The sequence below is a fragment of the Scyliorhinus torazame genome, chromosome 1 (genome assembly GCF_047496885.1).
Source record: "Scyliorhinus torazame isolate Kashiwa2021f chromosome 1, sScyTor2.1, whole genome shotgun sequence".
NCBI lineage: Eukaryota > Metazoa > Chordata > Chondrichthyes > Carcharhiniformes > Scyliorhinidae > Scyliorhinus > Scyliorhinus torazame.
In genome coordinates this window covers 94,649,444-94,721,532 of record NC_092707.1, presented here as the reverse complement: position 1 = coordinate 94,721,532, position 72,089 = coordinate 94,649,444, and the positions used below count along the sequence as shown (strand labels likewise).

Genomic DNA, 72,089 nt, shown 5'->3' with positions numbered 1-72,089 from the left:
CCCCCATCCCCACATACAAACAACGCCTTTCCCCACACATAAACCACCCATCCCCACACACACAAACCATCCCATCCCCACACACACGAACCACCCCCATTCCCACACACAAACCATCCCATCTCCACACAAACCCACCCCACACACACTGAAACCACCCCAACCCCCCCAGACAAACCACCCCATCCCCACACACACAAACCACCCCATTCCCTCACACAAACCACCCCCATTCCCTCACACAAACCACCCCCATCCCCACACACAAACCACCCCCACCCCACACACAAACCACCCCCACCCCACACACAAACCACCCCCACCCCACACACAAACCACCCCCATCCCCACACACCAAACACCCCATCCCCACACACACAAACCACCCCATTCCCTCATACAAACCACCCCCATCCCACACACACCCCCACCCCCATCCCCACACACAAACCACCCCCATCCCCACACACAAACCACCCCATCCCCACACACCAACCACCCCATCCCCACACACCAACCACCCCATCCCCACACACCAACCACCCCATCCCCACACACAAACCACCCCATCCCCACACACAAACCACCCCATCCCTACACACACGAACCACCCCATCCCCACACACAAACCATCCCTTCCCCACACACAAATCGCCCCATCCCCACAAACACAAACCACCCCCATTCCCACACAACCACCCCATCCCCACACAGACAAACCACCCCATCCCTACACAGACAAACCTCCCCATTCCCACACACTAACAACCCCATCCGCCCACACACACAAACCACCCCATCCCCACACACACAAACCACCCCATCCCCACACACAAAAACCACCCAATCCCCACACAGACAAACCACCCCATCCCCACACAGACAAACCACCCCCATCCCCATACACATAAACCACCCCCATTCCCACACACAAACCACCTGCATCCCCACAGACAGAAACCACCCCATCCCTACACACACAAACCACCCCCATTCCCCTAGACAAACCACGCCATTCCTAAACACAAACCTTCCCCATCCCCACACACAAACTGTCCACATCCCCCACACACAATCCTTCCCCACCCCCAAACACAAACCAAACCATCCCCACACACACAAACTACTCCATCCCCAGACACACCAATCACCCCCATCCGCACGTACAAACCACCCCAACCCCCACACACAAAGCATACCATCCCCACACACAAACCACCCCATCCCCACACACAAACCACACCCATCCCCACACACACAAACCACCCCCATCCTCACACACACATACCAACCCCATTCCCACACACAAATCACCCCCATCCCCACACACACAAACCATCCCATCCCCACACACACAAACCATCCCCACACACAAGCCACCCCATCTCCCCACACCCCCACCACCCCCACCCCCGCACACAACCCAACCCCCCCCACACACAAGCCACCCCACCCCCCCACACACACCACCCCCGTCCCCACACACAAACCACTCCATCCCCACACACACAAACCACCCCAACCCCACACACAAACCACCCCAACCCCACACACAGAAACCACCCCATCCCCACACACACAGACCACCCCATCCCAACACACACAAACCACCCCATCCCCACACACACAAACCACCCCACCCCTAAGTCTTATACAATTATAGCAACAATTTTCTATCCTTGTACGCCAATCCCCTTGCAAGAAAAGTCAACATAACATCTGCCTTCCTAATTGCTTGCAGTACCTGTATGCTAACATTATTTTCCTTGTATTGTATACTCAAGTATCTCTGAGTATCAATGTTTAGAAGATTCGTGCGTTTAAAAAATATTCTGCTATCATATACTTACTAGCGGAGTGAATACCCTCACATTTACCCACATGATATCCCATCTGCCATGCCATCGTTCACCTTCTTAACCTGTGCCTCTGTCGTGACAACGTCTTTGTATCCTCCTCTAAAATGTTTACATTCCCATCTAGCTTTGTATCATCAGCAAACTTAGGTTACTCTCGGTTTATTAGTTTAAGTCATTAACATAGAATGTAAATCGCTGAGGCTCCAGAATGAACTTTTCAACATTCCAGTAGCTGCATCATTTGCCTGCTGAAGATTAGTGGGAAAATGGGTAATTAAGGTCAAGGTTTATTCTCCGCTGATGCTATTTTACACCCCACAGGTAAAGCAAGTGAGTGCAAATAGCTAACAGATTGCGGTGAGGGCCAGTACCGTGTTGAAAAGCCACTTTTTCTGCTTAACAGGTTTGAGGGTACTGCACCAATAATTCCTAAAGCCGGTAGCGAAGGTCGTTGGAGTGAGCTGTGACCTACACATCTCTGTCATAGTTGAAAGTCTGTATTTTGATAAGCAGAGGAGAAGCAAGAGCCCTAACAACAGACTATAAACCTTCTAAACGTATATGAGTAAGTGGGTATTAATGATTATAAATGTGGGAATGATTAGAGGCAAAAACTGGTGAAATCATAATCAAGATTAAGGAATCAAAGACTGGATATCTGTTCATGAAATGGAAGACCCTAAAAACCCCGAAACTAATTAGGAACCAATCATTCAGCGAGAACGAGGAAGATAAACAAATCAGTATTAATTAAGAAATGGCACAGGGGAAATGTTGAGCATAAATTGTGCCAAATTCCCTAGATTTGCAGGGTTGCACCTAAGGTGTTTAAAAGAGGTTGTAAGTAAGTCTTGCTTTTTACGTAAATCTGGATATTAGATTTTAGTGTCACAAACCATTTTCAGGGTAACTTAATTTTTTAAAAATGTAAATGTAAAGTACCCAATTATTTTTTTTCCATTGGGGCAATTTAGTGTGGCCAATCCACCTACCCTGCACATCTTTGAGTTGTGAGGTTGCGACACACGCACAGAATGTGCAAACTGCACAAGGACATTGACTCGGAGCTGGGATCGAACCCAGGTCCTCGGCACCGTGAGGCAGAAGGGCTAACCATTGCACCACCATGTCCCAGGGCAAATTAAGTTATAATCATGTTTTAAAGCGCATTTTGTACTAACACTAAGATAAGAAGCTCCTTTGATTTTATTAACCTTTAAGAACAAATTTACCCAAAACATTATTAAAATAAACTGTCGCTTACTGTAACACATAATTTCATGAGGACAAAGTTCTTCAATTACTTTAGTAATTGAAGGAAAAGTAATTAATAATCAGTAGTGAATTAGAAGTCGTTTAATGTTATTTCTGTATTTCTCCATTAGCTTCTCTTATGGGAATGTACAAGTGTTGTAGCAGCTACACCACGAGCCCGGTGGTGGCGGCAACATTAAGGATCTGGGGCCAGTGGAGACGGCATAGGGGTGCAGTGGGAGCCTCGGTGTGGTCCCCGATCAGGGGTAACCACCGGTTTGTCCCGGGGAAGATGGACACCAGGGCTGGCACCAGGCGGGGATTAGAAGAATGGGGGACCTGTTCATCGACGGGACATTTGCAAGCTTAGGGGCACTGGAGGAGAAGTTTGAGCTACCCCCGGGAAATGCATTCAGATATATGCAGGTGAGGGCTTTTGTGAGGCGACAGGTCAGGGAATTCCCGCTGCTCCCGACACAGGAAATTCAAGACAGGGTGATCTCGGGTGTATGGGTCGGGGAGGGCAAGGTTTCGGCAATACACCAAGAGGTGAAAGAAGAGGGGGAAGCGCTAGCAGAAGAGTTGAAGGGTAAACGGGAGGAGGAGCTGGGGGAGGAGATCGAGGAAGGTTTGTGGGCTGACGCCCTAGGTAGGGTTAATTCCTCCTCCTCATGTGCCAGGCTCAGCCTGATACAATTTAAGGTGGTCCACAGAGCGCACCTGACGGGGGCGAGGTTGAGTAGGTTCTTTGGGGTTGAGGACAGATGCGGAAGATGTTCAGGGAGCCCGGCGAACCATGTCCACATGTTCTGGACATGTCCGGCACTGGAGGGGTTCTGGAGAGGAGTGGCGGGAGCAATAACTCAGGTGCTGAAAGTCCGGGTCAAGCCAAGCTGGGGGCTAGCAATATTTGGAGTAGTGGATGAGCCGGGAGTGCAGGAGGCGAAAGAGGCCGGCATTCTGGCCTTTGCGTTCCTGGTAGCCCGGTGAAGGATCTTGCTAATGTGGAAGGAGGCGAAGCCCCCTAGTGTGGAGGCCTGGAGAAACGACATGGCTGGGTTCATAAAGTTGGAGAGGATTAAGTTTGCATTAAGGGGGTCTGCGCAGGGGTTCTACAGGCGGTGGCAACCGTTCCTAGACTACCTCGCGGAGCGTTAGAGGAAGGTCGGTGAGCAGCAGCAGCAACCCTGGGGGGACGGGGGGGGGGGGGGGGACGAGAGATTGCTTGAGGGGACGGATGAGCAGGGGAGAATGGGTGAGAGCCAGTGTATAAAGCTATGTAAATATATCATCTTACCATGTATATATCTTGCTCAGGGCGATTTTGTGTTATTTTGTTATGGGGGGTGTTTATTGTTTGTAAGGGGAAAAAATTGTTTTGTTTTGTTAAAAAACTTTAATAAATATATTTTTTTAAAAATGTTTAAGTGTTGTAGCAGCTGGGAAATAAATGAGATAACCCTTGGACTCCTTCGCTGTCAGGCACAAACAATGTACTTGATTGTGGAGTCTGTCTTAATCAATGGGACTCCTATAAAGACATCAGTACACGAGACATAGCTTAAAAGAAGGCATCGCCTTGAAGTTTAAGTCAAGGTAAGTAATTCTCACATTAATGAATTATAGACCGATTATCCATTTCCAGTAACTTGGGTATGGTGAGCTTACAACATATTTTGAAGATATAACGGGCTTGTGGGAGTTAATTTTGGGTGGAAGGATCTTCTGGAATAGTTGAATGTCCTATCGGCGTACCGGTAGTTTCCAATAAACTTCAGGACAATTGCCTAGTTATTCCTGGGGCTGGATCCGCAACAAAATCCCTCCTAGTCGAATTCCACGAACGTGTGGTGCGTCTCAGAGGCAGTGACTGTTTCTTGGTCGATGTGAGGAGTTCGATTTATTGTCCATTTCTCTTGTACTGATCACCCATTTGAAAACATGGAGTTGATAAAGTTTCATTCATAAATATATAGTATCTATATTCTGCCCCTGTTGGCGAGTTTCAACGAGTTGCTTATGATCAATAAACTTCGATTTTATTTACTGATTTGGCGCCTGAGCCTATGTAGGGGGCACGGTAGTACGTGGTTAGCACTGTTGGTTCACAGCTTCAAGATCCCAGGTTTGATTCCTGGCTTGGATCACTGTCTGTGCGGTGTCTGCACGTTCTCCCTGTGCCTGTGTGGGATTCCTACGGGTGCTCCAGTTTCCTCCCACAAGTTCCGAAAGACATGCTATTAGGTATTTTGGACATTCTGAATTCTCCCTCAGTGTACCCGAACAGGGGCCAGAATGTGGCGAGTAGGAGCTTTTCACTGTAACTTCATTACAGTATTAATGTAAGCGTACTTGTGATAATAACGATTATTATGTTATCATTATTATATATCTGTCGAACTCAAGCAGTTTAGAAGAGACATACGGGTTTATGGGATAGAATGTGCACAGCAAAATTGGCACAGCCTGATATATTTTAACCCTTCTTTTCCCACAAATGTACTCGTAACAATTTGTTATTAATGTTGCTCAATGTTATTATGATGCGGTAAACGGCTAAGACACCACAGTTCATAGAATTTACAGTGCAGAAGGAGGCCATTCGGCCCATCGAGTCTGCACCGACCCTTGGAAAGAACACCCCACCCAAGCCCACACCTCCACCCTATCCCCATAACCCAGTAACCCCACCCAACACTAAGGGCAATTTTGGACACTAAGGGCAATTTATAATGGCCAATCCACCTAACCTGCACATCTTTGGACTGTGGGAGGAAACTGGAGCACCCGGAGGAAACCCACGCACACACGGGGAGGATGTGCAGACTCCGCACAGACAGTGACCCAAGCCGGAATCGAACCTGGGATCCTGGAGCTGTGAAGCAATTGTGCTAACCACAATGCTACCGTGCTGCCGTGCAGTTGTGAAGATATCAGAAGTGTCAGGTACAGCCATTATAGTCATGAATCGTGCATTTGTATCGTGCTGGTCCAGTCGAGAGCCTCAGCGATTTCATGACGTTGTCGCTATTATTGAGGGCAGGGGACGTTCTGGCCCTCCTGGGTTAGGCTGCATATTATTGTGCTGCCAAAAGTGACTTAATCATCAAAATTGTGGATCAAGAAATTCCCTGAATTAAAACAGCCATTGAAAGAAAAGGGACAGCTCCTAGTCAAACAACCGATTGGAAAGCCTAACTTGCAGCTCCAGGTTGGGGATCTGGAGCAAGAGGCTGATCGTACATCAGTTTTATTAAAGCAGCGGGACCATATCATTGTCTCTGCTAATGAAGTAGCTGCGGAAGCAACTGCTAAAGTGAAGGAATATAAACAAAAGCTCTCTATAACTGAGCACGAGATATCAACTAGAATTGCGAGATTCGTAGATTGGTTTCAGAGAATGTTTCAAGGAAGCGCGGGAGGGGCCTGACCACTTACATTGTTATCAAAAATGCATGAGTTAGGGGAGATTGAAAAGGCAAGATGCTTTCATCACTGTGATTAATTAAGGTAATTCAGTTCCAGGTTTTCCATCAGGCCCAGAAGCATGTGTGTCAGAATTGGCCCATCCAGTCTCAAAATCACCAGCTTAAGTGAGTGAGTTGGATGAAAATACAGATTCCCTGATTTGGGAATTTCCGATCAGCTCTAATTCCTCAGCCTTAAATCTTTCAGTCCCCCGAGTAGACGTGGCAGAAGAAAATAATATTCAATAGTGACCAAAATGACCATCAAAAATGCTAATGGTTAGAGACTAAATGAGGAAGAGCATTCGCGCTCTCTCGCTCTCGTCTGTGAAATGATAAGGGAGAAAGCACAGAGTGCACTTCTTTCTCATGCCGGTGAGCAAACGTGCTTAAGGAGTTCGGAACTGTTAAAGATAATCGCCCTCTTGCAGTGAATAGGAGGTCGGGATACATAGGTCGTGTCACTCAGAATTGAAATATTTTGATTTAAAAGGGATTCGGAGAGAGAATTCATACTCTGCAAAATAACCTATTTGTATTGCAGTATGAATATAGGTATTGTGATTTTTGATTCAGTTAAAGCATAGCAAATGAGGTACACTAACATTTTACTTTCCATCGAATCCTTGCGGTGCAGAAGAAGGCCATTTGATCCTTCGAGTCTGCACCGACCCTCCGAAAGAACACGCCACCCAGCACCCCCCCCCCAAAACCCCCACCACTCCTGAGGCAGCACTGGGTCACCGTGCTGCCAATATGTCCAACTATCCAATATATAAATCCGAAGTATTTTGGATTAATTTGCATGAAAGCATCACATAAATGCTAAGAACCCCAAATTGTATATTATAACCCCCGTTTTGCCGACTATAATGTTTAGCAACACAGTCAGATTTTGCTGTACTGACCTAATACCACTTAATTAGGCCAGTTACAGAAGCAGCTCTGCTAGATAATTTCACTGCCGTGGAGGACAACGCATTGTTTTCATTGTAAGCCAACTCAGTTTAACAGTCTGACCACTGCCCAAAGCAACGGGAACATGAATGAAAATGTAACCGAAAGCTTAAAGTTATTTTGAGAAGATAGTCTGAGAGTCAAGAATGTTCTAGCATATGAAGTATCCAGCAGAATATACAAAATATTTTTTTAAATGACTGGTTCAAAGGTCGGGAGATATATAATGAAATGCATTGAAGAACAGGTTTCAATCATGTGCAAGTACTTGACAAATTACATGAAATTGTCAGTGTGGCCAGTAGAGAGACAACGTAATTAAATATTTAAGACACTGACACATAGATAAGTTGACATTTTGTTTTAATCATTTACGGGATGTGGGCGTCTCTGGTTAGGCCAGCATTTAGTGGCCACCTCAATTGCCCTTCAGAAGGTTGTGGTGTTTCGCTTCCTTGAACCGCTGCTGTCCTTGAGGTGTAGGTAAACTGTGCTGTTCGGGAGGGAGTTCCAGGATTTTGCCCCAGCGACAGTGAAGGAACGGTAATATATTTTCAAGTCAGGGTGATGAGTGGCTTGGAGGGGAACCTCCATGTGGTAGGGTTCCTATGTATCTGCTGCTCTTGTCCTAGGTGGTAGTGGTCGTGGATTTGGAAGGTAGGTGTTGTCTAAGGAACCTTGGTGAGTTACTGCAGTGCATCGTGCAGCTGGGACATACGGCTGCCACTGTTTGTCGGTGATGGAGGATCAACCAGAATGGTTATGTAAAACATGGTAAGAAATATCCACAAATTGAATACAGGTTGTTCATAATAACCCCATGTGCGGTATGGAAAATTGAAAGACGAATGGTCTGAAAACAGATTATTAGTGACTCCAAATGTAAAATTGTATTGAGCTAGAATATCAGCTAAGATGTAGTTGAATTGTGGAGCAGTGTCGAAGGGCCGAATGGCCTACTCCAATTCATTTTCGTAAGTCCCTCTTATGCAGGAACTTTGGGAAGACAGCCTAACTTGGGTGCACAATTGAGAATCATTGGAGGATTCTGGGATAGTCAACCATGTGTTAAGATACTGGACCAGATCCCAATTTTTGTTAGGATACGGATGGGAAACCACAAACAATTTCCAATTTCTAATACTGTGAGGAAAGAATACTTCACCCCAGGAATGATGACTCTGACCAATAGGTATATTTTATGTTCCAACAAACTTCAACTCAAACACAGAATTAGCCACATTAACATCAAAGAAAAGGCTTTGCATTGAATAGTTTAATTACGTTTAACATCGTCTAAATAAGCTAAAAGCCCATGGTGTTAAGGGTAAGATCCTGCCATGGATGGAGGATTGGCTGACTAGCAGAAGGCAGAGAGTGGGGATAAAGGGGTCTTTTTCAGGATGGCAGCTGGTGACTAGTGGTGTGCCTCAGGGGTCTGTGCTGAGACCACAACTTTTCACAATATACATTAATGATCTGGAAGAAGGAGCTGAAGGCATTGTTGCTAAGTTTGAAGATGATACAAAGATCTGTAGAGGGACAGGTAGTATCGAGGAAGCAAGGGGGTTGCAGAAGGACTTGGACAAGCTAGGAGAGTGGGTAATGAAGTGGCAAATGAAATACAATGTGGAAAAGTGTGAGGTTATGCACTTTGGATGGAGGAATTTAGGCAGAGACTATTTTCTAAATGGGGAAATGCTTAGGAAATCAGAAGCACAAAGGGACTTTGGAGTCCTTGTTCACGGTTCTCTTAAGATTAATGTGTAGGTTCAGTCGGCAGTTAAGAAGGCAAATGCAATGTTAGCATTCATGTCAAGAGTGCTAGAATACAAGACCAGGGATGTATATCTGAGGTTGTATAAGTCTCTGGTCAGACCCCATTTGGAGTATTGTGAGCAGTTTTAGTCCCCGTATCTAAGGAAGGATGCGCTGGCCTTGGAAAGGGTCCAGAAGAGGTTCACAAGAATGATCCCTGGAATGAAGAACTTGTCCTACAAGGAACGGTTGAGGACTCTGGGTCTGTACTCGTTGCAGTTCAGAAGGATGAGGGGGGATCTTATTGAAACTTACAGGATACTGCGAGGACTGGATAGAGTGGACGTGCAGAGGGTGTTTCCACTTGTAGGAAAAACTAGAACCAGAGGACATCATCTCAGACTAAAGGGACGATCCTTTAAAACAGAGATGAGGAGGAATTTCTTCAGCCAGAGGGTGGTGAATCTGTGGAACTGTTTGCTGCAGAAGGCTGTGGAGGCCAAATCACTGAATGTCTTTAAGACAGAGATAGGTAGGTTCTTGATTAATAAGGGGATCAGGGGTTATGGGGAGAAGTCAGGAGAAGGAAGATGAGAAAATATCAGCCATGATTGAATGGATGAGCAGACTCGATGGGCCGAGTGGCCTAATTCTACTCCTATGTCTTATGGTCTTAGTTTAACAAATCTTAAATTAAAGGACAAACGTGAATTCACTATCTGTACCTGACACTCTATGTAGACCAACAAAGCAACCCAATACAATTCATAAATAAAGTTAACAATCAAGGTTGTTTATTGTTCTCTGTGCAGACCTCTGGAGCGAGAACCTTTCAGGAGAACCTAAAAATCCGTCTGTCTTGTCAGACTCAAATCCTATAGCCAAAGTGCCAAATCCAGATATAGATCCGGCTCCTCCCATTAATTATATCATCTGTATCCCGCCCAGATGTCGCATGAACTGTTCAGCTAGGACTAAATATAGTCGCTCATTAATTATCGACACCCCAGGAAATCATCAAACACATTAACAATGTTCCATTAGCCATCTCTCTGTAAGTAAGTAAATGGTTGAAATCAAATTATCTCACCTTTACTCATCCTTAATCACCATTTGAGAAGACAGACTGCCTGCATGTATTTTTAACGAGGGTTTTAACAGCATTGCTGCAACAAATTATAAAACAAAATATGTAACAATTTACTACATTAATCACACATGTCAAGGGCAGCAAACAGGGCGAGAAGGGAAATGAATAATTCTGAACCACATGCACAATAACAGATAATATAATTTGTTACATTGTTTAAGGTTGTTTTAATGTTATGACGGACGGAAGCTTGGCTGTAAAGATTCGCAGCTGGTATTGCATAAAAATGAGCATGGATTTGAGAAGCAGCAGCATGATTAAGGAAACTGGAGATGGGGTGAGAAGTTAAAATTGGAAGAAGGGTTGAGGATGTTATTTTAAAAACAGTAATGACGTTATGGTCCCAGTTGGAGTCACAACCGGAAGAGGAGATCCCAGAATGGAACCCGGCTCAAAAGACCGTAGCGTTTATTTTTTCTTTAGAATACGCGGGGGAACAGAGTCACTGGGCCGCTAATTAGTTTTTAATAACAAGAAAAAAAACATTTATTAGGTATGAGGAGTTTATCTTCTCGAATATACAGATATTTGAAGGTTAACGCGGGTAACGAAGTGTATCTTCGGGTATAGTGATCTCAGTAACACACATTCCTTTTAAATACACAGATAGCCTGTGGCAGAGACAACCCACTTTCAATGTGAGTGAAGTTCTGTGGATTTCTCTTCAAAATTCCCCCAGATGATTATTATACCGTGACCCACCTTGTCTCACTGAACACCACCTTCCACATGAGTGGTTTTAAGTTCCATATTCAAAAAGACAACCTTTTAAATCTTTTCTTAAACAATGCATTGCGTCAGCTGCTTCCAGCGACGGTTCTTTCCAGATGTTACGCCTCTCCCTTCAGGATTACTTTTGTCTTGACTGTTACGCAAACTCTTCACAATTGCTTTCACTCTCATTTCCCAGACTGTATTGAGATGGCACCAATCCTTTGGTTTACTTCTGAAGTCTGCCTTCCCACTTTATATAATAATAATCTTTTATTGTCACAAGTAGGCTGACATTAACACTGCAATGAAGCTACTGTGAAAAACCCCTAGTCGCCACATTCCGACGCCTGTTCGGGTACACAGAGGGTGAATTCTGAATTCTCAGTTGGTACAGGAATTGAACCCGCGCTGCTTGCGTTGTTCTGCATCCCAAGCCAGCTGTCTAGCCCACTGAGCTAAATCAGCCCTAATCTATCTGTCTAGCCCACTGAGCTAAATCAGCCCTAATCTATTTGCTGCTATCTCTTTAACTAGGATCAATTTATCTGCTTCACTTTTGAATTCGCCGGAATAGTATCTTCTTCACCTTGGTTTCTTCCTTGACTTCAGTCTTCCTAAAACATTTTTCTGTCCCAATTCACTGGCTGTCCTCACCTTATTTGGCTCTTTGAGAAGGCTACTTGTTTGCCGCCCCGTTGCCCTCTCCAGCTTTTGCTTTCTGTTGAGCCGAGAGATGTTCACTCCCTGGCTTCCTATCTTCAACTGCAATATATCCAGTTACAAACTAAACTCAAAAAACCTTCCTAATTTATGCTTCTGTCACCGCTTTTTAATTTTTTACGCTGTGACCCCCCCTCTAAGCACAATAGTTTTATTTGAGACCAAAATGCTCTGGATACAAACACCAGTGTCTAGCATGAATCTAACTATAGATCTACTCTTCTTTACACATAAAATCTAAATTAAACTATGCCTTATTTCTAACATTTACCGATACAAATATGAATCCTTTAAAGCTGCCTTTGTTTTCCTGACAGTGATGAAGTCAGGAGAGAGGTCACGTCGGAGGTCATGTACCAATTTATGGCATTAGCTAACAAGAGGCCAAGAAGTGACCTGGGATGGCCAGTCGGGTTTGGTGGATGAATGGACATTTTCAAGGAACCAGGGGTTCTGTAGAACGGCCAATGAACTCGAATCGATAACTCTGTTTCTCTCTCCACAAATCCAGCCAGATTTGCTGAGTTAATCCAGTATTTTCCGTATTTAGTTTAGATTTCTAGCATACGCAGTATTTTTCTTTTAAACAAATCCATGAGCTGATTAAACTAGTTGATGGCAAGTAAATAAAAGAATATGTGTATTTCGTCTAAATTGCGGAAACATTAACTTCTAAATTGCCAGTCCTTTGTTAGGAACTGGACTGCACTCCGAGCAGTATAATAAATTTGATCCAAAATTATTCCATTGGATATGCACACAATTGTGACCGCTCCTTCCCCTGGGCCTGGATATTGGAAACGCACATGGTTTTCTATTTTCATTCTCAAATGAGAAGGAATGATGCTGAAGCAGCTGTGTAATTATGCTAGAAACGCACCCCAGAGAACAGGTGAATTGCATCCGAAGTTTCAAACAACATCAAAGGAGAAAATTGCAGGAATTCATTGGTATATCAGCTGTAACATGCTGAATCTCGGACGGTCTGGGGACTGGGACGAAGCACATTTATATAAATCTAGCGAAAATGATCTATGGGATACATAGGTTTGGCGTACTTTGTGTGAAAATTATAGAACATTTTATTGAAGATAATATCATGGAGCATCTACATAGAAACAAAAGATAACCAATTATGGTTTGGCAAAGGAGCTTGATACCCTGAATGTCGTGTACTTGTATTTGAGTAAGTCTTTCATCGAGGCTCTGTGAAAAGGTTGGTACTGGAAATAAGGAACAGTGTTGACTGGGAATATTTCAATTTCGATTTATTGTCACGTGTACCCAGGTACAGTGAAAAAGTTGTTCTGCATACAGTTCAGGCTGATCGCTCCATACCTGAAAACATAGAACATACGATAAGTACACGATGTAAATACATACATATAGACATGAGTGCAGCAGACGGACCATAGTGCTACCACTGTAGAAAAGATGCATGGAAAGATCAGTTCAGTCCATAATAGAACCATTCAGGAGTCTGGAAACCGCGGGGAAGAAGCTGTTTTTGAATTTGTTAGTGTGTGTTCTCAAACTTTTGCATCTTCTGCCGGGGTGAAGACGTTGGAAGTGAGAATAACCCGGGTGGGAGGGGTCTTTGATTATGTTGCCACTTTCCCCATGGCAGCAGGAGGTGTAGACAGAGGGCTCGATTTAGTGGCTTCGCTTCACTCCAGCGAGAGCGCGAGGAGGCTGGTGAACAGTGGAGAGGCCAAAAATTAGAACCACGCCGGGTGCCAAACCATTTGCGATGCAACCTGCCGGCTCCCGTTGGCAAAATCGGGATCTGACCGAAGCCTGGCGAGAAACCAATAATCACTATTTAAACCCCACGTAAATGTAATTAACGGGAACCACACCATATCCAACGGCCTCCTGTGACCCAGTGGCCTCCCCACACGTGGGCCGATTGTTACTCCTTTTGAAAAATGTGAACCTGGCAGAAGGGCTGATGCTGGGGCCCTAGGAGGTGATGAGGAGGGGATTTGGGGACCGGGGCTGAGGGGGGGGGAGGGGGGGGGGGTTTGCTGGTGGGGAGGGCAACTATTCGTGGGTTCTCAGTGCCAACCCCTGGATCATGTGTACCTGTTCGAAGGCAATCCTAGTTGCCTGTCTACTCCACCGACCGCCCATAACTCCCGCTGACCGTTGAGGCCTCTGGCTTTGTGGCTGCAGGCCATTGCTAATAGGGAATTGGCAATCATAGTTAAGTGAGGACTTCCCACACCCCAATTGGATTCCCCAGGGGTGGGACTCATTGCCTAGCGTTCAAATCACAATCTGATGCATGGACACTGTGCTTGAACACTGCGGGAGGCAGAAGCACAAGCGGAGCAGCCAAATTTTGGACACCCAGAGGATGGGCCCCAGCCTGGGCACATGTTCAAGGCCAGGTTTGACGATATTCTGTTTGGGTGTCTGGGGTGGAGGGTATGTGGTCTGGAGAGCAGGGTTCCCCCACTGTGGCCGGGTATGCGTGGGTTCAGCATGTTTGGTGAGGACAGAGGTGCGGTGGGTGGACCAGGAACAATGTCTGATGGGAAGGGGCATGGGATTGGTGTTTGGCCCGCATTGTGGAACAATGAGCCACAGGCATCATACTGGTTGTGTTCAGGGTTTTTAAAATCTGTCTTCTACAAGTATACACCATTGCCCCATTCTCCCATTGGAGCGGCCCACTCTCCCCGCTGTTCCTCTGTCCCCCCTCCCCCGAAGGCTTCCTTCACCGCTCTCTCACCCCCCCCCCCCCCCCACGGACACACCCTCTCGGTGATCCTCGACGCGTTTGGCCTTCCTTGCTCTACCCCTAGGAGTAGGTGTATCCCCAGGATGCACATCAATGGAAGGAGGCAGCTGGCAGCTTACCACGTCCCGTAGCCTGCGGTACCCCTACGGGTGTCCTCTGGGGGCTCTGGGGCCAGAGGTTCTCGGCTCACTTGTTGGCGGGACTTGTAGAACCGTGCCACCCTGTTCCAGATGCTGACTGTGAGACGCGGCTTTGTCAGATGGGTGGAATTTGCGGGAGCTGATGGCCACCATTGCCAGTCCATTGGATGGGTTAGGGTTGCCACTCAGCGCCCCCTCTCCGGGTTGGTGTCCATAATACCCTAGGGTACACCACCGGACGGAGGGGCAGCCAGTTCGAGCCCCGCTGCCCCTGTATCATTTGGCTCTGCCAGATTTGGTGGCACCCCAATGTCTGCATCATCATGTTAACGCACTTGGCAATACTGCTCGGTGATTGGGCAATGCTCTGCAGTGCCTCACCAATGTCTACCTGAGACCGTGACATGTGCCGCATCTCATCATGGTCCATCTGGTACTGGGCATGTCCCCCAGCGAGTCAGACAGTATATCGAGGCTCCCAGCCATTGCTGTCACCGACTGCACCACACCTTGGACACCTCCACTAATGTTGCTGACGTTATGCACCAGGCTCTCCACTGTGTATTGGCAGTGTTGGCCTCAGTGCCAGACATTTACTGTGCTATCGCCTGCGCCCCTAGCCTCTGTGATTCCTCTAATTGGTTATAGACCTGCTGGCATGTCATTTTCATCTTCCTCGGAATGTCATGGCCGACCCCGACGTCTGCAGTAGCTCTTGATAAACCTGTCCTAGAGGCTCAGCATCTGACTGGGACCCAGATGGATCCTGGGATCCGGCAGACCTCCGACTGCTGTCTCGCCTGGGCGTTACTGGCTCCACCTGATATGCAACAGCAACTGTGAAATACTTCCAAGAATGTGCCCCAGAAGCCTGACCACTAACATTGCCCACCGAGGTGCGTGTTTCTGTGCTGCTGGAGAGTGGGGATGCCAGCTATGATGCATCGATGGTGGCATCCTCGGAACTCTCCTCCACGGTGTTCTCATGGGAAGCGGGGGATAGACAATCACGAATGGGCCAGTGCCATCAGTTGGTGGTCTTGTGTTACAATGTGCACGTGGCTTGTGGAAGGGATGGGTCAGTCTGTATGGCATTCGCAACTCACGTTTGGCAGGTCTTCTGCATGGGACCCGGTGGTTCCTCACCTCTGGAGAGCGCACTGACCTCCGCGTTGGTGACCGCTCTGTCCTCAGCCAGCCCCTTAACCTTTGGTGCCCATTTATTGAATGGTTAGAATTTGCATGACTGGCACCCTACCTCCAGTGTGGTTCCTTCTCCCGACGGTTGTGGGACAGTTTGTCCTGTGGAGACACAGAGAGGGTATAGTTAGCCGCATGTGTGATTCACCGTGGTGGGGGGAGGATGATGTGCTGAAAGAGTTGGAGTGGTAAAGGGAGGCTTGGGGGCTGAAAGGAGGGCTGCGGTGGTGTGCAGGAATGGGTGGGCTATGAAGGAAGGGTTGGGGGTTCGCATGGGGATACAAAGGTTTCATGGGGGGGGGGGGCCTACTCACACGTGCAGCCTGGCGTAGGCTCTTGAACTTCTTGTGGCATGGGGCCTCTCCTCCTGGTCACGTTGCCCGAGCTGATGGCCACTGCCTCTTCATCCCAGGTGGCGCTGGCTGACCGGCGGCTCACCCTCCGGGACCCTCAGAGGAACAGGACATCCCTGCTGACCTCGACCGCATCTAAGAGCCTCCCCGTGTCTGCATCTCCAAATCTTGGGTCATCTCAGCTCCATGGCTAAGAGCTGAGTGGGGTTGGCTGTGAAAGAGCTGTTTAGGTGCTACTCGACCTTTTTGCAGGGGGCTGGCGATTGCGATTCTGTCAAATCGATTGGAGAGCCTTCATTTGTGGCATCAAGCCCATTGAGCCTCCTTTAGTGGTAATTGGTAAGTTAATAGAACGCAGAGGATTGTAACAACATAAAAATATAGAACGATAGGAGCCAGGGCAGGCCATTCAAACCTTTGATTCGGCTCTCCCATTTAACTATATCATGGCAGGTCATCTATGTTGATGCCATTTCCCCCACTGCACATTATCCCATGATTTATTTGGTGTCCATGATTAATTTGGTATCTATATGTTTAAGCATATTCAGTCAGCCTCAATGAACCTTTCAGCCCTCTAGAATATGGAATTTCAAAGATTCACACCCCGCTACTGATTAAATTCCTCCGGATCTCGGTTTTGCATGACCTATCTCTTATTCCTGGACTGTGTCCCCTGGTGAACGCAGTCCCCCCGCACCCCACCACCACCACCATCGGTCCTGCATCTATCGTGTCAAGCTCTGTAAGAATTTTTTACAATTCAATTAGATCACCTCTTATTCTTCTAAACTCTAGAGAATACATGCCCAGTCTTCTCAATCGTTCCTCAGGTGTAAACATTCCAACCCATGTATTAGTCTGGTCAATAATGGTTGCACTCTCTCTTTGGCGTGTACGTCCTTCCTTGGGTAGGGAGTGAACACTAAACACAATATTCCAGGTGTGTTTTCGCCAAAGCTCTATACAAATGCAACAATACTCCCTTACTCCTGTACCCTAATCACCATGTGCACCATATGTTGTGGTAAACCGGGGTGCCCTTTACTACTTGTATTCCATATTACGATCCCGGACGAGACCCCAATAGTAACTTGGATACTGGACAGATACCCGGATATTTTATTTCAGTTTGTAAGACTGTGAGGAAAGGATGCCTCGCTCCAGGAGTGATTCCACGAAAATAGGGCTTTGTGGCATGAGATATGCTATATAAAAAAACTTTATTACGAAAACACTATTGAAATATATTTTGCACCAAACAAGGAAAGAGCTTACAATCGCCCCTTATGCTATGCTAACCAACATAGTGCCACAGTAACCCTTAACTGCTATCTTTATTCCCACTCACGCAACATAAAAACATCTCAGCCCTCAATCCACTTCAAATACAGGTAGCACTCGGGAATACCTGCTTTACACAGATTTTATTTTGAGACTGTTTTAAAGGAAAGACCTGAATCCTGCCAGAACCGTGTAAAAACTCCAGTTGCATTTCTTCATAAGCTACTTCTCAGTTTGTTTCAGCTCACCTTTCATTCGCACAGCTCTGAATTGATTGGAAAGAAACTACTAACTGTCTACATAAATCTCTTTAACTGAACTTCAGTGAGAGCAGATGCTTGATGTCTGCTCTCTCAACCTAAAACTCAATTAAAACTGCTTTTCTACGAAATGCCCGATGCCTTAACTCCTCCCATGAATTACATCAGTTACCAAGCTGAAGTATAATGTATATAACTCGAAAGGGAACCCCCTTAATCCAAACAAAATTCCAATACCCCAAGTATTTACGATGCATTAATTGAACCTGTGGCTCCCATACCTTTGAAGCCAGGATGATTTAGAAACACTACTGCAACAGTCATACACACACGAAACCAGGCTTTTAACCCTTCTTGCATCAAATACCTATAGTACAATAATGCTGAAATTCATACAGTCAACACACTGACAGTGGTCTCTTGAGAACAAACCTACACTAACATCCTTATATTTGAGCTGGAGGTAGGCATTCAGACCACAGTGGCAAACTCTGTAACAGAACGAAAATTAAGGAAGACGGCTGATTCCTGGGGTGAACACAGTAACCCGGCGGGGAATTTGAAATTTGAATCCGCCAACATCAACTAAATGATACTCAATATATATAAATAAAAAGTGGGGAAAATTCAGGAAGGGCTATTATTTAAAATGCAGGAAAATAATGTTATTTTGATTGGCATTGAATTGAACCTATCTCTGATTGGTAGTGGAAAGTAATGAAAATGAGAATTTGGGATCTATTAAAAAAATCAATATTGAGAAGTAATATAATCTTCGCGCTTCATAAATCACCGGCAAAACCGCGCTTACAGTGTTGTGTACTTTCCCGCTTGCCAGTGGACACAAATATATATCAGCTGTTCGGAGGATACATAATTAAGCCTACAGAGCGATCAGGTGATAGGGAAATGGGGTAATGTGCAACAATTATGCAAATTGTGTTTGCTCTGACTGGAAGTGGGAAGCCCGAGGAGGGATGCATTTCTGTTTTTTATGACTTTAAAGGGAACTAGGTAGTGGCTAGGATATGTTCGGTTCGATTGCAACTGACGTATTCGACGTTTGACTTCATCGCTCCTCTGAAATTGACAGTTAGCTCTGGAGTCTACACTCCTTGTGATGAATACTCCCGGTGATGAAATAGTAGGAATATCAAATTTAACCATGAGGAAAAAAAAATCACGTAATTTTGATATGGTGTTTTATTCAGAGCTTGTTTATGATATTTCAACGTCTACTTTAGTCCCATGTATATGGCGTAAACATTTATTTCGCTACGTGCAAAATATAACACTAAACATGAAACAGTTCATTGTTTTTTAAAAACTTCTTTTACTATCTCTGAGAATGCAGTAATGAAATTGGCTCCATGAGCTACTTGATGACATCACGGCACTGCGCACCTGGAGTTGTTTTTTTTTCTTTTGGCCCACGTTGTCCAGTCAAACCGAGTCTCTCTCATGCCGCTGGGCACCATTGAAGCTGCTGTCTTCGCTTTTTCCATTGTGGGTTTAGGGTGCCCTTTACCAATGCAGGATTCAGCCGTCCACGCAGGCAGGCACCAGGAGTACTTGGGAGGCGTTAGAAGCACCAGCGCCGCATTGTAAAAAACAATACTTGTTGTTTTAAATTCTTTGTTGCTCTTATGAGTTCGCATAACCTTTATTTTATATGAGGAAACTTGAGAAAGCGTTGTGTTCGATTCGGAAATAATGTACAATAAGAGTAACAGGAAAACGCCTTGTAGAAATCACTAATTTAATTGATGGCAGCGCAGAATCTGAATGAGAAGAAAATATGCCATAATAATATAATGGATGCAGACTTCAAAATTCTCCTTATTGAACTAGAAGCGAGAGATCTGCGCGTCATCGATAATACAAAGATGAAACCGCCCAAGGAAAATCAGCACTTTAACTTGGATGGAAGTACCACAGGCAGTGATTGCAAATCGCAGCGTGAAATATGAGAGCCGTAAGATTATTTGAACGATTTGGGCGCACTACCAGGGTATGTGCGTGTATCGATGGTATTTTCTTCATATTTAAATCATACTTTGAGATTTTGAAAGTTCATGAAATGTGGATGTTCCCTCATTTTAGTAAGGTGTCGTGAAATTTATTGCTTGGGGAAAGTTCTGACCTTACCATCAACTGTTATGTCTAATCTTAATCCTCACAGAGTTGACTACTCACATTCAGTTTCGTGCAATTAGAGCTGTCTCCAATATTTGGAAAACGTGTACCACAAGACAGGATAGCAAGAAACCAAGAGTTAAACATTTGTCTAATGAGAGAATGATAATCCATTATGCCCGGGAACACTTTTTGTCCAGCGGAAGTGTCACGTTCCTAAATGAGCGCATTGAACACGGAAGATTTGGGGGATCTTGGGGATCACTAGCATTAGAGTAAACAGTGCGCATTCTAATGTTGGAATGCACGAACGAGGTGTTGCTCACTGAATGTTTAAACTATGTATGAGTAGGAAAGTTTATTTAATTTGACAAATAATTGCAAATATTTGCCTCTGACAGGTTCTAGGTGTCCTTGGCCACATCGGTTGGTGATGGCGTGAGTCAGTGGCAGAAGCCGAATGTCTTGAAAGGGATGCTGCTGAAAGATCAAAACGGATCAGAGGAAGGATATTTCGAAACTGCGCTGGAGGAATATCACGCGGGACGTGCAATCCATGTGTGTACGGTAACACTCGTGTCCACCTTAAACGTTCAGGTTTTTGAAGAAGAAATCTGTGATGGTCAGATCACGACCTCTGAGAAAGGCTACCATGAAGCTGATGCATGGGTTCTATGGAAGCGGGGCAAAATGACAGCTGTTGACGGACCGGAGAATTTACAAGTACAAGTTTCGGTTAATTGATTAACATACGAACGACTTCAGACAGATTTTGAGAATTTAAACAGTTTAGGCTAACAGGGAACGGTGTCCGTCGAGTAATTTACTTATGACATGTGTGCAGAAAATGATAGACATTTGGGCATTTTTAACTTAATCCAACTATAGTTGAACATTTTGAGGCATGACGCGAGGAATCAAATCCCAGTTCTTTTCCAGCAAGAGGCCCTATCCATTCAAATCCTGCAGACTGTTTCCATTTTTTCTTTTTCATGCAAGTACCTGAGCCAGTAAGTGAGCCTAGCGCGGGTGCAGCTCCAAACCAGCTGCACACCAGCGCCGCTTTATGTGCTGCTGGACATGCCTCTGTCAGCTAGGCGGCCAGGTCATGGATACAGGGAAGATACAGAATGAATTCGTTCCTAACTTCCAACCGATCAATAGCGCTCGCCCTCTTTGTGACAACCGCTCACAGGCAGAGGCGGCCCTGTGACGTTTCTGTCGTATCTTCTTTTCTGATGTGTCATTTATTGCTTTCTCAATGTACAGTTCCATTTGGCCGTTCAATGCTCGAGTTTAATTCAACTTTTCTGTTTATTCTCTGTTATTTAGTCAGATTTATAATTATATTGACCTACATACTGTTCTAAAACAGCTGTAGTCATTGTAATCTGTTAATTTTAGTAACACGAAACTAATGAATAAAGTTGCAAAAGGTTTGCTGTTTATAGTTAAACTTTTTTTGCATTAACAGCCTCAACGTTTTTAAAAAATGAGTATTGATGTTAAAATAAAGTCTGAAAACCTCCCCACCTCGTTTCCTGATTTCTGGTAGAAGGGCAAGTGTCAGTGTCTATCGTGTCAAACCATCTCAGAATCCGCTATTTTTCAGTCAGATTACCTTTCATTCTTCAACACTCCAGAAAGCACAGAGCCATTTTACTCAGCTTCTCATCATGGGAGAATCCGGTGATCCCAGCTACGCCTCTGTGCCTGCATGCGAGCACCGTGTTCCCTTGTACTAATGTACTTAAGTGGCGCTGACCATTGATATTCAGAGTTTCATGCCATTTTAATATTCTGATTTCTTATTCTTCCTACCAAACCTCACATCGGTCGACGTTATTTTCCATCTGGCATTTTCATGTCCACTCATTTAATCGCTCTTTATGCCTTTGCAGCCTCTTTATGTCCTCCTCACAGCTTTCATTTCCGTCAAACTTTGCATCATTATTAAATGTGCTGAGTTACATTAAATAAAAAATGTAACGTGGGACTAACGTCAGAGGGTTGCCCCACAGGCTAGTAGAGCAACATTTGGATACGTTCACACTCCTACAAAATCGATGGCAAAGGGAACCAGGAGAACACTCTCAGAGCTTGGGTCCACACTTAGCACAAAGGAAAACAGTTGTGGTTGATGCTGGACAATTATCTCAGCCCCAGGCACAGTTACAGGCGTTTACCAGGACAAGTGATGTTGGTCCAATCATCTATTAATGATCAAGGTTAGAAGTGGGATGATCGCTGATGATTGCACAGCGTTTATTCCAATTGATACCTCCTCAGATAATCAAGCAGTCCATACGTTTTTTTCAAAAAATACTTTTATAAAAGGCATTTTACGTATGTGCGTGAAAATATTAGGGGACCAATCATCACCATGAAGAGAAAACACAAGCCCCACCACCCCCTGATACCAACATTCCCACACACCTCGCCTTCCTAATTTTCCCCTTTATCTCCCCCCTCCTCCCAGTCCCCTGCACTGTCCCCCGCCACGACGCGTGGACCCCTTAATTCACCATGATGAAATCAAGGAATGGTCTCCAACTCTAAGTGAACCCCTCCTCCGACCCCTGCAATGTAGATTTTCTCCAAAGGCAGGAATTCTGCCAGGTCATTCATCATTCCCCAGCCTTCGGCGGCTCCGAGTCCAGCACAACAGGATCCGTCTCCGGGTTTTCATGGAGGCAAAGTCCAGTACATCGACTTATCTTCCTCCCTGGGCTCCCAGATTTTCCGACCCGACAAATATCGCCATCTCCAGATCCAGGGACACCCCCCCCCCCCACCCAGAATCTAGGACATCGCATTCGAGAGGACCCACCGGTCCCTTAATCACGGACACGCCCAGAATATGTGGACGTGGTTTGCACTACCGCCACCTCTCCTCCATCTCTGCAAAAAAAAGGCTCATCCTCGCAACTATCATGTGACCCCTATGCACCACCTTAAACTGGATGAGGCTTTACATTGCACACGACGAACACGCATTCACCCTCCGCAGGGCCTCTTCCCATGTCCCTTCCTGCAGCTCCCCATCCAACCCTCCTCCCATTTATGCCTGATCTCCTCCACCGTTGCGCCCTCCCTCTCCATCAACCTGCTGTAAATGTGCAACACTCTCTCCTCTCCAATATCATCTTCCGACAACTGCTTGTCTTACAACACCGGAGGCAGCATCCCAGGGAAGGATGACACCTCTCTCCCCATAAACTCCCTCACCTACAGGTATCTCATATGCTCATACATTTCCTCCAACTCCTCCAGACTTGCAAACATGCCCTCGATAAACAAATCCCAAAAGCACTCTATTCCCACCTGCAGTCACTCCCGGAACCTTGCATCCAGCCCAGCCAGCACAAATCTGCGATTGCCACATATCGGCACGCACAACAACATGCTCCCTAACCCGAAATGTTGCCTGCACTGGCTCCAACTCACAAAGCAGACACCACCGCTGGGCTCCCAAAGTACTTGACCAGCATAAACGGAAGGGGTGCCAACAACAGTGCCCTCAAACTCGCCCCCACATGATGCAGACTCCATCTGCCCCCAAACCAACCCATCCTCTACTTTCCATTTCCCCATCACTGCGATGTTCGCCACCCAAAAATAATTAATCAAACTTGGCAACGCGAAACTTGGCCCCCTCTCCAAAACCACTCTCCTCACCCGTGGGCTCTTCCCCATCCAGGCACACCCTGAAATTATCCTGTTTACCTTCATAAAAGAGGATTTGGGGACAAATATGGAGAGGGTCTGGAACATGAACTGCCCTGGCATTAAAAAAAAAATTCGTGCACCCAATATTTTTTTCCAATTAAGGGGCAATTGAGATTGGACAATCCACCTACCCTAGACATCTTTGGATTGTGGGGGTGGAACCCACACAGACACGTGGAAGCACTGTCATTTTAAGTGGCTGCATGCACCCAGCCAGTAACAGTGCAGCACATCCCACCTTTTGAAATCCGCCATCATTCCCTCCACCAGCCACGCCAAGTTCAATTTATGTAGCTACACCCAAAATCGGGCTACCTGGATTCCTGAATACCGAAAACGCGCCCCACCAACTGCAACGGCAAATCCCCTAACCTCCTCTCCTGCCCTCTAGCATTAATCGGGATCACCTTGCTCTTCTCCATGTTCAATTTATGCCCTGAAAACTGGCCAAATTACCTCAAAGAAATCGATCTGGGAGTACACCCAGTGAATTTGTGAAAAGTATGAGAACTCCTTCGCCCTTGGCCTCCTAAACGTCCACAGGTCCGTACCCGTCAAACGATCCATGAATCCCCTCAGCTCCCTCGCCACTGCTAACACCTTCCCCCATCCATCCCAACTATCAGCAAAAAAAGAAAAACAGAAGTAATATTCACCATTGTGAATGCCGTTGTACTCTGTCCCAATCCGCCCACCCAATGTGCCCCACAATGTGCCTCTCTACAGTTCAAAGTCCTCACACTCCTCCCAGTCCATGTTTACTCATAATGTTCATAGCCTCCTCCAGCGAGTGAGAATGAAATTCTTGTTTTTGCTGTGCCACCCACAAGCGGGCAGTGTACAAAACTCCAAACTTCACCCCCTTCTCGTAGAGGGTGGCCTTTATCCAGTTATACCCAGCCCTTTACTTGCCCAGCTCCTCGCCCAGGTCCTGGTAAAGCCGGAGATCACTCTCTTCCCAGGTACACTTCTTGATCTGCTCTACCCAGCTAAAGATAATTTGCTTATCCAACATCCGGTGCAGCCTCACCACCATCATCCTCGGTGGTTCCCCCAACTTGCAGCCTCCTCCTCAGTGCCCTGTGTGCTCCATCCCCCTCGAGAGGCCGGCCAAAGGCCCCTTCCCCCATTAACTTCTCCAGCATGCTCGCCACATACTTGCCAGCATCCGCACATTCAATGCCTTCGGACATCACCACGATCTGCAGATTCTGCCTCCTGAAGCGGTCCTCAAAGTCCTCCAGCTTCTCCCTCAGCTTTTTCTGGTTGCTCATCACCATCCCCATCTCCACCTCCAGCGAGGTGAACCTCACTCTCCACCACCGATTCCTCCACCTTTTAGATCGCCAGGCCCTGAGCCTCCTGCCTCTGTTCCACCTGCTGGATTACCGCCCTATGTGGCTTCACCATTTGGCCACGTCCTCTGACGCCTCTTCCTCTGGTGAGATTTGCCATTTAGGAATTTCGCTAGCTGCTGCATCGACAACGGGCCAGGAAGCACTGCCCCTTTGCTCTCTGTCATCATCTTCAGTGTCGCACCACGAAAACCTTCTTGCTCCAGTTGCTGTCTCTTCCTCATGGCACCTCTCACCCGATGCGCCATACACCAGCCCCACCAACGGAGTATAAATTCCCTGGGCACTCGTGCACCATTTGCCCTCGAACACTGCACAATTTCGGTGGGGAAGACTGAAAAAAACACCTCGAGCGGGAGGCATCAAATATACGGTCACTCACTCCATGGCCACCACCGGAAGTCAAGCAGTCCATACTCACATGCAACAAGAGCAAGAAAGTAGAATAACTAGATATTATCCAGCCAGTTCAATTCGCAGTGTGGGTCAGAAATTGTATAGGGCATTGGTGAGGTCACACCTAGAGATTGTGCAGGTTTGGTGTTGTTATCGGAGGAAGGATGTTCTTGCAACGGAGAGAGTTCAACAAAGGTTTACCAAGCTGATTACTGGGATGGCAAGACTGTGATATAAAGAGAGACTTGTCAGCTAGGATTATATTAATTTGGAGTTTAGAAGAACGAGAGTTACAAAATGTTAACAGGATTAGACAGAGTAGATTCAGAAAGAATGTTCCCGATGGTGGTGTTGGGGGGGGGGGGGGGGGGGGGGCAGACGCGGGGGGTGGTGCAGAACTAAGGGTTAAAGTTTGAGGATTAGGGAAAAACCTTTAAGACTGAGATGAGGAGACATTTCTTCACCAAGAGAATGGGGAATCTGTGGAATTCACTACCACAGAATTTAGTTGAGGCCAAAACGTTGTGTAATTTCAAAAATAAATTAGATATAGCTCTTGGGGCTAAAGGGTCATAAGGGTGGAAGGTGGGATCAGGGTACTGACCTTGGTGATCAGCCATGACCATAATGAATGGTGGAGTAGGCTCGAAGAGCCGAATGGCCTCCTCTTGCTTCTATTGTCTATGTATCCAAAGTCCCCGTGATAAAACCAGACAAGACCGTCCCTCTCTCTGGAAACTACAAATTAAGTTAATCAGGCTGTTAAGTTACCAAGTATACAATACACAAAATTGAAGACTTGTATGCATAGCGAGCTGGAGGTCAGTCGTTTACAAAGCTAGACATGAGCATATCAGCAACTTGAGTTAGACGAGGTTTCCTGAGGTTTTGCAACAAAAACAGTATACCCCACTTATCTTTTAGTGTTTTGTCGACATATGCTATTTTTGCAAAGAAGAATGGGAGGTCTATTGTAATGTTTGCCACGAGTTGTAGTCTATCTGTATGGCATTTTAATAACTGGATAATTAGAAACTGAACACTTAGCTATCTTAGAGAAAGTGTGGAAAACATTTCAAGAGGCTGTAGTACGCCCCAGGGAGGAAAATATGCTTTTCAAGCCACTGAAGTCACCTATCTGGGGTATCAGGTAGATGCACAAGATTTGCACCCCATGGAAGACACGTTCAGGACAATAAAGGAAGCATCAGACCCCAGAAATACATCTAAGATGAAGTCATTCTTAGGAATGGTGAATTACAATGTGAGTTTTCTACCAAATATGTTGACATCATTGGCCATATTCCATCGCTGCTAAAGAAGCCAAGGTTGGGTTTGGAAGGCGGCCTAGGGTGAACCGTTTAATGGGGTAATGCAGTTGGTACATTCATAGAACCACAGAACAATATAATCCCTAGTGTTCAGAGGACGCCATTCGGCTCACCGAGTCTGCTCTGACCCTGTGAATAAGCAGCCCGCGTAGGCCCACTACCCACCCTAACTCCACAACACCATCTAAACTGCACATGCCTGGACACTAAGGGACAATTTTATCATGGCCAATCCACCTAAGCTGCACATCTTTGGATTGTGGGAGGACACCGAAGCACCCAGAAGAAACACACACAGATACAGGGACAGGATGCAAACTCCACACAGACAGTCACCCAATGTCAGAATTGCACCCGGATCCCTGGTGCTGTGAGGCAGCAGTGATATACATAGTGCCATCATGCCTCCCAAATCGATATCTCGAGTCCATTGGTGCAATTAGACCCATCCAAGGAATTGGAGTTAATCCCTAACGTCTCTCCATATGATATCGGTGCACTGTTGTCCCATGAGATGGGTGGTGGATCTGAAAGACTCATAGGGAATGTCCTGAGAACTCTCACAGAAGCTGACAAAGGCTTCTCCCAGATTGATAAAGAAGGCTTTTCACTAATATATCGGGTGAAGAAGTTTCATAGGATGTATATGAACATAATCTCTCCATATTTGCGGGGCTCTCACTCCCACAACCCAAAAATATGTGCAGGGTAGGTGAACAACTGGCCACCCTTAATAGGGAAAAAAGAATTGGGTACTCTATTAAATAGAAAACATGAGAACATCAGAACTAGAAGCTGGGGTGTTGTGGTATTGTCACTGGACTAGTAATCCAAAGAACTGAGCTTTGACAAAGAGTCATTGGACTCGAAACGTTAGCTCTTTTCTCTCCCTACAGATGCTGCCAGACCTACTGAGATTTTCCAGCATTTTCTCTTTGGTTTCAGATTCCAGCATCCACAGTAATTTCCTTTGACCCAGGGTAATGCTTGGGTAGCCCGCCTCAAACCCTATCATGGCAGATGGTGAAATTTGAATTCAATAAAAGTTAATTACAAGTCTGATGATGTCAATGAAACCATTGCCAATTTCCATAAAACAAAACCCATCTCGTTCATTGTGTCCTTTAGAGAAGGAAATCTGTCATCCTTACCTGGTCTGACCTGCATGTGACTCCGGATCCAGAGCAATGTGGTTGACTCTTAAATGCCCTCAGGGATGGTCAATAGATGCTAGCGCAGCCAGCAATGTCCACATCCCATGAACAAATATAAAAATAAACAGGAGTAGGCAATTTAGCCTCTCGAGCCTGCTCTGCTATTCAATACGAACATTCCTGAACTTCTCCTGACCTTAACTTCATTTTCCTGCTCGTTCTCCACAACCCTGAGACGCCTGCTCCTTTAATTCACGCAGTTCCCCGGCATCCATCATACTCTGGGTCTAGATTCACGACCCCTTGAGAGAAGTAATTTATCGTCATCTCTGTTTTAAATCTGCTACCCGTTATCCTAAAATGATCTCCTCTCATTCTTCTAAACTCCAGAGAGTATAGTCGTAAACTGCTCATTCTCTCTTCATAAGGCAAACCTCTCATCTCTGAAATGAATCTCGTGAATAGCCTCTGAACTGTTTCAAATGCAAATACATCGCTCCTCAAATAGGGGAGCAAAACTGTACATTGTACTCCAGGCGCAGTCTCACCAATGCCCTGTACAGTTGCAACAAACTTCCCCACTATTACACTCTATTCCTTTAGCTACAAAGGCCAAAATTCCATTTGCCTTCCTTATTACCTGCTGTACTGCATACTAGTTTTCTGTGATTCATGCACAAAGACACTCAGATCCCTCTGCACTGAAGCACTCTGAACTTTTGCCCAATTTACATAATAAGTTGCCTTTCCGTTTCTCCACCCAATTATCATCTCATAATTATCCACGTTAAATTCCATCTGCCCATTTTTTGCCCACTCAATGAACCAATATATATCCATTTGTAAATTTCTTGGGCGGGATTCTGCATTGGCTGACGTCAAAATCGGTAAAGACAACTGTGCAGAGAATCAGTTCCGATGACTAAACGCGGCGGGCGCTGATTTGGGAAAGCTTTGACAAAGAGTATTGGACTCGAAACTGTCATGATATTTAGATCAGCATATCATGGTGCAATCAAACACACACTGATGAACATGCAGTAGGACCAACCAACACACACAACATCGCAGCCAATCACCAGTGAGAGCACACGCACTATAAAAAGAGGAAACACTACAGTTCCCGGTCACTCCAGCAGCAGCCAGCTCAGAGCACCGAGCTCAGAGCCTGCCACTCAGACACTCACCGTGTGCTGAGTGCCTCACCCAGATAGTAATAGGACAGGGTCCACAGATTAGCTGGTAATGCACGTACCCAAGTTAGCAGTGTGCTGTTATAGTTAAGTAGTAAATACAATTGAGTTACACCATCTCCAGCCGTGTTGGATCGTTTGTACACCAGAACACCCAACACGACAGAAACGTTACCTCTTTTCTTTCCCCACAGATGCTGCCAGACCTGCTGAGATTTTTCAGCATTTTCTCTTTCGTTTCAGATTCCAGCATCTGCAGTAATTTGCTTTTATCATTTATTTATGAGGAGGAAGTGGGAGAGGGCGAATTTGGGCAGAACATGGAGCCCAGGCAGGCATGGGGGGGGGGCTGCACGATGTGTGAGGCAGGGTGAATGTGCAAGGGATGCTCTGATCGCCTCCAGGTTCACTGACTAGTGGTTGGGGGGACTGGCTAAGGGCATAGACATCGCATCTGAACTCCACACTCCCTCAGTCTCCCCCCACCAGGCCACCTCCCACCTGCAACACCCTCCATGATACATACCCATCGCACTATGAGGTGGGGGCCCTGGGTTGGCAGTAATGCCGGCTCTGGTCCAGCAGATCGTGGATGATGATAACCCGCTCTGCAATGAGCTCTGGTGCTCTGCATCGTTTGACAACGCCTGACTCCTGCTCACGGTAGCACTTTCTACCATCCACCTGGGTGATTCCAGCATGCGAACTGGCCATTCCATCACACGGACCCATCAGATCCCTAAGGTGGTGGTGGTGGGGAGCTCATTCCCCTTCCAATGTCTTCCCATTTCCCGCCCCCTCAGACCAACCCACCCCACACCAATCAGAGCACTGAGGCAGGCTGTAACAGTGGTAACATATGGTTATTGTGACAAAATATTTCCAGATTTGTGCCCTAGCCCCTATAACTAAACTGTGCCCTGCACCCATGCCAACTTAACTGACGTCTTTTTCCTTGGCCTTATGGGCCCTAATGCTTTATCTATGTGGTTGCCCAGGCGATACAGCAGCAGTGGAGGCAGCCTGCTGTGATTCCCGCCCTGCAATATGGGTCCCTGTTTGTGGGCATTTTCTGGGGTGCCCTGGCCTGAATGGGCCCGGCTGCTGCTTGGACGTCCCAGGTAATGTGGATCCACCCTGTTCTTCCCGCTGGCCACCAGATGCGCCACCAGGGACAGGAGTAGTGGAGTCCAATGTGCTGTGCTGTTCCAGCACCTCCCCTGTGGGAGTCACTGGCATAGCCCCATCACCTTCTCCTCCCTCGGGATGCCCGCTGGCCTCCAGGCTACTCCATGGAATGAAGGAAGGCCTCTGTGGTGTAGAGGCCTCTCTGAAGGTTCCTCATTTTTTATCGCGTGATTTCCCGAGCTTCGCATCGGAGTCCTCGTCTGAGGCAAGTACAGTTGTCTCAGTGTCGTCCTGGGACACCAGTCCCCTCCCATGCAAGAACAAGATTATGCAGCTCAGAGCAGAACATGGCGATGAGGGAAACTCACTTTGGCGGATATTCCAGGGCACCCCCAGAAGGACCCAGACGTTGGAAAGTCATTTTAGCAGACTTATTGCCCTCTCCACCACCGCTCTTTTGGAAGCAAGGCAGGAATTTTACTTTTCCTCAGCTTCTGTTCTCAAGCGCCTGAGTGGCGTCATCAGCCACTTTTTCAACGGATACCGCTTGTCATCCGCGAAGTGAACAACCTTGGCATTTGTCAATGCCTCAGTATATTCTATGTTCTATGTAGGCATCGTGGAAGCTGCCAGTGCATCTCACTCAAACTTGTTGAATCTAGATGCCGTGGTCACAAACGATTTGAAAATCCATGGAGCGATATTCCTTGGTATTGACAAAGGCGCCCGATTGGTTTGCTGGCGCCCTGATAGCCCCATGGGTGCAACCAATGGCGCAATGGATGTGTGGGAACACTGAAATAGCCGCGACGCTTCTGGCCCACTCAGCTTGGCTGGCTGGGTCATCTTTAAATGGATGTATGTGTTAACCCAGCCGAACAAAGCATCAGTCACCAGCTTGACGCAGCTGATTACAACTGAATGGGCGACTGGGCAAAGATCATCCACTGAACCCTAGAAATATCCAGAGGCCTAAAGGTTAACGGCTACAGTGACCTTGAGAGCCATGGGAATTGGGTGTCCACCCACACAATTCGAGGCTACCAATGATTTGGTAAATTGACGTGCCTGGGGCACAGGACGGAGGCAGTTAGATCTCAGCCTGTACACCATGGCAGTTGGATAATTACGTCTTCTGCGGACTGTCCTCCTTGCCCTTCCTGCTGGCCCTGGACAACCAATGCCTGCGCCCCTCCTCTGAAGTGATGCCTGCAATCATCATCGTCCTTCTCAGAGGAGGTACACCCTGTGTAATACATAAGACCAATGTACAGAGGTGCACATGGGGCTGACTCGTGTACTGTGAATGCCAAAGGGCTGGAAATCGCAGGGCGATGTCACAAGGCGGACATGCCCTTAAAAAGTGCAAACTATAAGCACATACCTGACAAATGAAATGCGAACATCCACAGTACTCCAATAGAATTCCACCGAAACTCTGAACCTCAGCCTGCCTTTGCTTCTATCTCCTTTTAGCCAACCCTTGGATGACAAACGGCAAAAGCAGACTGGCCACTTGCCCGCGTTGTCGTGCACCTATCTAAAACTTGCAGGGGCAACATAAAATCCAGGTCAATCCGTGCGTAACACGTTTAGATTGGCTTCTGAATTGTCCGCGGCCGCCCGCCCACCGAAACCTCACGCGAATGCGCAACGACATGGGGTTCAGGCACTTGTGGCAAAGCGGGAGCCCACCTGAACAATGTACAATTCTAGCCATTAAATTATTAGATAAGCGACGGCAACAATTTTTTTTTTTTGGGGGGGTTATTTATAGTTTAATTCTAAATAGCCTCTTTTATCAAGGTTTGAACGGCAGACACATTATCTCATAGAATCATAGAATTTACAGTTCGGCCCACCGAGTCTGCACCGGCCCTTGGGAAGAGCACCCTACTTAAGCCCACGCCTCCACCCTACCCCCGTAACCCAGTAACTCCACCGAACCTTTTGTACACTAAGAGCAATTTAGCATGGCCAATCCACCTAACCCGCACATCTTTGGACTGGGAGGAAATCGGAGCACCCTGATGAAACCCTCGCAAACACGGGGGAAAAGTGCAAACTGCACAGACAGTCACCCAAGGCCGGAGTCAGTGCTAACCACTGTGCCACCGTGCCGCCCACGCTTTGGCCTTTTGGTATTCCAACCTTCCTTCCTCGCTCTCCCTTTTGCCCCTGTCTTGTTTTGTTCTTTTCTCTGGACGGTCTTTCTTTCCGCCAAGAAGGCAAACTCGGGATACACATTACTCTGTTATCCAGTTAAAACCTCCCTCACTCCAATGATCTTCACCCGCTTGTGTGAGAATAGTTTGCTTGACCAACCAGGATTAGTCTGTGTGTATGTTGCTAATTTTACATAATTATGTAAGCAGTGACATTTGTATCTCGATGGTTTTGCATGTCATTATACCTTATCTGATAAAGAGTAAGTAGGCGTCTGTGACAAGCAGCCTTCATGGTCTTGCCCATTTCTGCTGCCAGCAAGCTTTTAATAACCTGTCATAAACTCCCAGGATTCCCCTACCTTGGCATATTATCGTGTTAGATTCATATAATAAAGTTCGATATTGATAATTTTTATTCTCGTTAGTAACTCAATAATCTTACAGATTTGTAACTGTGGCTGTTGCAGAATCTGGGAAATTTTGCAAAATCATAACCAATGCATGTAACTCTTTTACCCCGCTAGGATGGAGGTCATCGGGCAACGTGAATTTGTCAGATTATAATTCCTTCAATTTCTCCAGCATATTAGCCGCATCTATTAAAAATCTTTCTCACTTTTATTAGCCTCCTGGGTTACTCGCCATTTCTGCTATGTAATATGTGTCTTCTACTGTTAATACAGCCACAAAATATTCGTTTCATGCCTTTTCCATTTGCCCTTTCCTATCTCTGCTTCTAAGAGGCTACTGTATATTTTAGCTACTCTCATCCTTTTCATGCACGTCTAAAAGCTCTGACAATATGATTTTATTATCCTAGCTAGTTCACTTTGATTATTAATTTCCCCCTTGGTATCAATTCTTTGATAACGCTTTGTAGGTTTCTTAAATCTTTCAATCCTCAGGTTTACTACCTTTCTTTTCAAAATTAAAGATTTTTATTTTAATCTAATACTATCCTTAATTTCCAGAGTGAGCCACGGATTATTCTTTACTGCTGACGGTATGTTTTCCAATGGAAAGTATTTTTGGTTAAAATTTTGAATTGTTATTTAATAGTTTCACAGTTTATTTAACTCCATGCATTTTAGTCTATTTACCCAATTGATCTTAGCCATCTCTCCACTCGTATCAACACAGTGATCTTCATTTAAGTTTTAACTCCTTGTTTCTGATTGGGATTCAAAGAACAAAGAACAAAGAAAAGTACAGCACAGGAACAGGCACTTCGGCCCTCCAAGCCTGCTCCGACCATGCTGCCCGTCTAAACTAAAATCTTCTATACTTCCGGGGTCCGCATCTCTCCAGTCCAATCCTATTTGTGTATTTGTCAAGATGCCCCTTAAACGTCACCATCGTCCCTGCTTCCACCACCTCCTCCGGCAACGAGTTCCAGGCACCCACGGCCCTCTGTGTAAAAAACTTGCCTCGTACATCTCTAAACCTTGCTCCTCGCACCTTAAACCCATGTCCCCTACAAATTGACCCCTTTACCCAGGGAAAAAGTCTCTGACTATCCACTCTGTCTATGCCCCTCATAATTTTGTAGACCTCTATCAGGTCGCTCCTCAACCTTCTTCGTTCCAGTAAGAACGAACCAAGTTTAGTCAATCTCTTCTCATAGCTAATAAGTCTTTACAATCGTAATGTGGAATTGAACTGCATAATAATCACTATTTTCCAGTGATTATGAAAATTACTGGAAAAAAACTACTAATTAACCTGCCTCGTTGCACAATACTAGATCAAAAGGGGGTTTATCCCTCACTAATTCCACAAAAGATTGTTCGAGGAAACAATCTATAAAGTTATCTTCCAAACTGCCTTTGTGAATTGCAGGCCAGTCCACATGAAGATTAATGTCCTCACAACTGTTATATTGACTTTGTCACGGTCCATCATGTTTTTATAAAATAATTTTAGAGGTCCCAATATTTTTCTTTTCCAATTAAGGGGCAATTTAGCGTGGCCAATCCACCTAACAAGCACATCTTTGGTTGTGCGGTGAAACCCACACAGGCACGGGGAGAATGTGCAAACTCCACACGGACAATGACCCGGGTCCTCAGCACCGTAGTCCCAGTGCTAACCACCGTGCCATGTGCCGCCCCGAAATTAATATTTAATGTTCTGTTCAAAGGTATAACTATTGTTCGAGGGCCTGTAAGCTATTTACACCAGGCTTATCTGATGCCTTGCTTTTCGTAATCTAATGCGTATTCTTTCTATTTCCTGATTTTTTGAAACATGTTCCTTTGTCACAAATATCCTTATGTTTTGCTTTATAACAACATCTACCCCTTCTCTTTCCATTGTGCTTGTATTCTCTAAATGTTGCGAACTGTGGAACATTGATTTCCCAACTTCGGTGACCTTATTACTATGCCTCTGTAATGGCAACTACATTTAAACAATCTATCTCTGTTTTTTTGCCATGAATTCAGCTATGTTATTGTGGATGCATCACACATTTAGATAAAATGACTTCAATATTATTCTTTATTATCCTTCCCTCCATGTACCTTACTCTCTGCTGCACGATTACCGTTTAACACTCTGGCCTTTCTTGTCCCATATTTCAGGGTGAAGACTATTTCAACAGTGCACTTTTCATTTTCCCCAATAATGGTACAGCGCTCCGTGGCTTGAAAAACATTTCACTCACACCAATATTTCAGCTAGGCATTCGACTCTCTGATCTTATTTACCCTATATCAATTTGTTTGTGGTAGTAATCCGTTTATGGCATTGCTTTTTACTTAAATGTCCAGCTGTTCATACTTCTTTAGCAGAGCCTCTTTCTTAGTCGAACCTATGTTGATACATACATGCATCACGACTACTCAATCCTTCCCAGTCCAGTTGATATTCCTCCCCAGAGTGGAGGACGTGCATTTAACCTTGCACTTGGCACTCAACACAGTCTTCGGGACTCACAATCTCGACTGCAGGGCACAGTTTCCCCACAACTATACGAACCCTTACTACAACTACATTCATTTTACTCCCCCCACTCTAATGCCCACCTGCACCACTGTGTCGTGGTCAGTTTGCTCATACACCCTGAATACTTGTTGTCGTCCACACAAGCTGAAAGAACGTGGAATCTGCTGCACAATATGGAGGGATTGAGGCTCCAATAGTACTACTTACTGAATTCCCAGACATGGCTCATTGGCAGATATATCATCCTGTCCCTGAGCAGGGACGAATTCAGGTGTACCGAGCGTAGCTTAAGGAGATCCCACCAAGAACATCTTCCAGATATTTTCGTTCCAACAAACTTAACATGTCAGCTTGCATTGGCACACTTCTCCGTTTCCAGAACAAAATAATCAAAATAGAAACTGCACGTTTTTCTGTAAAATGGCGAAACATTCCACATGTGTTTGCTGGCTCATTTACCCTAATTCTCCAATCCCTCCTCCAGCTATAGAATTTATTGGTGCTAGTCCAATTGAAGGCATAAACCACAGACGATCAGGAGACATTTATCCCATAACTCCTAGAGGCAACAGTACACGGTCAGGGAACCCCGAAGGGAAATCACCAAATACATTGGTTTTTCAATGCCCAGTGCCACTCGAAATTAATAACTACTGTAAACAAATGTGTACATTTGCAGCCACTTGCGACACGGGCGGCACGATGGCACAGTTATTAACACTGTTGCATTCGAGTGACTCGAGTTCAACTCCAGCCTTGGGTGACTGTGCAGAGTCTTGCACGTTCTCCCCGTGTCTGTGTGTTTCCTCCGGGTGCTCCGGTTTCCTCCCACAATCCAAAGATGTGCAAGTCAGGCGGATTGGCCACTAAATTGCTCCTTAGTGTTCCGAGACGTGCAGTTTAGGAGGGGTGGCGGGATTACAGGGATAGTACAAGGGAGTGAGTCTAGGTACGATGCTCTTTCAGAGGATCGGTGCAGACTCAATGGGCTGAATAGCCTCCTTCCATTCTGTAGGAACTCTATGTTAAAAATCTATTCTTACCACTAACATGATGTAGTCATTTTCGTATCAACTTACTTCCCTTAGAAATCCGATGTCAATGTCTATAATGGAACTGCCTCTGTAAAGTGTAATTTTCTCCTTAGTGCTGCTGGAAATTGTGGTGCAGTAGTGTCTATTATCCAATATCTCTGCCCAAACTGTGTTTAAATCAGTTCTACTTGCCTGCTTCTCAACTTGAGGTTTGCCACTTAACTTTAAACCATGCTATAAACTGAACGTATTAAATAAAAATAAGGGCAAATGATGTCTTAAAAACTGCACTAGAGTGTGATTGTGTGCCTTCACTCAGTTATCTCCCGTTTTCTAATCCCCATCCCAAGACAATAAAAGTTTGCCTAGCCAGCGATTCCTACGTTCCAAGAATGAATAACAAAAAAAGCATGATGGAAAATCTTTGCTAAAGTAAAAGCAGAAAATAATGGCGACAACGGCAGAGCAGACAGCATTGCTGGAGAGATGAACACAGAAAACGTGCCAGGCCGGAAAATTTCACAGAACTTCTTAGAATCGATATAGACTTTGTGTACATTGTTATTTAAGGACAATTGCTAGCAGGCAGATTAGTTTACTCTTATTTCCGATGTTCCCCCGTTGTGTTCAATTCAAACAAAATCGAGAGAAATGTAAAATCGATTGCCTACTGGGTATCACTCGTTTTATATTATCACTAAAATCGAGATCTGTCGCCAAATTCCGCACAGATTATATTTTTTCTTTACTGTCTACCTACACTGCCGGACAGATCGATCAGTACTACATTTATTTTTAAATAAAGTGCATCCTTAATATGTCAAGTGCGGAATGTGCGAATCAGCTCCACTAAAATTACTAAAATGATTCTTGGGGCAATTTTTTCTTCAGGCAACAGTGAAAAGGGCATGATATTTACTCCGCTGTGGGATAAACACATCATACCACTTTCGTTTCCATTGAAATAAAAATGCAATTGCAAACTGTATCTCATCATTCCAAGTTCAAGAACTGTCAGTGAGAAACCTGCATTTTGCAAAAGCGTAGAAATATTAGGCTCAACTGTCAAGCAATAGGCACACAGAATAGTCGTAATTGTCTCCCAAAGTTACACGAAGTACTTTACGATGAATCGTTTCGCCCACCTGGTACTTTTAATCAGAGATCTGCAATCGACCATCCTAAATAATAACCAATGTAACCACTGAATCTTCAGATTCAAAACTAAATGCATAACTATTTCAACAACAAGGTAAGGAATGGCGTCTGCCAGGCATCATTGGACAGCACGGTAGCACAAGTAGATAGCACTGTGGCTTCACAGCGCCAAGGTCATTGGTTCGATTCCCCGCTGGGTCACTGTCTGTGCGGAGTCTGCACGTTCTCCCCGTGTCTGCGTGGGTTTCCTCCGGGTGCTCCGGTTTCATCCCACAGTCGAATGACGTGCAGGTTTGGTGGATTGGCCATGCTAAAGTGCCCTTAGTGACCAAAAAAAAGGTTAGGAGGGGTTACTGGGTTACGGGGATAGGGTGGAAGTGGGGGCTTAGGTAGGTCGATGCAGACTCGATGGGCCGAATGGCCTCCTTCTCCACTGCATGTTCTGTTCTATGATCATACTCTCAGAATGACTGCTTTGGGTGCACATGTAAGTGGTTCTAAACATTGTGATATAATCATGAAAAGCATTGAAGTAGAAGTACTGACATACGTCACTGAATAAGAAAATGCAATAAATGAAGATGAGTGAAAAGATATATCAAAAACGTACGCGTTCCTTTATGTCGGCCTTTTATTTAACATGCTAGCAAAACATGCAGAAACATTCTGTTAGTTTGAGATAAGTTTGACACTGAGTGAGAATCTTAAAGCTTCTGATTGGCGTTGAGTTACAAGCTGATTTGCATAAACACGGAGCCCGCGGTGACAGCTGGGTTGATCGGTTCATAAGCGGCGTTGGGAATAAAGGTGAGAACCATTTCACCTGGACACTGGCGCCCTGGCTTTGCTCCATTCAATTACTTATCATGTCGAATTGGATACGTGTAGTAATTGCGTTGGTGTTTTGCGTAGTCTGTAAGTATTATACTTTTATCCTCTAATTATTAATCCCAATTATCTGGGAATCTTTACCTCACTTTCATTAGAAATCATTACTCTCATTGTCTCATTCTGACTTTCCTCTATATTTTCAGGTTTAAATGCGGAAATTACAGTAAACCAGCCGCTTTCCATGTCAGCTTCTATCGGAAGTAACGTCCAAATAAGTTGTACCATGTCTGGGCAGTCTTTGGGAAGTAATATCGTATCTTGGTACAAGCAGATTCCTGGAAATACTCCCCAGCTTTTAGTCTACTATTGGTCTGGAAGCAGCATTTACAGAGGTCCGGGTATTTCAGAAAGATACTCCGGTTCCGTGTCGGGAAACACAGGAACTTTTACGATGTCTAATGCACAATCGGAGGACGCGGCGGACTATTACTGTGCTATGTGGTATAGCAGCTTATTCTTCGGTAAAGGAACGAGACTGAGTGTTGGAAGTAAGTAAAATGCATTCCTTGTAGAGTTCTGTGGATTATTGTTGAACTCGAGGAAAAGAATGAGTTACATTAGTTACTGATTTCAAAAGTGACAATGTCGAGGCGTTGGTGTTTTAGCGGGCTTCTCTTTGTACCTCAGTTGAAAGCATCAGTTCAATTAGGAACTGAAATATCCGTTTCAAAGCTTTTACCTGTTATTCCTTCTCGTTGCATCCTCGGTTCGTGTTGAATTAACTGATCGCCCACTAGAATAAGAATTGAACTCCATAGGTATTGGGGAGCGATCAATCACATTTCTTGCCCCTGGTCTCCTCCTTGTGGCTATATTGACAGTTGCATTGTGTGTTTCCAAACGATGAATAATTCAGCCGATGTCTGTTGCCGGGTTAGTTACCTTCTAGAGTCGCCTAAGAAACACGGGAAACTGACCGACGCCCGTGCAAGCACAGTCCAGTAAAAGCCAGCATTTTAGGGTGCAAAATCTATTGCAAGGTGAAAGATTCACTATCTATCACACACTGATGCTTCAGACCAATATCTCAGAACCTCCCTAACTACTGAACTAGAGCCGATTACTGTAGCCCTGCATTATTCGGTATTAAACAACGATATTGGTCGGAAATGCAGCTAAAGAACATTCTATAATACTTTTTTGACATTTTGTATATTCCTAAAATTGCACTTGTCCTCAGCATCCACAGTACGAATGCCCCCCGCGAATGGTGAAAGTCCAGGGATTTCGCTTAATTAGAACGCATTGATTCCCAAACCTCTTATATTTTCCCTGAAATTGTCTGCAATGTAAAAATTCCCATGGAATTTGTATTGGTGACTAAACAATGGGAAAGGGACGATTTTGTTTTAGATATTTATACAGTTACAGTAGCCGCGTTACTACTCCGTTATGCTGTACCAAGGAGAATGGAGGAATTATGTTGCCATCTGCTTTTAGCGGCAACTTGCGAAATAGCAAACAATTTCTCAAACGTTAATACATTTCACTCAGGGAAAATAAATGTATTACTGTAGGAAGGAATCAGTCGCCGAATGATGCATGTAGACTGCAGTTATGCTGAACCCATCCCACATTTTATCACTGCTTCTTTGCATGTTTAAAATATTGCAATAACCATTTCAATTCGGAGCTAATCTTTGCCAAAGGAAAGAAGAGCTGCTCACCATTGTTCCAGGGCGCTCACGTGCTGGAAACCCCGGTCACATTTCAATCTGAGTGTTGTTTTGAACCGAATGGAATGGTGAACCAGATACCAGAGCATTGTAGAATCAGGGAATGGCTACAACACAGAAGGACAGCACCGTGCAAACAGTAAAAAGCAGTCGCTTGCCTCATGCACTAATAATAATGTTTATTATCACAAGTAGGCTTACATTAACACTGCAATGAAGTTACCGCGGAAATTTTCTAATCGCCACACTCCAGCACCTGTTCGGGTACACTGACGGGGAATTCAGAATGTCCAATCCACCTAACAAGCACGTCTTTCGGGACTTGTGAGAGGTAACCGGAGCACCGGGTAGAAACCCACGCAGACATGGGGAGAACCTGCAGACTCCGTGCAGACAGTGACCCAAGTGGGAATCGAGCCCGGGACCCTGGCTTGTGAAGCAACAGTGCTAACCACTGTGCAACCGCGCCGCTAAATTGCAGAGCCACGAATTACCGTGACGTTGGGATAATTGAAATTGGTTAACGTTATGATTCGGTTTATTTTTGCTGATTTAATCTATTTACTTGCATAGATCTCCCCAACTTTCTTTTTAAAACAATTTAGAGTACCCAATTTTTTTTCAAAAAAAAGGGGCAATTTAGTGTGGCCAATCCACCTAGCCGGCAGATCTTTGGGTTGTGGAGGCGAAACCCACACAGTCACGGGGAGAATGTGCAAACTCCCCACAAACAGTGACCCAGAGCCCGGATCGAACCTGAGACCTCAGCGCCGTGAGGCAGCAATGCTATCCACTGCGCCACCATGCTGCCCCCTCCCCCAACTTTCTTAATGATCTACAACACGGCTGATCCCTCCCTATATTGCACCTAAAGCCAAATTGCTTAACTATTCATTTTTTATCCATGTGACTTTTGAAATTACTTGCCATTTTATAAGTCGCAGTGCCTATGGGCGACGGGATGAGCGGACAAAGCTGGTATGTACTCTCCGTGTATTGAATGCAGATACCATGTGGCCCTTAAATTGCAAAAAGTATCATGGAGCTCCCAAGAAAATATGGAGGAGTTTCAATTTAAGTCAAGAAACAAATCTGTAAAACTGCCCCAAAAAGACTGTTAACAAAACTAACTGAGCCTGCTTATGATTTTGCTTGAAGCATTGCAAGATGAGTGAATTTGATAGTACCGAATAAATGTTTTTCTTTGTGCATTCTTCACCTGCGCAGAAATCTGACGGAAGCTTATTGTTGTTTAAACGCACAGAGTGGTATTTCGAGAAAGCAGTTATAAAAATTGTCATGTCATTGAAGGTTTGTAGTTCTGCAATGTTGATGAGCAGCATGGTAACACAGTGGTCAGCACTGTTGCTTCACAGCCCCAGGGTCCCAAATCCGATTCCGGTCTTGGGTCACTGTCTGTGCGGAGTCTGCACGTTCTCCCCGTGTCTGCGTGGGTTTCCTCGGGTGCTCCGCTTCCTCCCACAAGTCCCGAAAGTCGTTCTGTTAGGTAATTTGGACATTCCCAATTCTCCCTCTGTGTACCCGAACAGGCGCCGGAATGTGGCGACTGGGGGCTTTTCATGGTAACTTCATTGTTAGCCTACTTGGAACATTAAAGATTATTAATATGTTATTGCCAATACTGTGGCGAGCTCCCGCAGCGGCTAAACTTAAAAATAGCTAAGATTTCTTTTCGGTGTTAAGATGGCTGTGTAGCACGGTGTATTCATACCATACCTGAACCAAATGTTGGTTTCTGCCCTTGACAAACGATAGAACCATATACATTAAGATTAAAGTAGTCAGTGGAGGTTGGCGTTAGCATTGTGCGGCTGTATGAAAGGGCTGATTGCCAATCGGCAGCCTACATTTTTCCGTATTTTGTTTAAATTTCAGTCAATAGCAATAATAATGGGAAGAGCAGCAAAGTGGGCGACACACTCAATGTCATCCGTTTTCAGCTTGTCCAGAAAAATCGATCATTGCAAGCCTCTTTAATGACAATTGTTGACCAGTACATTAGAGCTGGCAAATGTTAACAATGCTAGCAGTATGACGGTAATATTTTAAAATGCATAGAATATATATGAATACATAATGATACACAGGGATTTATATTATATAATAAACAAACGGATCTAGTTCTTACATTCAATGGGCCGATGTAATAGGAATAAAATATTTTAAGACAATCTTATGCTTCAACCAAAGCATTTCCTCAACACTACTAAACCTATTTCTTTAAACAGATCCCCAGGCACCATCTGCCGCCGTTCTTCCGCCGTCATCGGATCAAATCACAGCGAAGAACACGGCGACCCTGGTGTGTTTGGTGAGCGGGTTTAACCCGGGAGCTGCGGAGATTGAATGGACTGTAGACGGCAGTGTCAGAGGGAATGGGGTTGAGACCAGTCGGATCCAGCAGGAGGCGGACAACACGTTCAGTGTGAGCAGTTATCTGACCCTGTCAGCCTCAGAGTGGAACTCACACGAGCTTTTCTCCTGTCTGGTCAAACACGAGGCTCTGGCAAACCCGCTTAAAAGAAGCATCTCAAGATCCAGTTGCATGTGATTTGAAAAACTGTACTTTGCCCTGCTGATAAAGTATATTCGTCCCGATTAAGCTCCCTCATGTGACAAACGCGCATAAATATCATGTATCTCGGAGATTAATTTCTGTTAAATTCATTCAGAAAGGAATTAAAATCAACAAAATGGTTATTGCATCCTGAAAATTTGCTTACTGTTAATCAGTATGTCTGCAGCTGTTGAATAAATTTATTGAACTAAACTAAAACGCAATAAAGTCTTTCGTGTGTTCATTTAAGTTCTGGCGCAATACACGTCAAATGTGCAATGTACGAGTGCTGCCCCTACTTTTAAAGCTCTGGTAATAAAGGATATGTGAGATTTTTGCAACAATGAAGGAGAGTTTCATGGGCACCAAGGCGCATTGTCAATTGCAGAATTTATTAGCCGAATTGAGATTTGGCCCCATGTCTCCAGAGCATTCACTGGGTTTCGGGTGCACGCCTGGGCCAACCTCTCCCCTGATGCGCTGCACTCGGCGACACAAGCGAGAATGTAATGGCTGACTAGTTCTCGGTTAAATGCAGCTGGGCTTCCGTTCCCATTAAGTTCAAGAAAGTAACATTTCCCCGCAGTTGAATTCATTCTAGTAAATTTTAATTTTCTGCCCCTTGCAAAATGATAGATCAGCTACGGATTTAGGATCCACACGATTTGCATTTTAATTGAAGTCAAAGGGTTAAAATCTAAGCCTTGTCCGAGTCCGGTAGCAATCGACAACTCCCGAAGGGGAAGTTGGAACTCTATCTGATCGTCCCCAACTGCCGCCCCTCTTGACCCGGAGTCCAACACAATTGAAATTAACTACTCATTTTGAGAAAACACCCAGAGCCTTTGTTCTTTCGCTGCCGAATCACTAGTCATCAGGGGCGTCATTCTCCGCCGGCGGGAGTCTCCGTTCTGCCGGCACCGGGGGGTTTCCCGACGGCGTGGGGCTGCCCCACAATGGGAAACCCCATTGACCGGCCGGTGTTACGGAGACTCCCGCCGGCCGGTCGACGCAGAAATGTGGCGGGGCGGGTAGGAGAATTTCGCCCCAGGTTTGTAAATTTAGAAAAAAATAATTTTTATTAATGACAATAAATATAATTAAATGGTCAGCAAATACAACTGGTTAACTATTATATAACCCCCCCCCCCCTTCTTTAACTTGCCCACACAGAGGGGAAAGAGGGATGCAAAAAGGAATAATACGAAAAGTGAAAGGTATTTTAGATGACATCTTCCAGTTAGACTTTTTTTTAGTCTTGGCCTTCAGTTGAATGTTCTTGGTTTCAGTCTGTAATTTTTTTTACTGATACGTCAGGATCTGCTGATTCAGAAACGGCAGGCGGGAAGCATCTTTTTGGGGAGAAAGCCCACCCACCTGTCTGAACTCAATCACTGTCTGCCGCGGGGCAGGATATGGCCTTTGGCAAATCCATTGGCCAGAAGCCTACCAATAGAACCCAGTCCCTCCGATTTCTCGTAAAAGTGCTTGTCCATTAAATACCCATAGATCAAAAATAATAACTATAAATTAGAAGAATTGGGAAATAAATGAGTCAACAGCAAGGGCCCTTACAATAGAAAGTGATTACGAAAAAAAACATTGGCATTCAAACGGACTCTTCTCAGAGCGCAATCATCAAAGTGGAGGCGACGGGAGTAAGACTGGAGTAGAAGTTATTCTGGGAATGTTTCAGGGGCCTCTCGGAATTGAGCCTTTGCTCTCATCGGCATCGTGTGTGAAATGCTCCGCCTGTCGTGATGCGCAGTTAAATCACCTTAGAAGAGATCTCGACCTGGATTCGGGGTCCATATAAAACACTGCTGAATTCGCAGCTATGGAGCACTGCAACGTCACCGGAACATCTGGGGAGCTCACTTAATGCTCAAATCCAGTACGAAGTCTTACAACACCAGGTTAAAGTCCAACAGGTTTGTTTCGATGTCACTAGCTTTCGGAGCGCTGCTCCTTCCTCAGGTGAGCAGCGCTCTGAAAGCTAGTGACATCGAAACAAACCTGTTGGACTTTAACCTGGTGTTGTAAGACTTCGTACTTTGCTCACCCCAGTCCAACGCCGGCATCTCCACATCATGCTCAAATCCAGACATTGGGGTGGCCCTGAATGCGATCGAGGGGACGTTGATAGTCCTGCTGGGACCTGTTAGTGTGTAAACTTGGGCTAGCATCCTATATTTAAATTCGCATTTGCACTTCTTTATTTAGAAGATGGGTTACCCCATCTCTGGATCTGTAAAGATTTAATCACCTGCTAATGCTCGCATTCCTAGCATTGTCTGGCATCTTTGAATTTGTCTATATATGTGTTTCTGGTACAGACCTCTTCATTCACCTGAGGAAGGAGCAGCGCTCCGAAAGCTAGTGACATCGAAACAAACCTGTTGGACTTTAACCTGGTGTTGTAAGACTTCGTACTGTTCTTTATTTAGGGCTGCTCCTTTAGATTAGCAGGAGCGCAGGACTTCCGGTGGCGGCCATGGAGTGAGTGGTCACTTATTTGGTAGCTCCCGCTCCTGGTGGACCTTTAGGACCTTTCCCCCTGATTTATGGGGGATTTGATCGGTAAAATAGGAGACTAGTGAGGTAGAGGAGAATAATCCCCCACCAGTTTATGGATTTGTGGACCAGAAGAGGTCTGCAAAGGAGAGATCGTTGGGCAAAGAAGGGAGTGGAGTCTGCAGCATAGGAAAACATGGTGGAGGCTCAGGGACTGGGGTTGCCAACCCAGTGGTCAATGGAGCAGCTGGTGGAATTCCTCCAGGTGAGCTTCGCCAAGCAAAGACAAGAGTACCTGGACCCGATTAAAATGGGGATTGACCGGGTGGAGCAAAGATTGGAAGCCCAGGGTCAGGCGATCCAGAAGGTGGAAGAGGCAGTGTCTGAGCACGAGGACCAGCTAACCGCAATGGCAGCGGAGATGGGCCTGATGAAGAACCACCAGAAAAGGCTGCAAGAAAAAGTGGAGGATCTGGAGAACAGGTCACGCAGGCGGAATCTGCGGATCGTTGGCCTCCCAGAGGGCAACGAGGGATTGGATGCAGGGGCATATGTGGCGTGTATGTTCAAGAAGCTGCTGGGGGAAGATGCATTTGCTAAGCCCTTGGAGGTGGACAGGGCACACAGAGGGCTTATGAGGAAGCCATGGATGAATGAGCCACCGAGGGCAATGGTGGTAAGAGTGCGCCGGTTCCCGGCCAAGGAACAAATCTTGGGGTGGGCCAGGCAGATGAGGAGCTGCAAATGGAAGATAGCGAGCTGCACATTTACCTATGCTGCTAAATTTCTTTTCTCTTTGGGTTTTGTTTGTATTGTTTATGCATCAATTTTGGGGCTGTTGCTCAGTTTTGTATGCGGGTGAACTTTGTTCTTAATGGGGGATGATGGGTGGAATTTTCTTCTTTGTGTTTGATGGGAATTGTTATCTTTTGCATATGTATGTTCGAGCGGAGGGGAGGGAGAACAGGAGTGGGGGGGGGGGGTCGGATGCTTGGTGCCATGGGCGGGGGCTACCAGGCTAGCTGGGCGGGCTAGTTCATGGAACCGCAGTGGGAGTCGAGCAGGCGATCAGTTCGTTAAGGGGGGTTGGGATTGTTATTTTGTTATTGGAGGGGGTGAGATGGGGGAATTGTTCTGCTGACAGGGGAGGGACTGCCGCTTGGAGACAAATTGGAGGTCGATGACGGTGAACACCCGAGGGCGGGCCTGAGGAGGCGCGGGACGCAAGCTATAGGCTGGCCTAAGAAGGGTGATGGTTGATCGGCACAGGGTGGTGTGGGGTGCTGCCCAACCAGGCTGCCCAACCAATGGAACATGAGAGGGCTGAATGGGCCGGTCAAGAGGGCTCGCGTGTTTGCGCATTTGAAGAGTTGGAAGGCAGTCATGGCAATGCTGCAGGAGACACAACTGCCGGGTTGGGCAGGTATTTCATTCGGGACTAGACTCTAAAACTAGAGGGTTGCGATCTTGATCAATAAGCAGGTGTCATTTGAGGTAGGGAATATAGTGGTGGACTCGGGGATAGGCATGTTATGGTGAGTGGGGAGTTGGAGGGGCTGCTGGTGGTATTAGTGAATATTTACGCACCAAACTGGGATGACGCAGAGTTTATAAGACGGGTGTTGGGAAAGATTCCGGACCTGGACTCACAGAGGTTGATTATGGGGGGGACTTTAATACGGTCATTGATCCAAGGTTGGATTGGTCGGGTTCGAGGACACTGAGAGTGCTAGCCGCGGCGAAGGTACTAAAAGGGTTTATGGAACAGATGGGAGGGGTAGATACGTGGAGGTTTTGATGGCCAAGAACATAGAACATACAGTGCCCATTCGGCCCATCGAGTCTGCACCGACCCACTTAGGCCCTCACTTATACCCTATCCCCGCAACCCAATAACCCCTCCTAACCTTTTTGGTCACTAAGGGCAATTTATCATGGCCAATCCACCTAACCTGCACGTCTTTGGACTGTGGGAGGAAACCCGAGCACCCGGAGGAAACCCACGCAGACACGGGGAGAACGTGCAGACTCCGCACAGACAGTGACCCAGTGGGGAATCGAACCTGGGACCCTGGCGCTGTGAAGCCACAGTGCTATCCACTTGTGCTACCATGCTGCCCTAAGAGGGGAGGAGTTTTCTTTTTTCTCCCATGTTCACAAAGTGTACTCCCGGATTGATTTTTTTCGTCTTGAACAGGGCTTTGCTGGTGGGAGTGGTGGATGCCGAGTATTCTGCGATTGTTGTGTCAGATCATGCCACACAATGGGTGGATTTACGGGTGAGCAAGGACGGGGATCAGTACCCGCAATGGAGATTGGATGTAGGACTGTTAGCGGATGAGGGGGTTTGCGAACGGGTGAGGGAGGCCATTCAGAATTATTTATAGATAAATGACATGGGGGAAGTTTCGGCAGCAACGGTATGGGAGGCACTGAAGGTAGTATTTAGGGGGGAGCTAATTTCCATATGGACTCATAGGGAGAAGGTGGAGCAGGCAGAGATGGAGCAGGCAGGGTGGTTGGGGAGATATTCCAGGTGGACAGAAGATATTCTGAAGCCCCAGAGGCGGGGCTGTTGAAGGAGTGGCAGAAGCGTCAGATGGAGTTTGGTCTGATATCCACAGGGAATGTGGTGGGGCAGTTGAGGAAGGTGAGAGGGGCGATATATGATTATGGTGAGAAGGCCAGTAGGATGCTAGCACACCAGCTCAGGAAAAGGGAGGTGGCCAGGGAGATACCAAGAGTGAAGGACAGAGGGGGGAACACAGTCTTGGACCCAGTGGGGATGAACGGGGTGTTCAAGGGGTTTTACAGTCGGCTGTACAAGTCAGAGCCCCCAGCTGGGGTGGAGCGGATGAGGCAGTTTTTGGAAGGGTTGAAGATTCTGCAGGTGGAGGAAGGGTTGGTTGAGGGGTTGGGTGCCCCGATTGGGATTGTAGAAGTAGTAGAGGGATTGGAGGCCATGCAGTCAGGTAAAGTCCTGGAACTGGACGACTACCCAGTGGAATTTTCCAATAGATTTTCTGGGATGGTGGGCCCACTGCTGCTGAGGGCATTTAATGAGGCAAGAGAACGGGGTGTTCTTCCCCCAGCGATGTCACCGGCTTCAATCTTATTGATCCTTAAGCGGGAGAAGGACCCAGAGCAATGTGGGTCATACAGACCAATCTCCCTACCTAATGTCGACGCCAAATTGCTGGCCAAAATTCTGGCCTCGAGGATAGAGGATTGTGTTCCAGGGGTGTTAAGGGAAGACCAGACAGGGGTTGTCAAAGGCAGGCAGCTATCGCCCAATGTTAGAAGGCTCCTGAATGTAATCATGATGCCCTCTGAGGGTGAGGAGACGGAGGTGGTGGTCACCATGGATGCGGAGAAGGCCTTTGACCGGGTGGAATGGAATTATTTGTGGGAGGTCCTAGGATGGTTTGGGTTTGGGCAGGGCTTTATTGACTGGGTTTGGTTGCTGTACCAGGCACCTGTGGCGAGTGTGCGGATGAACCGGGTGAGTTCGGACTACTTTAGACTGCACTGGGAGACAAAGCAGGGACATCCCCTCTCCCCACTGTTGTTTACCTTGGCTATAGAGCCAATGGCGATGGCATTGAGAGTGTCAAAGGACTGGAAGGGGCTAGTCCGGGGGTGGGGGGGGATGTGGAACACAGGGTCTCGATATATGCAGATGACCTACTTCTATATACTTCTGACCCATTAGGGGGGATGGGGGAGATTATGCGGATATTAGGGGAATTTGGCCGGTTCTCGGGGTACAAATTGAATATGGGTAAGAGCGAGGCTTTTGTGATCCAGGCGAGGGGGCGCGTGAAGAGACTGGGGGGGTTGTTTAAAGTGGTGGGAGGGAGTTTTCGCTACTTGGGTATTCAGGTGGCAGGGGGATGGGAGCAGTTGCATAAGTTAAATTTGGCCCGGTTAGTTGAACAAATGAAGGTGGGCTTTTGGAGGTTGAACATGCTCCTGTTGTCACTGGCAGGGAGGGTGCAGACCGTACAAATGACGGTTCTCCCGAGATTTCTGTTTGTTTTCCAGTGCCTCACTATTTTTATACCAAAGGCCTTTTTTAAGCGGGTGAATGCGGTGATCTCTGGGTTTGTGTGGGTGGGTAAAACCTCGCAAGTAAAGAAAGTGCTGTTGGAGCGGAGCTGAGGGGTGGGGAGGGCGGGGGGGGGGTGGCTGGCACTGCCAAAATTTAGAAACAACTAATGGACCATGATTGGGAAGTGAGTAGTGGGGGAGGCGTCGGTGTGGGAGCGGCTGGAGGAGGCCTTGTGTAAGGGCACAAGTTTGGGGGCATTGGTAATGGCTCCTCTGCCATTCACGCCGGCCCGGTACTCCACAAGCCCAGTGGTAGTGGCTGAGAATTTGGGGGCAGTGGCGGAAGCATATGGGAGTGGGGGGAGTGTCGGTGTGGGCTCCAATTTTTGGTAATCACCAGTTTGTACCGGGGAGGATGAATGGGGGGTTTCGGAGGCGGCAGAGATCAGGGATTGAGATGCTGGGGAACCTGTTTATTGATGGGAGCCTTCCCTGTTTGGAGGTTCTGGAAGTGGCATTTGAATTGCCGGGAGGGAATGGGTTTCTGTATCTGCAGGTAAGGGATTTTGTGCAAAGGCAGATTTCGACCTTTCGCTTCTACCGCCACAGAGGATACAGGACAAAGTAGTTTCTAGAACGGGGGTGGAGGAGGGGAAGGTATCGGAAATCTATAAACAACTTATGGAGTGGGAGGAAACCTAGATAGATGAGCTAAAGCATAAATGGGAAGGTGAGTTGGGAAAGGAGTTAGAGGCGGGCCTGTGGGAGGATGCTCTGAGTAGAGTCAATACATCCTCATCATGTGCCAGGCTCATACTGATACAATTCAAGGTGGTTCACCGGGCACACATGATTGTGGCCCGGATGAGCAGGTTTTTTGGGGTGGAGGACAGGTGTGTGAGGTGTTCAGGTGGGCCCACAAATTATGTCCACATGTTTTGGGCATGTGCAAAGCTCAGGGGATTCTGGCAGGGATTTGCCGAGGTCATGTCCATGGTACTAAAAACGAGGGTGGCGCCAAATCCAGAGGTGGTGATTTTTGGAGTGTCAGAAGACCCGGGAGTCCAGGGGGCAGGAGAGAGGTTGACGCTTTGGCCTTTGCCTCCTTGGTAGCCTGGAGACGGATGTTACTAGCCTGGAGGGACTCGAAGCCTCTGAAATCAGGGGTATGGGTTAGCGACATGGCTGGGTTTCTTAGGCTTGGGAAAATTAAGTTCGGCCTGAGGGGATCGACGTTAGGGTTCGTTCCGAGGTGGCCGCCGTTTATCGACATCTTCGGGGAAAACTAAACTGTTAGCAGATTCGATACGGGGTGGGGGGATTAGGAGGTAAGAGGGGGTAGGGGGAGTTAGGCTAATTTTGTCTAGCTTAGGTGGGAACAGTGGGAGATGGAGAGGTGCATTACACACTGAATTATGTTTGCATTTGTATTTGTATTTTTTGTTATAAAACCATAAATGCCTTAATAAAATGTTTGTTAAAAAAAAAGATTAGCAGGAGTGCAAACACTCACGCAGCCCCATGACACCATATCCACATTCCTCTAACCCTTGGCACAGCCAAATAAAACGTTTACCATCTATTCCTTTACGGTCTGAAGAAGATTTGCCCACAGACGGAAACTGTCACGCAATGATAAGGTCTCCTAATCAGTAAAACAAAGGATATGGGTTCAAATTCAACAACGGCAGCTGGGAGTTAGTCTTAGTAATGGCACTATGAAACTAACATTGATTGTCATTAAAAACTAATAAGGGTTCACTAATGTGTTTGTGGAAGGAAGTCTGCCTTTCTTAACTCTTCTGGCCCACATGAGACTCCAGATCCATAGCAATGTGATTGGCTTTTAACTGCACTCTGAAATGGCCTGTCAAAGGCATTTCAGAATTATCAACACAATGCCGGCCAGCATCGCCCACATCTCTTGAAAACATTAAAAAAGTGTAAAACACAATTCCTGGCTGCTGACAATTTGAACAGGAATTGCCCACTGACAGAACAATTCCCACAATAAGACTCGGCTTGCTGCCATAGCTGTGTAGATTTTACAGCGGGCATCTCCATCCATTTAATAATTTTGCGTATAATAGCCAGTCAATGCTGCTAGCCAGGAAATGCCCTTGCCAGGGGCTCAATTCAATCGATTTGCAGTGGACATTGCGGCTTGCGCATTCTGAAGGTAATAGTTACTGGGTTATGCTGAAGACAAGCTAGATATCTAGCTGCTCAGCTGGACCTGTCCTCCCTTAGCCTGGGCAAACATGCGACCGTAAGGATTTTATCAGCAGTTGTCTCATTGGAATAGTGGCAATTTGTATGCTGTCCGAGAAACATCTAATTAAAAGAAACCTCATCTGAGACTGCAGTAAAATGATCAAAACATTAATTGAATGTTCCTTTTCTTGTTACCTTTTCTCTAATAAAACACTCGCCAACAATAATAAGAAGCTCACCACTATCCAGGACAAAAGGACCCACTTTATTCGCATTCCGGCCACAAACATTCACTCCCTCCACCTTTAAACTTAGCTAAATGCCTTAGAGAGCAGCTTCCAGATCCACAGCCTCTAGCATTTGGAATCACACGGGCAGCAGGTGCATGGAAAAACGGCCACCTGGAAATTCACATCCAGGCTATTCCCCATTCTGACTTGGAAATGCATCTCCGTTCATTCAAATTCACTTAATACCCAGGAACACCCTCCCTAACAGTACTGTGTGTGTACCTACACCACATGGACTGCAGCAGTTGAAGAATGCAGCTCACAGCCATTTTCACAATGGCCTCTATAGCCAGTTAAAATGGCTAACTCCCGATTTAGAATGGCCAACCCCGATTTTAAATGGCGAACGGAAAAGGCTGATGGGAAAATCAGCCAACAGGACTCAAACAAGCAGCTGCAGGTAAACTGTGTATTCGCCTCTGGGGAGGCCAGACAGAATCGATACCTGCAGCCATCAGCATCACAAAACACCAGCCAACTGAATATTAATTAGCAATCCCCAGGAACAATGTGCAACAAATTAGACACACAAAGCCAACCCAGACTTTTCGGCACCAGCAGGAGCCTACACAAAGAGAGGTGAACGACCACCCCAAAACCGCCCATTGATCAAGGAATCGCTCCAGCATTGGAGAATATCGAACCAAGTGATTGGGAACCAGGTACAGGGTCCGCCCCGAAAGGCGGGAAGCCCCTGGGGACTATAAGTATAGAGTCCAAGTTCAAATCGGCCCTTCTTCAGCTCTCTCCATCCTTCCGCACCCTTCGAGACCCTTCTGCTGACCTTCTGCAACAGCCACTAAAATTGTAAGTCTTACTTCAATGCTCGCTACGACATAGGCGCTCCTGGCTATCGACCTGTACCAGCTTTGAATTCCGCAGGCTCAGAACCCATACAAAAGGCCATTTGTTTCCCTGACCTGGTGGGCCATTTCCAAAGTTAAGTATTGGCCTGTTAGTTGTAGGAAGTAGCTTAGAAGTAGAATTAATGTATAAGTATTGATTACTGTATATAATAAATGTGCATTGATTTAACTCTTACTAAGCGGTGTGTTGGATTATTGATCATTACTCGGACTTGAACCAAGTGGCGGTATCAGAAAGATACCTGGCGACTCAAGAGCAAAGGTGATAAAACAAGAGCAATTAATCATCCAACATTGGCGAATGTTGGATGTTGCCAACATTTTGGCGACATCCTGACAGGACCCGATCTAGAAGTGGAAAACCACTCTGGGAGAACCCAAGAATTTGAATTAGAAATCCAATTGGAAACAGAAAACCAGTTCAAGCAGTTCTGATCAATAGTCATAATTCGGAAGTGTGTGTATGCATGCGTAACTAACAGGGCGATAAGGTAAAACTGATCGATTTTTGTTGCGTCAAAACGTTTGGAAGTTTGTAGTTTTGGAAAGTAGCGAAAGCCGTACCCGTATTTACAACACCGCCTTAGCCCCCTGTTCCAAATTTTAAAGAAGAAGCAGTCGGATAGGGAAGATGGCAATGCAGGCAATGCAGCGCCTCATGAACCCTGAGGAATTTGCGGTCGCAGCGACCAGCAGCGGTAGAGTGGGACAGTGTCCCATTTGTGAGGAGGAAATCAGGAAATATCTCAAAGGGAAAGGATGGCCCCTTTGGAACGATTTTTGTGATAACGAGGAATCAGGTCCCGGAAGTATAGGACATACTTGGCGGGAGAACCTGAGCGAGATCCACAAAAAGAGCTTGGGAAAAGCTCGCAAGCCGACGGCAATCATGTCCTGTTTGGCACAATTGCGAGGCACAGAGGAGGTCGTTAAGACGCTCCGCAATGAGGTTGAGGGCATACATCGGATGAGTAAGGTCGATGTAAGCGAAGTAGAAAGAGAGAATATGGAATTGAGGAGGAAATTGCCAGCAAAAGATGGAGAGGTGGATGACGCCAAACGGGCTCACCAGTCTTGTCTGGCGCATTTAAGCAGCTTCCAGTCTCAATATGAAAAGGCCTATCAGGACACGCAACGTGCAGTCCTGGTACAAGAGGAGACAGAAAAACAGGTAGAGACATTACAGAAACAGTGTAGTGATCTCAAGGCAGCATTAAGAGCACTCCATGCTGCCACCACAGAACAAAGACAAAGCACCTTAGATCACGCAAAGTGCCGGAAGCAGATTGCGGAGCTGCAATCGCTGCTTTCTGTTCAAAAAGGTTTTCAGGAAACCTTTGGGGAAAAGTTAGATCAGGAAGACGGCCCTGATTGGGAAGAGTTAAACGAAACAGAGCAGAGATATGTTCAGGGAACATGTGCGCAGGGAAAGCCACAAAAGAGAAGAGCGCCCCAACCCCCCACACAGCAGATAGTTCAAGCTCCAATGAACCCTGTAACCACCCACCGCACAGCCATAGTAGATGACACGGAATTTCTATATTCCACCCCCTTAACAGTGACCCAATTACGGGAGGCGTGCGAGAAGATCACACCGTTCCTCCCCGCCTCAGACCCCATCAGTTCTTTGCCACAGTTAGACGTCAGGCGAACATGTACGGCCTGGATGAGAGAGAGCATGTAAAGCACATGGTTTTAAGTTTAGATCCGTCAGTAGCAGCAGCCCTTCCCAACCCACAGAATGTAGGAGGAGGCACCCTTGCAGAAATGCATACCGCGATCCTGGATGCGATCGGGTATAACCGGGGTGACCCCGTAGATGGCCTCAATAAATGTAGGCAGAAGAAATCTGAGCACCCCACAGCGTTCGCTGGACGCCTGTGGATTAACTTTGCAGCAGTCTTTGGAGACGTAGACTGTGCCCATTTGCCCCCAGGCAACATGGCCAAATGGACCTGCACCCTTATCTCCCATGCCACAGAAACAGGACAGAAAGCCTGTACGAGTTATGATCCCTCAGAGGAGGCCCATAACGAGAAGTGGGTAGTGAAAAGATGGTCCCGCATTTGGGAGCAATCTGTTCAGAGCAAACCCACCGTTAATAATAGCGAGGAAAAGCAGGCTGCCGCAGACATGCAGGCAGTAAAAACAACACACCAGTTGGGTCTGCGACACACTTTGGGATAGGTCAGGACGACCAGTAGTTGCAGCGAAAATTCGGGGACAGCCTATCGAATTTCTCTGGGACACAGGAGGGACCCGCACCACCATAAATTCCTCCACCCTATTTCAAAAGGACACGTGGCCCACTACAGCCACTATCACCCTCAGCGGCTTTACAGGCCACTCACAGCAGGGACACATCACAGCCCCAGTACCCATTCAAATCGGAACCATCACCACCAAGCGCCCCGTAGTTTTAGTTGACCTGCCCCACACAGCAGAACATATTCTGGGAATTGATTTCATGAATTCCCACAACCTATCATTCGATCCAGTCAACCAGTGTGTCTGGAAGATGGTGAAATCCGCAAGAGCCCCCGCAACGCTCAACATAGGCGAATATATGAACAAAATTAGCGCCATAGGCGAATTTTGGTTCAACCCGACCACGCTTAGCACGGACAAGCAGGTTAGGGCAGTTCTGCAAAAGAACAGGGCAGCATTCGCGACCTACAAGCACAACTGTGGACGGATGACTGGCTCTGTACAAATAACAGGACCTGACCCTAGACCCCAAAAACAGTACGGATTTCCCCAAGAGGCAGAGGGAGAAATCTTAAAAGTAATAGAGAGCTTATTAGAACAGGGCGTACTTAGATCAGTAGCCTCCACTAATAATGCCCTGATTTGGCCAGTGAGAAAGCCCGATGGATCATGGCGACTGACCATCGATTATCGGGAACTCAACAAAGTCACCCCCACAGCAGCCCCCACTGTAGCAACAAGTCCCGAGACCATGCTCAAGCAGGGACTCAATTCCCGCTACTTCACGGTTTTGGACATCAGTAATGGATTCTGGTCCATTCCATTGGCAAAGGCGTGCCAGTATAAATTTGCCTTCACCTTTAAAGCACAGCAGTACACGTGGACATGCCTGCCACAAGGATTCCACAACTCCCCCTCCATTTTCCACCGACAGCTGGCAAATGGATTAGCAAAATTCTCTCGCCCCGAATGTCTGGTACAGTATGTAGACGACCTACTACTGCAGAAAGACACCAAGGAAGAGCACATTGAGCTTCTGTCCGAACTCCTGGAACTATTACATTCAATTGGTGGTAATGTCAACCCCAGAAAGGCCCAGATTTTGGAAGAAAAAGTGGTATATTTGGGAACAATTATCACGCACGGTAAACACGAGATCGAGCATAAAAGGATTGACTCGATTGCGAAATTGCCCTTTCCCCAGAACGTTTCAGCCCTCCGGTCGTTTTTAGGAGTGGTTGGCTACTGCCAAAACCACATTGACGGTTTCGCCAGCAAGGCAGCGCCCCTCTCAGACCTCCTAAAGAAAGGAGCTCCCTGGGAATGGCTTCCGCAGCATACGGATGCTGTGGACTCTTTAAAACAGGCACTCATAGCAACCCCCGCACTACAAGTTCCAGACCCGCTTTCCCCTTACGCCATAGAGGTAGCGACCACAGACCGCACCCTTTCAGCCGTGCTCCTCCAGGAACGGCACGACCAGTTAAGACCCGTAGCTAATGCCTCCCGACTTTTAGATGCTGTGGAGCAGGGATTTTCAGCCTGTAAGAGGCACCTGCTCGCAGTTTTCTGGGCAGTCCAGTACTTTTCATATATTACCGGACTGAACCCCATCACAATTCTCACAGAACACACCCCCGCCCAACTTTTACTGGACGGACGACTCAAGGACGGTACAGTAAGCCAAATAAGAGCAGCCAGATGGACCCTGCTCTTGCAGGGATGGGACATCCCTGTGAAAAGGACAAAGACACACACCTACTTAGCCGACAATTTACAGTACCCCGGAAACTCCCATGAATGTGAAATTATCTCTCCACACCACAACACAGGCCCCTTTATTGCTAAAACACCCCCCAGAAAGATAGATGATTCAACTCAGAGCCCCCAGCACACGGACACGTGTGAGCCCATAAAGATCTATGTGGATGGATCTTCCACAGTCTTGGATGGGAAGCGCATAACAGGTTGTGGTATATATGTCGAGGACGCGCCCTAGAGGAAATATCGTTGAAACTACCCGGACACTTAGGCGCGCAGGCAGCAGAGCTTGCGGCCATCGCATATCTAGTTGAGCACCCAGATTCCTTCCCCAGCCCAGCAGACATATACTCGGACAGCCTCTATGTCTGTAATAGCCTCACAGAATTTCGGCCCCTGTGGGAAGCAGGAGGATTTGTTTCCGCAGACGGAAAACCCCTCCCCTCAGCCCCATTGCTCCGTCATATTTTAGAAAAGGCCCAGAACAGGACTTTTGGGATCATCAAAGTCCGCAGCCACCATCGTTCCCCCCCCCTGGAAATGTAAAAGCCGACACACTGGCTAAGGCAGGTTCCAGACATGGGTATTTTTGGAAACCCCCCGAAAGCGCGCCAGTGAGTGCAGTTCAGGTCTCGCAGACAAAGGTCGAGGATCTAGTGGAGGCCCAGAAGCAGGACAGCAATCTCACGGAGATTGTAAAAGGGAAGTATCCAGCATCCTACGAGAGGTTTGGAAATACACTGACCACACATGACGGTGTGGTGTTAAAAGACACCCTTTATGTGGTTCCTGAACAGGACAGGAATCAATTGATTTGTTTGTTCCATGACGGTCATGGACATCAGGGAATCGATCCCACTACAGCCCATCTCAAACAGCTTTGTTGGTGGCCAAATTTAAAGGAAGATGTAAGCCATTACATAGAAAATTGTCTTATCTGTGCGCAGAATAATCCGGACAGATATGCCAAAAAGGCCCAACTCAGCCACACCCGACCCGTTAATGGCCCCTGGACTAACCTCCAGATTGATTTTATAGGTCCATTGCCCCCTTGCAGGAATGGCTATAAATATGCACTTGTTGTCATAGACGCATTTACAAAATGGGTGGAAGCATTTCCAGCCCGCACAAACACTGCAAAAACCACAGCCAAGATTCTAACTCACCACATCTTTACAAGATGGGGACTTCCCCACAGCATTGAATCTGACCAAGGCTCCCATTTTACGGGACGTGTCATGCAGAACGTCCTCACGATATTTGGCATCACCCAAAAATTCCACATAGCATACCACCCACAGTCAAGTGGTATCGTGGAGCGCATGAATCGGACCCTAAAACCCACACTCAGAAAAATGGTCCAGCAGAACAACACCACTTGGGACCCTTTTGCACTGATGTTTTTGCGCAACACTATTTCTACATCCACAGGTTACACCCCACACATCCTCATGACCGGATGCCCCATGCAAGGCACAGAATATTTGTTAGGTTTGGACCTGACCAGCCCCGAAGTAACGGCCCTCACACATGAGAAAGCCGTGGAGCAATTAGTTGACAATGTGAAAACAGCTCAGCTAGCAGCCGCAGTAAAATTGGGCACCAGAAAGAAACAGAGCAAGGCTTGTTTTGACAAGACAGTGCATGCGACTGAGTACGATATCGGACAGCAAGTGATGCTTTCTGTATATCACCCCAGCACATTCCTGTCACCTAAATACTCGGGTCCGTATTCCATTGCGGATAAAGTAAGCCCTTCCATTTACAAAATAAAGTACCCCAATGGTAAGACTGCGTGGTTTCATATAAACCAGCTGAAGGCTTATGGAGCACAGTCGAACCACGCACACCACGTCATGCTCGACGCAGCACACCACACCCCGCCCACAGCCAACGTAACCCTACCAACCCCCACTACGTCCAGCCCAGCCATGGACTCGACCTCAACTCCATCCCCAAAATACACACACCGTCCCGGAACGCCCACAGACTGCAGCAGCAGAGACAGCGACTGTGACTCTGACGATAGCCACAGCACGCCTCCCTACTATCCCCATGCAGCCGGACCCACACCCAGCGACTCAGACTACGAACCAAGTGATCCCCCCCGATCACTTTTCTGAACAAACCCCACCACTGACCACCGAACCACACTGACGACACCGATTTTGTCCCAACACAACTAGACACAATTATTGGCACTGTGACAACTCATTCCGACTCATCCGCAACGACGAGAGCAACCCCAACTCACACCAGGCAGCCTTTTCAGCCCTAATCCACTCCAGAGTTTGGTACCCGGGAGAAGAGGGCGACCTTGGGTCCGACTCCCAAACCGCCAACCCCTTTGCGACCCTGTTCGCAACCGAGAACTGAGGTGTCCAGATGATGTTTTAAAGGAACCACTTGGGAGAAGTGTTGTCCTTTCTGATGGAACCTGCAGAATGTTTTATGTTTGTAAGTTTGTTACATGTTGTATGTCCGACAGGAGAATTTTTCTCACTGCCACACGCCCATTCGGCAGAAACCTCTGAGCACTTGCCCACAGAGACCCACCGTTGCCAGACCCTTGTTCAGAGGAACTAGCTTTTCGGCTGATACTTGTTCGTGTACCAGACGCCCGCTCGTAACTGCCCTTCTGGTTCAAAGGTATAACCACTACAGCAGTCCCACCACGATGACTACATTTTTGCCCGTTCTTGTCGGTTGCTCAGGCTGTGGAGAAACGGCTTGGGACCCGCCCTGCCTGGGGACCCCCCGCTGGTAAACTACGCTCGGGTAGCAGTGATACGGCATTGGTAGCCGTCCTACCCGGGGACTGCACCTCATTTGGCATTTTTCATTTCAAAAAGTTTTGTTTGTTTCGGTAACCCTTAGGTTGCCGGACATCTGCTATTTACATCCTGGAACATTTGGATGGTAAATCAGCACTGGTTCGTCATTGGGAAGTGTACCGTGTCCTAAAAATTGTTTTTTTGAAGAAAAAAATGAGGGAGTCATACATAGTGACCAATTATAAAGGGAATAATTGGCATCAAAGGACAGACACACTAGCATACCAGATATTAAACAAAGATAGTTACAGACACTATGCTTGTTTCTACAGACTCCAGAAGCTCCAGAACCGGAGAAAACAAAGAAAGAAAAGGAAAGAGAACAGCCATGAGGACTTCCTTCATATGGATCAACATACTGTTATTGGACATTTGGTTGCGCGTGACCGCGAACCCCATGACTTGAAACCCGCCTAGCCGTTAATGTTTCACTGCCCCGCAGTACCCAGAGCCCAGTCACCAGCGACACTACATCATCCTGGTGTGCCATGTTCATAACCTGGTACTCCCTGTCCTACGAAAATGGAGAAGGAGAGCCTACCGCGCTCGAACCCCGGTATATAGGATCAGATCCCCTATGTTCGGTTATGACCAGACCCCCGACCCCCGCGATCTATAATAAAATAATAAAGTGCATTCACTTGTGTTTATTGTTGTTGTAAATAAAGAGATGTAAAAAAAAAAACTTTTTCATGAGCAAAAATTGTATGATCCTGAGCTTGACTGCCAAGCCAGGAAAGACTGTATGAAATGCTATGATTTTGTTGTATGATTGAGGAAGGTAGGATAATGGAATGTTTAAGCGAGTGTAGTATATTAAGGATAAGTTAGAGGTTCCAAGTCTATTGTTTTGTAATGCATGTCCCTGTCTGACATAGCGCCCTTAGAATTGTTAGTTAAAATGTTTGTGCATAGCTATGGTCAGTGCAGAGGCCATGAAAGAAGTGTCCCCCCCCCCCCCCCCCAGGTCAGGGAATAGAAAGTAACATAATGATGTGATCCTTCACGCTTCGCGTTAGGATCACAAGGAGGGCATGTAGCCAGTTAAAATGGCTAACTCCCGATTTAGAATGGCCAACCCTGATTTTAAATGGCGAATGGAAAAGGCTGATGGGAAAATCAGCCAACAGGGCTCAAACAAGCAGCTGCAGGTAAAACTGTGTATTCGCCTCTGGGGAGGCCAGACAGAATCGATACCTGCAGCCATCAGCATCACAAAACACCAGCCAACTGAATATTAATTAGCAATCCCCAAGAACAATGTGCAACAAATTAGACACACAAAGCCAACCCAGACTTTTCGGCACCAGCAGGAGCCTACACAAAGAGAGGTGAACGACCGCCCCAAAACCGCCCATCGATCAAGGAATCGCTCCAGCATTGGAGAATATCGAACCAAGTGATTGGGACGAAGTCCAATCACTTGGAACCAGGTACAGAGTCTGTCCCGAAAGGCAGGCAGCCCCTGGGGACTATAAGTATAGAGTCCAAGTTCAAATCGGCCCTTCTTCAGCTCTCTCCATCCTTCCACACCCTTCAAGACCCTTCTGTTGACCTTCTGCAACAGCCACTAAAATTGTAAGTCTTACTTCAATGCTCGCTACGACATAGGCGCTCCTGGCTATCGACCTGTACCAGCTTTGAATCCCGCAGGCTCAGAACCCATACGAAAGGCCATTCGTTTCCCTGACCTGGTGGGCCATTTCCAAAGTTAAGTATTGGCCTGTTAGTTGTAGGAAGTAGCTTAGAAGTAGAATTAATGTATAAGTATTGATTACTGTATATAATAAATGTGCGTTGATTTAACTCTTACTAAGCGGTGTGTTGGATTATTGATCATTACTTGGACTTGAACCACGTGGCGGTATCAGAAAGATACCTGGCGACTCAAGAGCAAAGGTGATAAAACAAGAGCAATTAAACTAAGTCTAAAACGAGCAACACCTCTAGGTATAGACAATAAATGCTGGCCTAGCCATTGGGGTCCACATACCACAAATGAATAAATAAAATGTCCGCACTGTCTGCACAACTGGGTAGCATGCTCCAAAAGGCGCTTCAATTTTGTTACCAATCTTGTTCATTTACCCTCCGGACACGGTACCACCGCAACGAAATTACTGGCAGAAAGTTTCATGAACTCCCTGCTACTCACATATAAATCAAAGTTCCCCATATTCCCGATCAAAATCTGAAAAATCAAATAACTGTCTGCCTAGTTGTTGCAATTTGGGGTATCTGCGTCAATTAGCCCTTCATCCCTTTTCCCAAACTCTGTAGTGATTCAAAATGATAAACAGTATAGGTGATAGGTATTACATTTTATCCGGTAGATTCAAAACTTTGACACTACCTAGGGTCTGGGCGGTAATATCAAAGTGCAGCAAGACTACTTTATGCTCTGGATAGGTGACTGATCTCAAGGTAATTACTCCCTGGCCACGCCAGACAATGTGACATGCGCACATATGGTCGCTCCGCAAGCCCAGTTCGTTTTTGAGGGTTCGCCAGTGGGAAAGTCTGAATATCTGTCGGCTGAATCTCTCTCGCTCTCTGCCTACCCACTGGTTCTTTATTTTCACTGCAGGGCCAATGAAGGTCGAGTTAACCCAATCATTACCATTCTCTTATTTGAACGCTCCCAATATAACAGATGTCATCAAACCATCAATAACCGATTCTATGATTCTATGAACCATCCAGGTCAGGTCAAATTCTCAAGAGCTCCGGCTTCCTCACGCTCCAAATGACCTAATTCCTGGCAAAAGTAAAGAAAACTAGTTTCCTTGAGGTCCGAATGTTTTGTTCCGGCTTTATGCCCATCTGGGCCTCTGACATCCTACTAAGGCAGTGTTCTTCAAACTTTTTTTCCGGGGACCCATTTTTACCAACGGGCCAACCTTCGGGACCCAACCCGGCCGACCTTCGCGACCCACCATTTTCTCTTACCTTGTTTGCTGCTGACAAAAATGGAGGAAAATGTTTTGGGTCCCTTTGGCCCTCATACACGCTCCTCCAATGGAACCTGTTGGATGAAGGTGAAGCCTTCTGGTGTCGGAAAGTATGGAGTCTCCATCTGTCCAAAGTTCTGAATTTTTTTCCTGTAAAATTTTATCATATAAACCCCCCCCCACCGAACTTGTAAAAAAAATAAAAATAAAATGAGTAAAATAAATGAATAAAACCCCCCCGAACTTGTAAAAAAAAAGAAATGAATAAAATAAATGAGAAAAATGAATAAACTTGTAAAACAAATAAAATGAATAAAATAAATGAGAAAAATGAATAACCCCCCCCCCCCGAACTTGTAAAACAAATAAAATGAATAAAGTAAATGGGAAACAAATTAAATGAATAAAAACCACGACAGAACTTGTAAAACTAAAAGCTGCAACCGTTTAAAAAAATTGCGGCCGCACTGTGCATGCGTGCCCCACATGTGCACCGAGCATCGTGCGCGCATGTGCAATGCGGCTGAATTTTTTTTTTCCCCGTCGTGTTCGGGGCCGCTTGCAGCCGGCGTTATGAGAAACTGGCTGCTCCGCGGGGATTTGCGTGATCGGGAGCGCCACGGACAACGGCTACGCGACCCTCCCGACACACGCCGGCGACCCACCCGCGGCTCGCGCCCCCGACTTTGAAGAACGCTGTACTAAGGTGTTTATCATTTAATTCATACGCAGCAAATTGGTTGTTTTCACACTTCGCTAGAGTTCTACTGAAATCTGCTTTTGGACCAGCCAGTTCACTGAAAGTTAAACTCCTATGATTCAATGAATTCTATGAGTCTATGATTCTGTGAGTCTATGATTCTATGATTCCTGTGTCCCATGGTATCTTTCGACCCAGAGCGCATCACAAGAAGGATCATTCAGTTCAATTTAAGCATCATCATGTCAGATGTGAACGCTTCCCAGAAGTCTTAAAGAATGAAAATCGGTTATTGTCGCAAGAAGGCTTCAATGAAGTTACTGTGAAAAGCCCCTAGACGCCACAATCCGTTGCCTGTTCGGGGAGGCCGGTACGGGAATCGAACCCGCGCTGCCGGCCTTGTTCTGCATTACAAGCCAACTGTTTAGCCCACTGTGCAAAACCAGCCCCTGCGTTGGACTGAGGGAAGCACCTGAGGTGTACTTTGTTGACGGTGCACAGGATTTCGGGAGCCAGGTTCTGAGTTTCTCTTGTTTAATTCATTTACAGGATGTGGGAGTCACTGGCCAGGCCAGCATTATTTCCCAATCCTACTTGTCCCTGAGAAGGTGGTGGTGACCTGCCTTCTGGCACTTTGATTTAACGTGTTCTCGAACTAGTCACATCCCTAGTCATATTGTTCCAGTAGATCTGCAACACTGGTATCGACCTGGCAATATGGAAACTCGCCCAGGAATGTCCCGTCCGTAAAAAGCAAGAAATGTCCAACACGGACATGCATTACTCTCGACCATCAGCAAACTGTGATGTGGAGATGCCGGCGTTGGACTGGGGTGAGCACAGTAAGACGTCTTACAACACCAGGTTAAAATCCAACAGGTTTGTTTCGAATCACTAGCTTTCGGAGCACTGCTCCTTCCTCCTTCACCTGATGAAGGAGCAGTGCTCCGAAAGCTGGTGATTCGAAACAAACCTGTTGGACTTTAACCTGGTGTTTTAAGACTTCTAACTCAGCAAGCTGATGGAAGATTGCACCAACAATGATTCCAAAGAACAAAGAACAATACAGCACAGGAACAGGCCCTTCAACCCTCAAAGCCTGCGCCGACCATGGTACCTGCCTAAACTAAAACCGTATGCACTTACAGTTTCCCTTTCCTTCCATTCCCACCCCATTCATTTATTTGCCTCGATGCCCCTTAAATGCCGCTATCATACCTGCTCCCATCACCTCCCCACGCAGCATGTTCCAAATATTTACCACCCTCTGTGTAGAAACCTTGCCAGGCACATCTGTTCCAAATCTTTCCCCAAGCACTTTAAACCTATGTCCTCTGGTACTTGACCCTACGAAAGAGCATCTGACTATCTACTCTGTCCATGCCATTCATAATCTTGTAGACCTCTATACCTCTATCAGGTCGCCTCTCAACCTCTGTTGTTCCAGTGAAAACAGACCGAACGTATCGAACCTCTCCTCATAGCTAATGCCCTCCATACCAGGCAACATCCTAGTAAACTGCTTCTGTACCCTCTCCAAAGCATCCACATTCTTCTGTTAGTGTGGCGACCAGAATTGTACACAATATTCCAAATGAAGCCTAACTAAGGTCCTGTGCAGCTGCACATGACTTGCCAATTTTTATATTCAATGCCCCAACCGATGCCAGCATGCTGTATGCCTTCTTGACCACCTTATCTACATGCGGTGCCCCTTTCAGTGATCGGTGGAATATGCACGCCCAGATATCTCTGCTTGTCAATACCCGCAAGAGTTCTACCATTTACTGTGTAATTCCTACATGCATTGGACATTCAAAAGTGTATTACCTCACACTTCTCCATCTGCCATTTCAACCAGTTTATAACCAGACTCCAACCAGTTTATATCCTGCTGTATCCTCTGACAATCCTCTTCACTATCCGCAATTCCACCAATTTTTGTGTCGTCTGTGAACTTACTAATCAGACGAACTACACTTCCTTCCAAATCATTTATACGCACTACGAACAACAAAGGTCCCAGAACTGAACCCTGTGGAACACCGCTAGTCACAGCCGTCCATTCAGAAAAGCATCCTTGTACTGCTACCCTCTGTCTTCTGTGCCCAAGCCAGTTCTGTATCTAACTTGCCAACTCTCCTCTGATCTCTTGTGACTTCACCTTTTGTACCAGTCTATCATGATGTACCTTCTCAAATGCTTTACTGAAGTCCATGTATACAACATCGACTGTCTGTCCCTCATCTATCATCTTTGTCACTTCCTCGAAAAACTCGATCAAATTAGTGAGGCACAGCCTCCCCTTCACAAAACTATGCTGTCCATCACTAATAAGTCAATTTGTTTCCAAATGTGAGTAAATCCTGTCTCTAAGAATCTTTTCCAAAAATTTCCCTACCTCTGGCGTAAGGCTCACCGGCCTATAATTTTCTGGATTATCCCTGCTGCCCTTCATAAACAATGGAACAACATTGGCTACTCTCCAGTCCTCTGGAAATTCACGTGTAGCCAATGAAGATACAAAGATTACTGTCAAGGCCCCAGCAATTTCCTCCCTTGCCTGCCTCAGTATTCTAGGCTCGATCCCATCAGACCCTGGGGACTTATCTACTTTAATGCTTTTTAAGATGCCCAACACCTCCCCTTTATTAATATCAACACGACTCAGAATATCTACACACTCTACCCTATACTCCTCATCCACCAAGTCCTTCTCTTTGGTGAATACTGAGGCAAAGTATTCATTTAGTATCTCATCCATTTCCTCTGGTTCCATACATAGATTCCCTCCAATATCCTTGAATGGACCAACCCTTTCTCTGGCTACCCACTTGCTCTTTACGTATGTATAAAACGCCTTAGAACTTTCCTTAATCCTGTTTGCCAACACCATTTCATGACCCCTTTTAGCCTTCCTAACTCCTAGCTTAAATTCCTTCCTATTTTCTTTATATTCTTCAAGAGCTTCATCTGTCCTAAGCCTTTTAGACCTTACGAATGCTTCCTTTTTCTTTTTGACAATGTTCATAATATCCCTCGTTATCCAGGGTTCCCTATACTTGCCATCCTTACCTTCCGTCCTCACAGGTACATGTCGGTCCTGACTTCTCATCAACTGACATTTGAAAGCCTCCCACATGTCGGATGCTGATTTTCCCTCAACAGCCTCACCCAATCAACACTCTCCAGATCCTGCCTAATGCTGTTGGAATTAGCCTTCACCCAGTCTAACACCTTCACCTGAGGACCTCTCTTGTCTTTATCCATAAGCAGCTTAAAATTTACCGAATTATGATCACTGTTCCCAAAATGACCTCCTACTGAAACTTCGATCACCTGGCCGGGCTCATTTCCCACGACCACGTCTAATATGGCCCCTTCCCGAATTGGGCTATTTACATATTGTTTCAAAAAACCCTCCGGGACGCTCTTTACAAATTCTGCTCCATCTATGCCTCTCGCAGTAAGTATGTCCTAGTCAATATAGGGAAAGTTAAAATCACCCAACACAATAACCCTATTGTTTATGCATCTTACCAGATCTGCATATCTGCCCTATCTCCAATATTGTGACAGCACTCTTCCTATTCCTGAGCTTTACCCCTATTGCCTCGCTGCCTGAACCCTCCAAGGTGTCTTCCCTCAGCACAGCTGTGATATTCTCCTTAACCAAAATGCAACTCCGACACCCCTTTTGCATCCCCCTCTATCCTGGCTGAAGCATCTAAATCCTGGAATGTTTAGTTGCCAATCCTGTCCCTCTTTCATAGAACATTACAGCGCAGTACAGGCCCTTCGGCCCTCAATGTTGCGCCAACCTGTGAAACCACTCTAAAGCCCATCTACACTATTCCTTTATCGTCCATATGTCTATCCAATGACCATTTGAATGCCTCTAGTGTTGGCGAGTCCACTACTGTTGCAGGCAGGACATTCCACGCCCTTACTACTCTCTGAGTAAAGAACCTACCTCCGACATCTGTCCTATATCTATCTCCCCTCAATTTAAAGCTATGTCCCCTCGTGCTAGACATCACCATCTAAGGAAAAACGCTCTCACTGCCCACCCTATCCAATCCTCTGATCATCTTGTATGCCTCAATTAAGTCACCTCTTAACCTTCTTCTCTCTAACGAAAACAGCCTCAAGTCCCTCAGCCTTTCCTCATAAGATCTTCCCTCCATACCAGGCAACATTCTGGTAAATCTCCTCTGCACCCTTTCCAATGCTTCCACATCCTTCCTATAATGCGGCGACCAGAATTGCATGCAACACTCCAAATGCGGCCGCACCAGAGTTTTGTACAGCTGCAACATGACCTCATGGCTCCGAAACTCAATCCCTCTACCAATAAAAGCTAACACACCGTACGCCTTCTTAACAACCCTCTCAACCTGGGTGGCAACTTTCAGGGATCTATGTACATGGACACCGAGATCTCTCTGCTCATCCACACTGCCAAGAATCTTACCATTAGCCCAGTACTCTGTCTTCCTGTTATTCCTTCCAAACTGAATCACCTCACACTTTTCTGCATTAAACTCCATTTGCCACCTCTCAGCCCAGCGCTGCAGCTTATCTATGTCCCTCTGTAACTTGGAACATCCTTCCGCACTGTCCACAACTCCACCGACTTTAGTGTCATCTGCAAATTTACTCACCCATCCTTCTACGCCCTCCTCCAGGTCATTTATAAAAATGACAATCAGCAGTGGCCCCAAAACAGATCCTTGTGGTACACCACTATTAACTGGACTCCAGTCTGAACATTTCCCATCAACCACGACCCTTTGTCTTCTTCCAGCTAGCCAATTTCTGATCCAAACTGCTAAATCACCCTGAATCCCATGCCTCCGTATTTTCTGCAGTAGCCTACCATGGGGGAACTTATCAAACGCTTTACTGAAATCCATATACACCACATCAACTGCTTTACCCTCATCCACCTGTTTGGTCACCTTCTCAAAGAACTCAATAAGGTTTGTGAGGCATGACCTACCCTTCACAAAACCGTGTTGACTATCTCTAATCAAATTATTCCTTTCCAGATGATTATACATCCTGTCTCTTATAAACCTTTCCAAGATTTTGCCCACAACAGAAGTAAGGCTCACTGGTCTATAGTTACTGGGGTTGTCTCTACTCCCCTTCTTGAACAAGGGGACAACATTTGCTATCCTCCAGTCTTCTGGCACTATTCCTGTAAACAAAGATGACTTAAAGATCAAAGCCAAAGGCTCAGCAATCTCCTCCCTAGCTTCCCAGAGAATCCTAGGATAAATCCCATCCGGACCAGGGGACTTATCTATTTTCACACTTAAACCAAGTTTCTGTAATAGCAACAACCTCATAATTCCACGTAACAATCCAAGCTCTAAGTTCATCTGTTTTCCCTGAAATACATCCTCGCATTGAAACTAATGCACTTCAGCCCACAAGCCCTGCTGCGTTGAAAAAACACTCCCTGCCTGTTCTTCCTCTTAATCTTACTGGCCTTAGATTGTAGCTCTCCCTCAGTTATTTCTCTCGCTGACTTACTGGTCTGGTTCCCACTGCCATACCATTCTAGGCAGTTCCACTTTTCTCCTTACTAGCTTTTGTTTCTATCCCCTCTTTACTACCCTCTGACTTCCTGCATTGGTTCCCATCCCCCTGTCACATTATTGTAAACCCTCCCAAATAGCACTAGCAAAAAGCTCCCCTAGGATATTGGTTCCAGTCCTGCCCAGGTGTAGACCGTCTGATTTGACTTGGTCCCACCTCTCCCAGGATCGGTTCCAATGTCCCAAAAATTTGAATCCCTCCCTCCTGCACCATCTCTCAAGACACGCATTCATCCTGTCTATCCTGTCAATCCTACTCTGACTAGCAAGTGGCACTGGTAGCAATCCAGAGATTACTAACTTTGAGATCCTACTTTTTAGTTTATCTCCTAACTCCCTAAATTTGGTAATGTAGCACGTCATCCCTTTTTAAAAAACCTATATCGTTGGTGCCTATGTGCCCCACAACAGCTGGCTGTTCACCCTCCCCCTTTAGAATGTTCTCTGAGACATCCAGGACCCTTGCATCTGGGAGGCAGCATGCCTTGCTGGAGTCTTGTTTGCATCCGCAGAAACGCCTGACTACTCCCCTTACAATCGAATCCCCTATCACTATAGGTATACCACTCTTTTTTCTGCAGCACATTTCAAGCAGCACTTACCTATTTACTGAAGCTCTGTTTGGATTGTGCCAAGGCCACTCAGCTTCAGGCCTCATTACAACCTTGCTATAAACATGGACATAAATGGTAAACTTGGGAAGTGAGTTGAGTGTGGATACGCTTGATATCGAGGCAGCATTTGACTGGGTGCGTCCAGTAGCCCTTGAAAACCTGGAATCAATGGGAATCGTGAGGTAACTGTCCACCGGTTGGAGTGATACAGATGACTAAGGTCGATGCTGAAATGACCATTCATCTTATCCGTAGTTCCTTAGCGTTGAGTTTTCCCAATGTAATGTCCGGGGCGCAATTACCTTCAGTTTATTCATCAGTTACCTTCCTTCCAATCTAAGGTTAGAAATTGGGATTGTTCCGTGATGATTGCACAATGCTCAGCATATTTTCCAACTCTTCAGGTATGGAAGCAGTATGATCCCACATGCAGTAAGACCTCGATAACATTCAGGATTGAGATGATAAGTTTAATTCCTGTCACACAAATGCCAGGCAATGATCATCTCCAACTGCTGAGAGCCCCCACTGTAATCACCCTGGGGCTTACCATTAACTAGAAACTAGGAATAACAATATAATCACTGTGCCTATAGGAGCAGGTCAGAATGTGGAAACTATTTTCTGACACCTCTTTACTCCCAAAGTTATGTCCGACATCTTCACGGCACAAGTCAGGAGTGTAATGGAATACTGTCCAGTTATCCGGTTACAACAACACTCAAAGATGCCACACTATCAAAGCAACGCATTTGATCTGCACTTTATCCACTACCAGCGCACAGCGGCAGCAGTGTGTTCCATAGACCATAGACCACAGAATTTACAGTGCAGAAGGAGGCCATTCGGCCATCGAGTTTGCACGGCCCTTACAAAGAGCACCCTACTCAAGCCCACGTATCTACCCTATCCCCGTAAGCCTGTAACCCCCAGGTAACCTTTTTGGACACTAAGGGTAATTTAGCATGGCCAATGCACCTAACCTGCACATCTTTGGACTGTGGGAGGAAACCGGAGCACCCGGAGGAAACCCACGCAGTTCATTTCATCTGCAAGATGCTCTTTTGCTACTCAACACGGATCCTTTGACAGCACATTCCAATCTACCACCTCGAAAAAATTTCTTTGGGTACAGCCCTCGTCTGTGGTCAGGAGCAACATGTGAACAGTCCCTTTTTCCATATATTCATACGACCCCATTCTATATATTAACACATCTGCGACTACTCCTAGAGATTTTATACACCCGCTCTGATCCTGGGTGTATTCTTTGGTGTTTGGTGTTACGAATAGAAATTTATGAAATTTGTAAATTATTTTCCCGCTGCTGGTCAGCTGTTATCAGTAGTTCGCTAATTAATGCCTAGGACCAGATTAAGAAAACTCAAACTAAAGATCTCCTCGTGTGTATGCCGGGTTATTGTCCGAAGTCTTTGGCAACTACCCAATATCTTTGGCAACTAACTCCACATTACCCATTACACCTCGGGCTAACACATCACAGATCTGCCCTTTGGACTGGCAATAAGCTGACCTCTCCTACCTCTGACATTCCCTTTAGCAACCGCTTCCCTTGCGTGCCTACGGCTGTAATCACATTCTGTTCCTCGGGCAGCAAATTACAGACCTTTAGCCCATTCTTGCACTATCCACGAGGAGTCATTTATACTCGGGAGTTGTCATGAATTCAAGACCATAGTAGTGATCCTATTACGACCGAATGACTCTCCCTCACATGCTTCATTCCCTTCTCCTCTTAAGACGCCTTGCTCAAGGAGCTATCGGAATGTTGTAATACTGCGGCAGCTTCCGCTCTGCCCAAGCAACGGATTCTGACTGATGGTGATTTATTCCAATCTGGTTATATAGTACTGATAATGTGATCATCGTAACATGGCGCAACAATGTTTCCTTGTTCCCTATCCTAATGCTGCTCTCCTCGGGATGCGGCCCAATGGTGGGACATCACGATAACCGCATATTGTTAAACTGAAACATACATCAGTCCTCCCTAATCGCTTAATGACATCAATACATAGCTCTTGACAATACTGTCAATCAAGCCCATCTCCCATATGAACAGAGGTAAATTATCTTGACCTGGTACATCTGTCGCTTATTTAAGTTCACAGTCTCAGGTCTGTGGTGATATGTTCCCAAATCGGAATCAGTATCGTGTATTACTTTATTGCCCATCGAACTGTTTGAACTATTGCTGTATGCGATATTTATATTATCAAAATATTCTAAGATCAGTTTACGCTTTATCTGTCATACATCCAAGTTCCGTTCTGTTGCACAACTGGGCCCTACTTGTCTAAAATTTGCTGTCTGTCCATTCTCCTTGGTCACCGACCTTATGCGCAAAAATTTTCACCTTTGGGAACACCCACTAGGTATTCCCACCTGCCCATCCCTGAGTCAAATTCCAATTCCATTCAAAAATTTGCGATCCTACAGTTCTGATGAGGCCCTAGCAGTCAGTCAGACCGAACTAGGCACGATGGTCTGAAATAAACAATGCCCACTCTCTGATGTATGCTCTGTGTGGAACAGTCCTTTAATCCTGGGCAACACGGTAGCACAGTGGTTAGCACAGTTGCTTCACAGCCCCAGGGTCCCAGGTTCGATTCCCGGCTTGGTTCACTGTCTGTGCGGAATCTGCACGTTCTCCCCGTGTGTGCGTGGGTTTCCTCCGGGTGCTCCGGTTTCCTCCCATAGTCCAAAGACGTGCAGGTTAGGTGGA

General features: G+C 46.3%; 1 protein-coding gene across 1 annotated transcript; it reads left to right on the top strand.

Moving 5' to 3' along the window:
- The first annotated feature begins 38,398 nt into the window (after window positions 1-38,398).
- Window positions 38,399-42,963, top strand: LOC140410253 (immunoglobulin lambda-1 light chain-like). The gene is made up of 3 exons (XM_072498219.1): window positions 38,399-38,505; window positions 38,625-38,969; window positions 42,407-42,963. Exons 1-3 carry the CDS (start codon window positions 38,457-38,459, stop codon window positions 42,727-42,729), a joined length of 717 nt encoding a protein of 238 aa, XP_072354320.1. The 5' UTR covers window positions 38,399-38,456; the 3' UTR covers window positions 42,730-42,963.
- The last annotated feature ends 29,126 nt before the right edge of the window (window positions 42,964-72,089 follow it).

What these genes read in the sequence shown, in the direction of transcription:
- LOC140410253 (XM_072498219.1), top strand. Translation starts at nt 38,457, where the DNA reads ATGTCGAATTGGATACGTGTAGTAATTGCGTTGGTGTTTTGCGTAGTC. An exon ending in GTTGGTGTTTTGCGTAGTCT is followed by an intron (nt 38,506 to 38,624) that starts GTAAGTATTATA and finishes CTATATTTTCAG; the next exon opens with GTTTAAATGCGGAAATTACA. An exon ending in AACGAGACTGAGTGTTGGAA is followed by an intron (nt 38,970 to 42,406) that starts GTAAGTAAAATG and finishes TTCTTTAAACAG; the next exon opens with ATCCCCAGGCACCATCTGCC.